The 63,740-nt window shown below is 43.3% G+C and overlaps 1 long non-coding RNA gene across 1 annotated transcript; it reads left to right on the plus strand.

The window, feature by feature from the left end:
* Positions 1–9,450: 9,450 nt before the first annotated feature.
* On the plus strand, positions 9,451–44,081 carry LOC147032517 (uncharacterized). Its single transcript, XR_015052080.1, has 3 exons — positions 9,451–9,501; positions 43,268–43,461; positions 43,751–44,081. It is a non-coding gene; the product is annotated as an uncharacterized LOC147032517 (long non-coding RNA).
* Positions 44,082–63,740: the final 19,659 nt, after the last annotated feature.

Raw genomic sequence — 63,740 nt, forward strand, 5'->3', positions numbered from 1 at the left:
TGGAATAACGAAGTATGGTGTTGGCTTAGTGGCTCGGGTGGCTGGCTTATTATCTTGGGGTCCTGAGTTTGTTCCGTTGGCTACTGAATTAACACCAGGTGGGGATGACTTAGCCCATCATACTTCCAAGGTTGGTGAAATGAGTACCAGTGTACTGGTAGAAGGGCACAGCATTAGCGGCACAGCGGTGCATCCAATAAATTATAGCTAACTGGCAAGCCAAGTTGCCATATGCAAGAAAAGAACAGTTAGATAACACCATATATCCCATCACCTGATGTCAAATGACTATTTTCTCCAAATATATTGCGAAAGAAAATTATAACTTGTGTTTGTAAAAGCAAATAATGAGATAGTACGAATTGGGTACTGGTTAGGGATTTTAAACCTTATTGGGTAAAATTTAAAAAGATTAAGTGAGAGACACAATAAAAGTAAATTATACAAATAATTATTATATGTAAATTAATTTCACTGATCTCTCTGAATTTCATTGCTTTTATATAAAAACGAATGCCTCAGAAATAATTTTTGTATACACACAAAGTGATTGTGTAAATATTCAATGTCAATCATTTTTTCACATGTCTCAATAAAAACGTCTGCTAATTTTCTTCCTGTGGATTGAATTATTTTCAATATGTGCATTCGGTGTAGCTGTGTATAATGTAACCCATTCTCAGAGACCTAAGATATTCTTCAGATTGATCACGAAGTCTGTCGTCTGATATATGAAGTCATTAATGTTATACAAATTGTTGTTGTTATATTAAATACATTTAAAAATGTTTCTTGTTTGTTTGTGCATTTATACATTATTCTTTGACAGCCAAACTGTAGCACCTTGTGGCCTCAAATTTTGAGTGCAGATACTTCAGCATCTGGGACAGGGTTTACGTTTCCTAACATTGGTCTTGTCATCCATTTTGAGGCCACCAAAGGTCACTATAAAATGTGTATTGGTATGTGGTGTCAGTCCGATCTGCCGCCAGTACACAGGCAAAAGGTAACCACCATGAGGCCAATAACTGCCAACATTTCAACGTCAAACATGTTCCGAAAACCACGCCGGGAAAATCTCACCCAGAAGGGCAGTGACAGGAAGCCCCTGCTGGTACAATACATAATTGCAATGTCTTAACCCCTCCACTCGAAAAATGCACAATTGTTATGCTATATTTAGCTAAGGTGCCTCACTATATAGGAAAAGTACTTGCTATTCAACAGTTCAGCTTCATCAAGCAATCATATATTTTGTTAGATGAATGAAAATGAATGAGAATCGAGTGATATACAGTAAATAAGTGCAACTATTTGAAGTTTGTGAACAACCTTTGTTTTAAATTCTATTTTCGAAAAAGGAAATCTCATTACATTGTAATTTCGCACGTGATCTACAAAGTTTGAATTTTTGTTGTCAAATCGTGAGCTCAGCAGAAACTTTTCCTCGAATGGAGATCTCTCCACTTCATGTCCCACCAGATGTAATATTGAAAACCATGGAAACGGTTCAGAAATTCAAAGGCAGCAGTTTTTGACTCTTTAAGGATATCTCAGCTGCAAGTTATTTCAACCGTGAACTAAGTGATAGCATATACACTTACCTTGTGTGTTAACAAGAGTTAATACTATAATATTTTTCCAGCATCAATCTTTGGTGATAACCTTCTCTCTCTGTTCCTTGATTTCTGATTAATGTTCTTGCCATCTGTACTGACAAGCCTTTGTAAAGAAATTATGTTATGGATTATGCTGACAGATGATACATTAATCTGTCCAGAATTGCTTTGCTCGTAGTTGGACCCCTATTCAATGCTTGCTCGCCTTTCTATGCATTCGTTGTTTTTGACCAAGGCGATAAAAACTCCTTGATTTTTCTCTCCTTTTTCGATATTACGTTAACCCGACCCAGACAAGGTCAGATGTGGGTCATTATGACCCTACTCCCCTCCAGGTCTCGTTTCTGCTCCTCTCCTCGACCCTCAATAAACTTCCCCCACCTTGCCTTGGGTACTATATATAGATGATTCCTATAAGCTCCGATTATCAGAGACCATTGTATGACAAGTACATCAATGCTCCTTAGTTCCGTAATTACGTAATAAAAATACTGTTTGAATGTACATTGCCTCGAGTGGACAATTCAGTTTCTAGCGTTCCACATCAATCTGTTACATCACACATACCATAACATTGACCATTTCATTTGAATCGTTTTCTGAATCACTTGGAAATCCTATGCTCCTGAGTGCATGAAAATTGAGATTCAATGGATTTTATCCATCACTTTTCCATCATTTCTCATTACGGAGTAATCGCGTTATCTGCAGGGACACAGTTTCCTTAAGGCCCGGTCACACCTTGACGTTTTAGCCAACGTATGCCGATTTTTGAATTTTTTTCTAAAACGCTGGCACACGTTGAATACGTTATGGGTAAGTTTTGATAACATTGAGAGCACGCTGAAAAACACTGCCATACGTCGTTGTACGTTGGCTTTAAACGTTGTACTTTTCGGTTGTCCTCAAATTTTTTCATGCTTGAAATTTCACGACGTATGCCGGCGTATGACTCACACGTTCCGCTACGCTGGCCACAAGTTGTATGCACGGTCTGCGATCCTTGACAGACGTCAACACATGCTACTTGTAAGTTAATCATAAGTTGAGACACGCTGAGGTCATGTTTAGCGTACCCGAAACTTATTTCTAACCTATGATTAACATGTTGTTGGCACGTTACGCGATCGTTGCCACACATCGACAGACGTTACTTTTAAATTACTCATAGGCTGAAAGACGTCGGTATAATGGATCGTCCTTGCGTCAGCGTCCACGGCCACGGCCAGGACACTTATTTGCAGCATTCTTCAAACTTTTCTTCGGCATGACGAGGATGTTCACACGTCGATGTCTAGCTTGGCTATGATTCCAATTGTCCATCGGCAGCGTCTATTTAAAATAGTCGAGTTTGAGCGTTTTAACACGTTCAGAAGAAACGCTTCAAATTTCAAAACCTCAGCGTCAAAAAACAAAGGCGAGTGACAGCAATTTAAATCGTTCATTGTAAACAATGAAAATAGGTGAGTGGTACCGTTTAATAGTCGTTGAGTGTAAAAAAAATCCAATTGTTGAGCGCAAGCGTCTACTTTCAATAGTGGAGATGCAGCCATTTAAATCGTTGAGTTTATCATTTAAATCGTTAAATCGTTAAACGCAAGGACGATCCATCATAACCCACACCCTCCCCCTCACACTCACCTACTACTGCCAACATGAACAAACTACTACTAATACTAATACTAATACTGATACTGATACTGTTACTGCTGACATGGACATCGACTCAAAAAGGACTCGAAAACACTGTTGGGTTCCCCTTTTATGAACACCATTTTTATATACCAATTCCCAAAACCGCTGGGAACACGTCTTTATATGGCAGTTGTAAGCTAGAAACACGTTCATTTTTTTTTGTCGACTGGAAGACGTCATTGGAATACGTCTACAAACGTCGATGTGTGTTGGGACTACGTAAAGAATTGGTTCAAAGCACGTCAAACATAAGTTAGAAATAAGTTTCGCGTAAAAAAGACATTACCGCGACGTGTTTCGACTTATGAGTAGCTTAAAAGTAGCCTTTGTGGACGTGTGTAAGCGTCCACATATCGTGTGTAAAACTTATCCCCATCGCATGCGGAACGTGTGTCATACACCGAGTACGTCGTAAAATTTTGAACATGTTTAAAATTTCTTGACGTACTCTACTTACTACGAAGTATGATAGCGTGCTTTAGCGTTCTACTCACGTATACCAAACTTACTCATACCGTATTTGACGTTCCCCCAACGTTTTAGACACATTTTTCTTAGGTCGGCATACGCTGACAAGATCGTCAAGGTGTGACTGCGATGTTGTCACTTCCATTTCTACGGCAGTTATGATTCGAATCGTTGTGCGTCAGCCTTTTAATAGGCTACGCCACGACATCGTCGGCGATGCGTGCAACGCGCTATGCCTAAGTTAGACTATCGTTGGGCATCGGTTGTGTAGGCCGACAACAGGTTCAGCATTCGTTGGTATAAGTTATCTATAACACAACGAAACGTTCTGTGTCCGTTACCAATGCGTTATACATAAGACCAAGTCGCTATGAATACGTCCGAATCTTTAAAAAAAAAACATCAAAAGTTCAACGTAAGCCAGCGTTTTACATACATTTTAATACGTTGCCATCGCTGGCTAAAACGTCAAGGTGTGACCGGGCCTTTATGAAGGTTAAAGAAAAATTTGGTTGGGGAATCAAGGTTGTGTATACATTTCATTTTAACTGTATAAATGCATTCTGCACTCACTTTTCAGATATATAATTCAGCAGAGAAGTTTTTCCATGGATTTGCTGTTATATTCTAAAATGGGTAATATTATTTGTGCCATGAAGCTGTTCCTGCAGTTTCACGATTTCATCCTGAAGGGGTGTTATATTTTTATGCTCATTGTGAGTACTATATGCATGGTATTGCTGACCAAAGAGTCTAATGTGTGTTTTAGTATTGACCCACTATTGCTTTTAATTACAGAAATCTCCTTTGGAGGAAACTGAGACACACCATACCTCTGCCAAGGCTTGTTTAAAGGTGGTATAATCAAGGAGGTTGTTGCTAAATTTCCAGTGAGCACTCTTATATTTTGGTCGGGGGGGGGGGTGGAGACAGTTAGAAGGATTGCACTCTGGTCTGAGAAACCAGATGGACAGATGTGGGATGATGAAATATAAGATGTTCCAAAATGTGATCAACATAAAATTACCGAGTCGTGCAAACACAAGGATATTTAAAATGTGGTGACACCAGGTGTATTGCTGAAAGGAAGGATGTTGCAAACACCATATATCTATGTAACTTAATTAAAAAAAAATAGTCTCACAAGGGGTATTGCATGGTGGGGTTCGGCCCTGTTCTTCTCAAGTTAGGGGTGGAGGATACAGTTAAAGTCCCCGCCAATACGAATGTGATTATTGGGATTTTGGGGGGCATTTTGGTTATCAAGGGCAGTTAGGTGTCTTTAAAGTTTGCCAAATAATTCTTGACGAGTTACGGTTGTGCTCGAGGTATAGATATTTATGATAGTATAAAACTCTCCAAGGTATGAGATTCTAAGAAAGCGGAAAAACTTTTTAGTAGTTCTGTAAAGCCAAATTATAAGGGGTGGGGGGGGGGGGGAGTACATTACAGCTTTCTGCTCACAAATAAGTATGTTATTTTTTAAGGCAGATATCACACCAAATGTGTTGCATGTGCTATAAGAGCAGTATTGCTGGCAAAAATATTTGATTTTGGAGTTTGTGCAATTCCACCATTATCTGAAGTTCAAGTATGAACCCGTTGACGTGAGAACACAACTGTGGCCTCCATTGATGTTCAGGGAGGCTACTTTCATCTCCATTCTGTCAGCTATTCTTGAAGCTCCTTACCAGCCCGAGTAACACATTTCCTTAACCTTTGGAATTGGGGATCTGATACGTCAACCTGATAGGGTTCACGAATCACACTTTTTGCAGTTGTAATGAAATTGTGTAGATTCAGGAAGAAGTCTGATTTTTACTTGTTTTTTCCTGAATGTATCATCCAGGAATTTAATCGCATTTTCTTGAGACACTAAGGTTGTGTCGTTTCCCCTTCATCCTCTTGAGAGCTTAATGCACTGAAATGTGGGGTAGAAGAGGTTTCATCCGAGTCAAGTGTTTCATCTATGCCTCCCCTATTACTTGTTGAACACTTACTTTTAGCTCAAGAGATCCCATGGGAAGAGAAAGCTCTGCCCCCTGAACAGACTCCTCCGAATTTGCCTTGTCCATGTTCTTCACCTCTACATCCCTTTCATTATCATATGTAAGGGAAGGGTTAACAGTTACCTCACAGAGACTTTCCCCTTTATCTGTTTCCCCATCAATGTCAAACCGAATCGGGCACTCCCATTGCGCCCTGGCCACTGCACGAACCAGCTGCCATGGCCGGAAGTGGCCTCATTGATGCATCCGGTGAGATATTGCCGAGTTGTGGAACTGTCTTGCTCTGAACACAGCGACATGAACCGCCCCACACTGATCTCTCGAGCCATGCTCCGGTGACTGGCCGAGGGCCGCGCCTTTCCCGCATGCCCATTCGGGCACCCTGGTGTGCTGCGGTTGGCGCTGATCAATGCGCTTGTCCCTTCCGTACGCCATGTGGCCCGAGCGATCCGGGCCATACAGCCTCTACTTGGTGGCAGCTGCATCGAGGCGGAGGTGTGAAAAGATCCCCGCCGTCTGCGGGAGATATTGGTTGCTGCGCTGGTGAGCGAAGATCGACGGTAAGACGCCATTGTGAACCAACGCGCAGTCCCGAACAAAGATGTGTGCCATGCTTGTCCCGTACTGTGATGGTAAGATGCTATTGTAATCAGCGTGCAGATCTGGATGAAGAGGTGTGCTATGCGTGCCCTGTGGAGTGCAATGGTAAGTATCATGGGGCTGCGCATGGGTCCGAAATCGTGCATGCGGTTATTTATCGCAGTGATGATCCTCACAGGTGGCTGCCTGAGCACGGTGCCAGTCCTGATCTGTGTCATGGATTGAAGGAAACGATTGGATATAATTTGGGTTGAAAAGAGTGCGCCGCACGTGTCCTGTGCAGCGTTGGGATTTATTGTAAGGTTCTACTATTCCCTTTGACGCTGTATTCTCGCAGCGGAGGATTTTTCCATCATGTGGTTGATGCTTCTTTTGGTGGCCTCCGCGAAGACAGTCTTATAGTGGAGCGTGTGGTTGCGGTTTTCACAGGCGGCCATCTGGGTGTGTTGCCTGCTTGGATATATTTCAGGAATAAGAGAAAAAGAGTTGGAATGAAGATAGATATATAATCAGACCTAACGATCAGATCCTCACAACGCACTTCATCCCGTTTGACCCATTAGACATGAGGGAAAGGTCTAACTGCATGTAGATTTATGAAATAACTGTCTGGGGACCACTGTATGATGGATGCCATTGCTTAAGAGGCATGCGGTTTTCAGAACCGCAACAATATGTTGAAAGATTAAAAAAAAAAAAACACTGACTATATGTTGGGCTATTATGAGAGTAACAAATATGAGTTACATATCAGAAACATATTTGTGGAGATTATAAATAGTGATGGGGTATGAGGTCTAATCCAGCAAACAGGAAGGATTAAAATCCATTTAACCATTATTTGGGTTCACAAGTGGTGACATCATTTGTGAGTGATGAAGTGAAATGAAGTGGTAAATGCCTTTAACTTTCGATTCCAATGATACATAGAGTAATGTTGTTCCAAAAGATCGAGAATGGCGTTGACATAAAAAAATATTATTTTATTACAAAGTAAATGCTAACGTGTGCACATAGCTTATGAGTCCTGTTTGAAATAATTTGCAGGTAATGCGATCCTGCAGAGGGAGCCATAAGCCACTGCAATCAAGTTTCTTAATCGTATCTATGGTTTTCAATACCTCCAGAGGGAAATGATGTGGAGAGATCTCCCTCGAGAAACAGTTTGTGCTGAGCTTAAAACGTGAGCGAAAAAGTAAAACTATGCAGGTTGCATGTTAAATGTAGCAACACCATGCTTTTATAGAATGGAATATAAAATGTCTCTTCGTATTTTGTTATCCAATTCATACTGGTCTGAATTAAATTTTGTCCTCCATAATTTTATTTGGAAGGAAACTAATATAAAGTAACCCCCCACGTTTAAGATGATGTGGTGCACAATACTCTTTGCAGAGCATTGGTGCTGTTGATACAGTTTCTTGGCAAGGGTTATTCTGGGTAGTTTGCGATTGCCTTCACAGCAGTCAGTCAAGTATGAATTTATTCATGGTGCTGGCGATAGCAGCTTGCCTACTTTTCATGAAAGATACCGTGGGATCTTTAACGTCCACTAACTAATTCTGGTAGATGGGACACCAGTTATAATGTCCACCCGACAGAGGGCGCGATTGCCTTGCATGTGAAACACCAAGAGGACAGTTTAGAGCTGGGCTGAGATTCAAACCCAGGCGAGATAACTCAGAGACGAGTGTGCATCATCCTATGTCAAAAAGTTCAACGGATTCGTGATCAGCGTGAAAAATGGCCATAAAAAACACTCCTTTCAACGGGACAACAGAGAAAAAGTCGATGTGTGCCCAACCCTAATATTACATGCCCTAGTAAGCCATAATTATCAAATTTTACCTGAAAAGTGGGTAAATTTGGTGGCCATTTTGAATTTTTGCATTTTACCAACCTAAGACATCATCCTATGTCAAAAAGTTCAACGGATTCGTGATCAGCGTGAAATTTGGCCATAAAAAAACACTCCTTTCAATGGGAAAACAGAGAAAAAGTCGATGTGTGCCCAACCCTAGTTAGACAGCACTAAAACTTGATTAGGTGTGTATCTACCTAATCCTACCTAAAATTAGGTGTGTACCTACATAATCCTACCTACCTACCCAGGGTCCTGAGTTCAAATCCCGTTGGCCGCTGAATTAATACACCAGGAGGTTGACTCAGCCTGTGTCATCCTTCCGGTCGGCGAAATGAGTACCAGTGTGTACTGGTAGAGGGACACTGCATCAGAGACACAGTCGCGCTTCCAAGAAGTGATAGCTACCCCGGCAGCGAAGCTGCCATAGGCAAGTAGAAAAGAAGAAGAAGAAGATTTCCATTCCTTTGTCCCAGCCTGCGATGACCAATCGAGCTATTGTGTCCACAGTGGATGGGACAGAGGGGAGTTTAGAGAGATGGTAGAATAGATACATGAGTAAGAAAGTCCCTATTCTAACCGTGTCGGTATCTGTACGTATGAATGGTGTACCTCTGTTTTATCTCCTTCCTACTCGATCACAGGGACACGTAGCACCTTGCGCTCCGCGATGATTCGCCCGTGTTCGGCCGGTTGACGACCCCTGTCTTTTCATCTCAGCTACTTAGATTTTTTTATAAGAAGTTTTTTCAGTGAAGGATGATTTTGTGGAACCTGCTGAGAAAGTTTTTTCCATCATGTTAAAGAGAAGATATTTGGCTGATTGTTTGATCAGGTCTTGTGATAATCTCTTTAAACTCCATCGTCACCTTTAATTTAACTTGTTGATTTTCGTGTGAACAACTTCCTATTGCATTGCATTTGATAGAATAAAAATAATGAATTAATAATTTTAGTGATGTCTCTTCTTTAATTAATATTACTGATTAAAAAAAAAATATATATATATATATATATATATATACATTTTTAGATGGTTTTAAATAATGGGGGTATTTAGATGAAAATGCAATAAATAAATATGATTTATAAAATACATTATAAATAAGCATGAAAATAGTTTCTCGATGGTTGCTTGGATACGCAGAGCAGCATGTTGATATCGGTTGTTGATGACAGTTTGAATATTTGAATGACAGTTTGAGTCGATGGTTAGATGGAGGTGCTGTGTAATGGACATGAGTACAAGGTAAAGTGTTTATCACTTAATATATTATCATATAAAGGGAAGTATGATTCAAGTCTTTCATATCGAGTGATACTTTAAATACAAGTAATAATTAAATAAGTTTGTATAAGGAATCGGATCATTTGCATTGAATATCTGTTTGTTTTCTCTGAAATGTCCACCTTGTAAATAAAGAATATTGGAGATTTGGGTAAAACTGCCTTATGTACTGAACATGAGGATAATGAGGGAGCAGCCACACAAAGTCCACAAACCGAATCAATGAAAGTGATATCAACCTACAAAACACACAGAATGAAGCACAAGGTAATAAACTTTAACTTGATGAACAATATGTGGGTTTTCAATGATTTTGAGATTCCCAAAAAGGATTTTTACTCTGGTTTGGAATTCATGTTCGACGCAGAGCCACGATTCTCATTTTTATGGTACTTCCCTGAAAAAGGTTCCCAATATTTAGTACATCCCTATATTTTCAATGTTAACATTTCTTTTAATGCTCGGGACATCTCAAGGCTTCAGAAAAATACAATCTTGTTCAGGGGTGTGTTCAGTTATCAAGTTTCTTGTGGAGTGCTCACCAAGTGGCTTAAGCACTCAAGCAAGCTGTTAGAAACGCTTGGAAACGGTTGCTAAGGAACGGCGAGCTTGCTGCTTGGTAACGGAACACGTCACAGAAGACGGGGATCGGCACTCATTTGCTCTGCACCCGTGAACCCGTACAGTCCACAAGAACCCCGGTAACTCTCTAATACATGACATACCTTAACATCAAGTGACACCATAATCCTTTAAGTAGTACTTCAGTGGGTCAGATAAGTGCTGACAGGTTTGCACACGAGTCTCGAAGCTATCTCACCTGGGTTTGAATCCTGATCCAGTAGACTGTGGAGCAAGTGATGAAATCTGTTACTTTTGTGACCTCCCCTCCAGTATCTGCTGTATGTAATTTGTGCTGGAAATTGTTTAAAATATATATTGGATATACAAGTGTGGGGGAAGTGAGTAATCCAAGAGGGGAGTTGGCCTTGGATTCCATAGGCAGACAGTTTGGAGAGCAGGACAGGATGCCAGACTGTATCAAAAGCTCGAGATATTTCCTGAGAGATGGCTCTGATCTCATGTCTGACATTGAGGGAGTCCACCATTGTGGGGAGAGTGGAAGCAGCATGTCCAAGGTGGAGTGATCAGGTCTGAATCCGAATTGATGATCTGAGGTGACGATTTTGGTGAAAAGGAATGATTTTATGTCAACTGTGATGATGGATGACATGACCTTACTGATGATTGGAAGTACCATTTAAGATCACTGGGCTCTCCTGCGATGAGTCTAAGTCTTTGGGTCTCTCACTGCAGGCAGGTCGGTGGTTTTTCTGTCTTCCACCATCTCCTCTCCGGCCTCGACCCCCCCTCCCCCCCCCGCTCTATCTGTTATCTCTCCCGCCAATATTTCCGTAGCGCTGAAGGTCCGCCAGCAACCCCTCTTCTGGTTAAACTACCACAATCAAGAATCATTGCTCACCTTCACTCTTTCATTTCTTCTTTCATTTCACTCTACTTTCCGATTGCTCGTGCTATGAAAATTCCAATGAAAAATTCCACATATGGAAGCAACCATTCTTGAACTCAAGAGGTTCAAGGTAGGTAAAAATACTTCACTCATTTCCTTTGTTGGTGAAATGGAGATGGAGAGGTCACTTTGGATGTGTCCATCTCTTTGACGGGCGGGGAGGGGGCTCGTCAATCTCTTTCTTTCATGGACTTTGCTATATTTTCATGATCCATTGCCTTCAAGGGTACTTTCCGATTGCTCGCGCTCTGGATTCCACACATGGAAGCAACCATTCTTGACTTTATAATGTTCAAGGTCGGTAAAAATATTTCACTCATTTCCTTTGTCGGTGAAATGGAGATGGAAGTCACTTTGGATGTGTCCATCACTTTGACGGGCGGGGAGGGGCTCGTCAATCTATTCCTTTCATGGGCTTGGTTCTCTTTTCATGATCCATTGCCTTCAAGGTCACTTTCCAATTGCTCGTACTCTGGATTCCACACGTGGAAGCAACCACTCTTAACCTGAAAATGTTCAAGGTTGGTAAAAATGTTCAAGGTTGGTTCAAGGTTGAGGTCTCCTTCGGGGCTCCCTGCTGACGTTCTCAAAGCTAAGTTTCTGGTCGTTATTTGTCCCGTTTTAACTGTTTAATTTTCTCACCTACATGTTACTGTGTGTTGCTAGTTCGGTTTTGTTTCAAAAATCGTGCTATTTTGTGAGTATTTTTGTCGACGTTCTTACCTGTGCTTGAGGCCTACGCGTAGGCTTGAGGCCTACCGGTTCCACTCGGTGTTCGATCGTTTTTTTTTTTTTTTGTTGTTTGTTTTTTCTCCCCATTACCTTCATTTTCTATCCTCCCCATTACCTTCAATTTTGATCCTCCCCACTTTCCAAACATCCCCCATTCTCCCAACTAATTCTTTCTTATCTCACAAAAAAAAAAAACCTACAACAACAACACGCTCACCTTCTCCCGATTCTGCTTCTTCTTCTTCTTCTTAACTTCCTCCTCGTCTTCTTCCTCGATTTTTTTTTTTTTTACACTTCCATGACCTAATCTGTTGAACTCTCTCATATATTAATATTAACAACAAAAAAAAAAAAATATATATATATATATTTATATATATATATTTATATACACCCAACAACAACAACAACACGCTCACCTTCTCCCCTTCTCCCGATTCTGCTTCTTCTTCTTCCTCTAAACTTCCTCCTCGTCTTCTTCATCGTTTTTTTTTTTTTTTACACTTCCATGACCTAATCTGTTGAACTCTCTCATACATTATTTTTAACAACAAAAACGATCTTATAATGCTTCATCTTCCTCTCTCACACATGTGGTACTCTTCTGCTATTTTAACAGACTGCTCTCATTTCGACCTCTCCTTCATTCCTTGCCTAAAAAATCCAACTATTACAGCGCTTCTTCTCTCCATGCTCTGAATTCGCCTTCATTGCATCCATCAAGAATTGTGTTAAATCGCATCTCTGACCTAAAACTTTTAAAAACCACAGTTTGCCATGGATGCTCGCTTTCCATCAACCATTCTTTTTTTCCAAATTCAGTGCCAACTCACCCCCCTCACCCCTCACTCTCACTCTCAAAGCAACCATCCCACTCTTCTCCCTCCAAGCCTCCCTCTCACCTCTCTCAAAAATCCCCCCCTCACCTTTCTCCCACCTTTCATCCCCCTCACTCTTCCTTCTCAAAGTTGCCCCCCTCTCATCCAGCAACCTGCCTCCCTCCACTGCCCTCTCACCTCCATCTCTTCCTCCACCTCCTCAAATCCTCAACTGCCTTCTTCCTTGTCTCTTGTCCCCCCTCTCCCCCAGCACCACAGAGCCTTTTCTCCTCATTCGGCCCCCTCTCCTCGCTGTTCTGCAATACCCCACACTCCTTCAGCAACCCTCCTTACCTGCCCCCCTCGTCCCTTGTCCTACCCTCCCCCTCCCCCTCCACCTCCTGCACCCAAAGCCACATCCCCTTCCTCTTCATTAAAAGTGTGGACCTCAAATATCCGGGGCCTTCGCTCAAACCTTTCAGATCTTTCCATACAGGTTGCCACTGACAAACCAGACATTATCTGCCTAACAGAAACTTTCCTCTCCCAAGACGTGTCTGACTCCCAAGTATCTCTCCCTGGCTACTCCCTCTTACGGTATGACAGACCTGAGCCTCGTCCTGGTGGAGGTGTTGCTCTCTTCATCAAAGACTCTATTCCTCACTCTCCATGCACTGCTCTCACTTCCCCACACCCCCAGGAATACCTCTGGCTTCGGCTTCCCTCCACTCCCACCTCATGTTTATATGTGTACTGTGCCGTCCACCGAACAGTGATGACTCCATCTACACCTCACTATCCGAAAACATGGACCATCTTCTATCTTCTCATCCAAACTCTCTCTTCCTCTTATGTGGTGACTTCAATTGTCATCACGCCAGTTGGCTAGGTGTGGGTACCTCTCTCACCTGCCATGGCACCTCAGCAAAAGCTTTCTGCGACTCATTGGGACTGACTCAATCGGTCAACTTCCCGACCCGGATCTCAACCAATGGTACTCCATCTCTTCTGGATCTGATTTTGACAAATTTCCCTGACAATATCTGCTGCTCTTCCTTCGCTCCAATTGGTTCTTCTGACCATGTCTTGTCAAAGTGGACATCTCTCTGGCTGTTATCAGAGAACCACCTCACCGCCGTTGAGTCTGGCATTTCACTCAAGCCGACTGGCAGGGTCTCCGAGCAGCCATCAAACTTGCAGACTGGTCTCCTATCACTACTTTCTCAAACATCAACTCATCCTGGGAATTCTTTCAAAGAAACTTGCTCTCCCTCATGCACAGATTTATCCCCTCTCGTGTTCAGTTGTCTTACCCTTCCTCCCGCCCTTGGTTTACTGAAGCTTGTGGCGAGGCAGTTGTCCTGAAACAACTTGCCTTTGCCTCATGGAAAGCAAACCCAACTGAGGGCAATCTCAGTTCTTTCCACAAAGCTCGGAACAAGTGTGTATCTACCCTCAGGAGAGCCAGAAAACAACATCTTTCTCATCTCAAGTCTGAACTCTCAAACCTCTCTCCCTCCTCAAAATCCTGGTGGCGTTTAATCAAATCTGTTTCTGGTGTATGTTCCCCCTCCATCCCCTCCCTTACCTCAAATGGCCGCAGTGCTGATTCCACACGTGATAAAGCTGAATGTCTAAACTCGGTGTTTGCAGCTAAATCTTGTGTCCTAAACCCATCACTATCTCTACCCACTTTACCCAGTCGCACCCAACTGTCCCTGGACTCTGTGTCCTTTTCTCCTGACAAGGTGGAGAGCTTGCTTTCAAACCTCGAGTCAGATTCTGCAACCGGTCCAGACGGCATCAGCCCACGTGTCCTCAAAGCCTGCTCTTCTGCTCTTGCTCACCCTCTCTCTGTTCTATTCACCCTCTCATTTGCCCAAGGTCATCTGCCATCTGCTTGGAAATCTGCTAACATCACTGCCCTGCATAAAAAAGGTGCAAAAACAGATCCCTGTAACTACAGACCAATCGGCCTTCTCCCAATCATCAGCAAGGTGATGGAATCCATCATCGCCTCAGACATGAAATCCTTCCTCTTCTCCAATGGCTTGATTTCCAATCATCAATTTGGTTTCAGACCAGGTCACTCTACCCTGGATATGCTGCTTCTGCTCTCCCATCAATGGATGGAGGTCCTCAATGCCAGACAGGAAATCCGAGCCGTATCCCTGGACATATCACGTGCTTTTGACACAGTCTGGCACCCTGCCCTACTCACCAAACTCCCTTCCCATGGTATTCAAGGCCATCTCCACTCATGGCTCGCAGACTTCCTCTCCTGTCGCAGTCAACGTGTGGCCCTAAATGGAGTTCTTTCATCCCCTCTTCCTGTGCAGGCTGGAGTTCCTCAAGGTAGTGTTCTGGGCCCTGTTCTTTTTCTGGTTTTCATTAATGATCTCTCGGACTCTCTGGAAAATCCTCTATTTCTCTTTGCCGACGACTCCACCCTCTGCCGTACCATCTGTCATCCCTCAGACCGGCAAGCAGCAGCTTCTTCACTCACTGCAGATCTGGATAAAATCACAAACTGGTCCAACACGTGGAACATGTCTTTCAATCCAGACAAATCTCACACTCTCACTATGTCTCTTCGAAAGGACCGTTTACAAAACCCCCCCATCCACTTTCTCAACAATCCTCTGGAAGAAGTCTTTTCTTTCAAACTTCTAGGTCTCACTATCTGCCATGACCTTTCCTGGGAAAGTCACATTTCCAACCTCGCCTCAAAAGCCAGTCGCCGACTGGGAATCCTCCGTCGTGCTTGGTCAGTCGGCCCTCTTGAGCTCCTGACCACTTACAAAGCTTTTGTCCGTAGCCTGATGGAGTACTGCTCTCCCCTCTGGGCTGGTGCTCCTGCCTCCCACCTTTCTCGGCTTCACGCTGTCGAAACCAGGGCATTTAAGATCATCGGCATCTCCCGCAATGAAGCTGAGTCTTTGGGCCTCTCACTCAATCACCGCTGGTTGGTCGGTGGTCTTTCTGTCTTCTACCGACTCCTCTCCAGCCTTGCCCCCTGCTCTCTCTGCGATTTGTGCCCACCACATTTCCACAGGGGCGCTCAAGGTCCGCCAACAACCCCTTCTGGTAAAACTACCAAAATCACGAATCACTGCTCATCTTCACTCTTTCATTCCTCTTTTTTCCCGCCTTTGGGAATAAACTTCCTCACTCTATTCTTTCCCATTCTTCCCTCCAGGCTTTCAAAACAGCTGTTCACCACCACCTCTTATCTTCCCCCATCCAAATCCTCGATCTTTTCTACCCCCGATAATCCACCCAAGCCCACTTCCTTCATTTCTCCTACTTTCCTTCCTGAAAGTCCCTGAAATGTCCATCTTCTCTTCGCCATGTTCCCTGTCCCATCCCCATCCCTCTCCCTTCCACAGTTCACCTAATGTGTCTGTTCCCCACTGTTTTGTCCCTTCCACTCCCGCCCCTCTTGTCTCATGCCTCCTTGCTGTGAGTTGTGTGTTAGCTCTCATACGAGCCTCGACCAAGGTATAAAAAAAAAAAAAAAAAAAAAATACTTCACTCATTTTCTTTGTCGGTGAAATGGAGATGGAAGTTACTTTGGATGTATCTATCACTTTGACGGGTGGGGAGGGGGCCAGCCAATCTATTCCTTTCATGGGCTTGCTTATATTTTCATGATCCATTGCCTTTAAAGTCACTTTACGATGGCTCAGGCTCTGGATTACACACGTGGAAGCAACCATTCTTGACATTATGATGTTTAAGGTGGGTAAAAATACTTCACTTGTTTCCTTTGTCTGTGAAATGGAGATGGAAGTAACTTTGGATGTGTCCATCACTTTGACGGGCAGGGAAGGGGCTCGTCAATCTTGGTTTTTTGTGGGCAATGTGACATTTTCATGTTCCATTTCCCGAAAAAAACATTTCCCGATTGCTCGATCTCCGGAGGCCACACACAGAAGCAATGATTCTTGACCTTGGAAGGTTCAAGGCCAATAAAAATTCCTCAATCAATTTGTTTTTCATTGGAATGGAGATGGGAGTCACTCTGGATGTGTCCATCACTTTGACAGGTGAGGATGGGGCTTGTCAATCTCTTGTTTTGTGGACAATATGACATTTTCATGTTCCCTTGCCTGCAAAAACATTTCCTGATTGGTCTGTCTCTGGAGGCCTGACAAAGAAGCTTTCATTCTTGACCTTATGAGGTCACAGGAAGATTAAAAAAATCCTCGATCAATTTGTTTTTTGTGGAATGGAGATGAAAGTCACTCTGGATGTGTTCATCACTTTGGCGGGTGGGGGTGGGGCTCATCAATCTTTTGTTTTTGTGGGCAATATAACATTGTCATGTTCCATTGCCTGGAAAAACATTTCCCAATTGCGCTGCCTCTCTCGAGGCCAGACACAGAAGCTTTCGTTCTTGACTTTATAAGGTTCTCGGAAGATAAAAATTCCTCGATCAATTTGTTTTCAGTGGAATTGAGATGGAAGTCACTCTGGATGTGTCCATCACTTTGACCGGCAGGGATGGGGCTCGTCACTATTTTGTTTTTGTGGGCAATATGGCATTTTCATGTAACATTGCCCATAAAAACATTTACCAATTGCGCTGCCTCTCTCGAGGCCAGAAACAGAAGTTTTGATTCTTGACCTTATAAGGTTCAAGGTCGATAAAAAAAATCCTCGATCAATGTGATTTCATTGGAATGGCGATGGAAGTCACTCTGGATGTGGCAATCACTTTGACCGGCAGGGATGGGGCTCGTCACTCTTTTGTTTTTGTGGGCAATATGACATTTTCATGTAACATTGACCGAAAAAACATTTCCCGATTGCTCAATCTCTGGAGACCACACACAGAAGCTTTGATTCTTGACCTTTGCAAGTGAAAGGCAGAAAAAATTCCTCAATCAATTTGTTTTTCATTGAAATGGAGATAGAAGTCAATCTGGAGGTGTCCATCACTTTGACGGGAGGGTTTGGGGCTCGTCAATCTTTTTTTGTGGGCAACATGATATTTTCATGTTCCATTGCCCGAAAAACATTTCCCGATTGCTCTGTCTCTCGAGGCCAGACACAGAAGCTTTGATTCTTGACCTTACAAGGTTCAATGTGGATAAAAATTCCTCAAACAATTTGTTTTTCATTGGAATGGAGATGGAAGTCACTCTGGATGTGTCCATCACATTGACGGGTGGAGATGGGCTCGTCAATCTTTTGTTTTTGTGGTCAAGATTACATTTAAATGTCCCATTGCCCGTAAAAAACATTTCCCATTTGCTCGGTCTCTGGAGGCCAGACGCAGAAGCTTTCATTCTTCACCTTATAAGGTTCAAGGTGGATAAAAATTCCTCGATCAATTTGCTTTCATTGGAATGGAGATGGAAGTCACTCTGGATGTGTCAATAACTTTGACCGGCAGGGATGGGGCTCGTCACTCTTTTGTTTTTGTGAGCAATATCACATTTTCTTGTTACATTGCCCATGAAAAACATTTCCAAATTGAGCTGCCTCTCTCAAAGCCAGACACAGAAGCTTTAATTCTTGAGTTTATACGATTCTCGGAGGATAAAAATTCGTCGATCAATTTGTTTTCTGTGGAATGGAGATGGAAGTCACTCGGGATGTGTCCATCACTTTGACGGGCCGGGATTGGGCTCGTCACTCTTTTGTTTTTGTGGGCAATGTGACATTTTCATATTCCCTTGCCCGCAAAAACATTTTCCGATTACTCTGTCTATCGAGGCCAAACACAGAAGCTTTGATACTTGACCTCACAAGGTTCAAGGTGGATAAAAATTCCTCGATCAATTTGTTTATTTGTGGAAAGGAGATGGAAGTCACTCTGGATGTGTCCACCACATTTACGGGCTGGGATTGGGCTCGTCACTCTTTTGTTTTTGAGGGCAACATGACATTTTCATGCTCCATTGCCCAAAATAATATTTCCCGTTGCTCGCTCTCTCGAGGCCAGACACAGAAGCATTGATTCTTGACCGGAGAAGGTTCAAGGCAGATAAAAATTGCTCAATCAATTTGTTTTTCATTGGAATGGATGTGGAAGTCACTCTGGATGTGTCCATCACTTTGACAGGTGGGGATGGGGCTCGTCAATCTCTTGTTTTGTGGGCAATATGACATTTCATGTTCCATTGCCCACAAAAACATTTCCCGATTGCTCGGTCTCTGGAGACCAGACACAGAAGCTTTGATTCTTGACCTCATACGGTTCAAGGGAGATAAAAATTCCTCAATCAATTTGTTTTTCATTGGAATGGAGAGGGAAGTCAGTCTCGATGTGTCCATCACTTTGACGAGAGGGGTTGTGGCTCGTCAGTCTTCAATATCTTGTTTTTGTGGAGAATATGACATTTTCTTGTTCCATTGCCCATAAAAACATTTCCCGATTGCTCGGTCTCTGGAGGCCAGACACAGAAGCTTTGATTCTTGACCTTATAAGGTTCAAGGTGGATAAAAATTCCTCGATCAATTTGTTTACATTGGAATGGAGATGGAAGTCACTCTGGATGTGTCCTTCACTTTGACGGGCAGAGATTGGGCTCGTCACTCTTTTGTTTTTGTGGGCATTGTGACATTTTCAGGTTCCATTGCCCGAAAAAACATTTCCCTATTGCTCGATCTCTGGAGGCCACAAACAGAAGCATTGATTCTTGACCTTAGAAGGTTCAAGGCAGATAAAAATTCCTCGCTCAATTTCTTTTTTTGTGGAATGCAGATGGAAGTCACTCTGGATGTGTCCATCGTTTTGACGGGCAGGAATGGGGTTCATCAATCTTTGGTTTTTATGGGCAATGTGACATTTTCATGTTCCATTGCCCGCAAAAACATTTCCTGATTGCTCTGTCTCTGGAGGCCTGACACAGAAGGTTTGATTCTTGACCTTATGAGGTCACAGGAAGATTAAAAAAATCCTTGATCAATTTGATTTTTTGTGGAAAGGAGATGGAAGTCGCTCTGGATGTGTCCACCACATTGACGGGCTGGGATTGGGCTCGTCAATGTTTTGTTTTTGTGGGCAACATGATATTTTCATGTTCCATTGCCTGAAAAAAACATGTCCCGATTGCTCGATCTCTGGAGGCCAGACAGAGAAGCTTTGATTCTTGACCTTAGAAGGTTCAAGGCAGATAAAAATTCCTCAATCAATTTGTTTTTCATTGGAATTGAGATGGAAGTCACTCTGGATGTGTCCATCATTTTGACGGGCATGGATAGGGCTCGTCAATCTTTTGTTTTTGTGGACAATATGACATTTTCATGTTCCATTGCCCGTAAAAACATTTCCCGATTGCTCTGTCTCTCAAAGTCAGACAAAGAAGCTTTGATTCTTGACCTTTGTAGGTTCAAGGGAGATAAAAAATTCCTCTATCAATTTGCTTTTCATTGGAATGGAGATAGAAGTCACTCTGGATGTGTCCATCACTTTGACGGGCGGGGATGGGGCTTGTCAATCTTTTGTTTTTGTGGGCAATATGACATTTTCATGCTGTATTGCCCGTAAAAACACTTCCCGAATGCTCTGTCTCTCAAAACCAGACAAAGGAGCTTTGATTCTTGACCTTTGCCGGTTCAACGGAGATAAAAAAAATTCTTCGATCAATTTGTTTTTCATTGAAATGGAGATGGAAGTCTCTCTGGATGTGTCCATCACTTTGACCGGTGGGGATGGAGCTCGTCAATCTTTTGTTTTTGTGGACAATATGACATTTTCATGTTCCATTGCCCGTAAAAAAACATTTCCCAATTGCTCGGTCTCTGGTGCCCAGACACAGAAGCATTGATTCTTGACCTCACAAGGTTCAAGGTGGATAATAATTCCTTGATAAATTTGCTTTCATTGGAATGGAGATGGAAGTCACTCTGGATGTATCCATCACATTGACGGGCAGGGATGGGGCTCGTCAATCTTTTGTTTTCGTGAGCAATATGACATTTTCATGTTACATTGCCCATAAAAACATTTCCCAATTGAGCTGCCTCTCTCGAGGCCAGAAACAGAAGCTTTAATTCTTGACTTTAAACGTTTAAGGAAGATAAAAATTCCTCGATCAATTTGTTTATTTGTGGAAAGGAGATGGAAGTCGATCTGGTTGTGTCCATCGCTTTGATGGGCAGGGATTGGGCTCGTCACTCTTTTGTTTTTGTGTGCAATGTGACATTTTCATCTTCCATTGGCCACAAAAACATTTCCCGATTATTGTCTATCGAGGCCAGACACAGAAGATTTGATACTTGACCTCACAAGGTTTAAGTGAGATAAAAATTCCTCGATCAATTTGTTTATTTGTGGAAAGGAGATGGAAGTCGATCTGGATGTGTCCACCACATTGACGGGTGGGGATTGGGCTTGTCAATATTTTGTTTTTGTGGGCAACATGACGTTTTCATGTTCCATTGCCCGAAATAAATATTTCTCGATTGCTCGATCTCTGGAGGCCACACAAAGAAGCATTGATTCTTGACTTTAGAAGGTTCAAGGCAGATAAAAATTCCTCGATCAATTTGTTTTTTGGTGGAATGGAGATGGAAGTCACTCTCGATGTGTCCATCACTTTGACGGGTGGGGATGACGCTCGTCAATCTATTGTTTTTGTGGGCAAGATTATACTTTCATGTTCCATTGCCCACAAAAACATTTCCCGATTGCTCGGTCTCTGGAGGCCAGGCACAGAAGCTTTGATTCCTGACCTTATGAGGTTGAAGGGAGATAAAAATTCCTCCATCAATTTGTTCATTTGTGGAATGGAGATGGAAGTCGCTCTGGATGTGTCCACCACATTGATGGGCGGGGATGGGGCTCGTCAATCTTTTGTTTTTGTGGGCATTGTGACATTTTCATGTTCCATTGCTCGAAAAAACATTTCCCGAATCATTTTCTTTTTAACCACCATGTTCTATATAAAACCAGGCAGGAGCATTGAAAAATCCATGCCATCTACCTTGTGAATTCAAAACAAAACAGTCATTCCTTTACAGTCCCCTTAACAGAGGGGGAGGGGTGGAGGGGCAGGGAGAGAGGGATCGGATAGGGGTGATAGAGGGATGGGATAGGGGTGGGAGAGAGAGAGGGATATGGGTGGGAGGGAGAGGGATAGGGGTGGGGGAGAGAGAGAGAGAGAAAGAGAGAAAGAGAGAAAGAGAGAAAGAGAGAGAGAAAGAAAGAGAAAGAAAGAAAGAGAGAAAGAGAGAAAGAAAAAGAAAGAAAGAAAGAGAGAGAGAGAGAGAGAGAGAGAGAGAGAGAGAGAGAGAGAGAGAGAAAGAGAAAGAGAAAGAGAGAGAGAGAGCTGAGAGAGAGAGAGAGAGAGAGAGAGAGAGAGAGAGAGAGAGATAGATAATGGAGGAGGGACAGGGGTATGCCAGGTGTTGGCTGAATCATCAGGATGGGCGGCTTGGGATCTGAGGGTCCTGAGTTGGAATCCTCCTTGGCCGTTGATTTAATACAAGGTGGGTTGACTTCCGAAGCCTGTCATCCTTCCGAGGTTGGCAAAATGAGTACCATCTTGCTGGGATGATTGAGCCATTGGAGTGTCCTTTGTCAGAGTGGCGACGCATCCAGGATTGTGCCCAACAGCCCAGCAGACTGCTTTGGCAGCACTGACGCTCTGTACAGAGTATGATCCTGATGGTTGGATGGAGAGGGTTGGGAGAGTGAGTTGTGAGAGGGGGAGGGATAGGCAGAGAGAGAGGAGAGGGGAGGGGAGGAGAGAGGGGAATTCTGGCAGATGTGACATCCAGTTTAGCGACACACACATTGAAGAATCACCCTGCCTGTGAAACACCGGGATGATAGTTTATAGCTGGGTCAGGATTCAAACCCAGGCTAGACAGCTAAGAGTGAGCTGTTAGAGTTAGGCTATCCTGCCCTGATGTTAATGAAACGTTTCTATTTTTAAATTTGTATTTATCCAACGAAATGGTTGATAAGGAACGGCTGGCTTGGCAAGTGATTGCCAATCCGTAATATTAAACACACACCTTCTGGAAATGCCTGAAATATCATGTATGTCAGAATTAGACAAACTAGTAGAGTACCTGCCCAACGGGCGATGTTGTTCCAAGCATGCAACATGTTCTTCTGATGCGTATCTTTATTTGGGTGGTGTATCGGCAACTGACAGCTCTGTGTCGGAAAAAACAAACAGAACTTGGGTCACACGAATGAAGCAAAAACATACCTACTGGTTATAATTAAAAACATCTCACTGCACTGGAAAACGTGGGGACAGGACTACTACACTGTAAAGGTGGAGACTTGCAATACCTTCCCCCACGTTGAGGCGGCACTATACAATACACAGTTCCATAAAGAATTTGCATCCTCCTCGCCCCCTCCATCCCTCCTCCCCTTCTCCTACTCCCTCACTCCCCCATCTCCCCTCCCCCTCCTCCCATACCCCCATCCCTCTCCCCCTCCCCCCTTCCAAGACCACCAGCAAAGATAATAACACCCCTATACATTAATTGCTGTCATGCTGATCCAATGCAGCAAGTCTGGATGTAATCTGCCCAGAACTGTAGTTGTGTGCCAAACGCACGCACACACGCACGCACGCATGCAGGTCTGTGAATAATAGGAAGGATGAACACTTTTATTTTTAGCAGTTGGAAGTGCTGCTAAGTTCAATTCTGGTGCTTAATTTTGTAAGTCGGCTTCGTTTGAGAGATTCTCGAGGTTATGGCATGTGCGGAAATGAAATAAAAGGCATGGATGCTGGCATCTCCAGGCGTTTATAAGCATTGCAATGTATGCAGCAATTCATAGATATGATGATCAGGCAACCGATAATACGAGTGAGGAAACTGAAAAAAAAAAAAACTATCATTAAATCGTTGCAGCCTGGTCCAAGTCAAGGCATGGTTGAGCAGGCCGAACAAAATGGCGAATTAAGACCTGAACTAGGAAACTAAGATGTGCATTTAGATGCCAGTGAGGTGGCTGTGAATGTGCTTGATGAAGGATATAATTACATCAGTGTTACATCCGTAGACCCAGGAATCACTATGATTACGTGATGTAAATGAGTTCATTCTCAATCAGGCCAGCTCTACTCGGGCATGCACATCGCAACTCCGCCCCCACCCCATAATCACGTCATCAACCCGGATATCCATGGATCACGCTATGCCAAAGCATACGTCAGACACAGCAACTACCCCCTTTTAAAACCTAAGCAATCCCTTAGTTTAATAATTTGGGTTCTCAGTAATCATTCATCAAGAACCAAAGAATAAAACATCACACTAACAAAAATACATTTCTCTTATATCTAATGTGTCATGCAATCATTCAAAATCTTTCACATTCATGATTCAAGATCATTCAAAAGCATGACTGGGAAGAAGTTTATCATTTCACGCGCTAGCAATAAGAACAACTCAGGTGAATGATGTTGTACATTTTCTGAGTCCATAGAGACACTTTATCATTTAACCATTCGCTGGCAAATGCACAGGTTTAGCACTGTTCAATTAATCTTCGAGTTTTCTTCCTTTTTCACACCGGAAATCTCATCGCCCCATCAACTGGATAAGGTGTTTGTTCAGATAGGGGAGAAAACGTGCTCAACAACATGCAGTCAAGCAGGCAGTGATTTATCCACTGGTGGAGAAAGCACCAGGTCATCAGCACAAGCTGATCAAAAGGAACAGCTCGTCCCATCAGTGATATAACTTGAATAGGTGTTGCTTGTCCCCCACTTTCAATAGAACGAGTTGGACACTGGGATCCAAGAAGTGCTGGCGGTGAATGGTTTGGTGGGCCTGTCGTACCATCAGTTTGTAAATATGAAGGAGTGGTCACAAACCATGGACGTAGGTGCTCTTCATGTCTCTTCCACACAATACCACTCACTTGCACGTCATAGTTCCTCAGACTAACGACCCAAATGAACGACCCAGCAACCGAGTGTGGACCTTTTCCAAAGCTCCGGGCAAACACGAGTTGACCTTGATGGAATTTTGGAGCAAGTTCAAGGTTATCTTGGAACACTTTCACTTGTTGTTCAGTTTGGGTAACTCTGAGCACGCTGAGTCTTATTTGGGGTTGTCTGTTCATTAAGGCCTTGTCACACCTTGACGATTTAGCCAACGTATGCCTGACATATGCAAAATTGGGCTAAAACGCTGGCACACCTCAAATACGTTATGTGTAAGTTTGTATACGTTAAGAGTATGCTGGCATACGCCGTAGTACGCTGGCATACGTCGTAGTACGCTGGCATACATCGTAGTTCGCCGAGCTGTTAGACAAATTTTACATGCTTGAAATTTCCTGACGTATGCCAGGGTATGACTCACATGTTCCACATAATGCTGGCCATAAGTTGTAGGCACATTACGCGATCGTTGACACACGTCGACACACGTTACTTGTAAGTTACTCATAAGTGGAAACACGTCGAGGTAATGTTGAGCGGACCCGAAACTTATTTCTAACCTATGAGTAACATGTTGTAGGCACGTTACGCGATCGTTGACACACGTTACTTGTGATGTACTCATAAGTCGAAACACGTCAATGTAATGGTTAGCTTCAGTGTTCCAGACTCCCTGGTTTTTTTATTTTATTTTATTTTTCTTCGGTATGACGGTCATGTTGACACTTCGATTTCTAGTGCGGTTATAATATAATATAATTAATGGGCTGCCGCTCAACGATTTAAATCATAACCGTCATACCGAAGAAAAAAAAAAACAGGTAGTCTGGAACACTGACGCTAACCATTACCTTGACGTGTTTCGACTTATGAGTTACGTACAAGTAACGTATGTCGACGTGTGTCAACGATCGCGTAGCGTGCCTACAAGTTATGCCAGCGTATGCGGAATGTGTGTCATACGTCGAGTACGTCAAGAAATTTTCAACATGCTGAAAATTTCTCGACGTACTCGGCGTACAATGACGTATGCCAGCGTACTACAGCATACTACGACATATGCCAGCGTGCTCTTAACATATACAAAACTTACCCATAACGTATTTGACGTGTGCCAGCTTGGTTCGGCAAATTTTTCATACGTCGGCATATGCTGGCTAAAATGTCAAGGTGTGACAGCGGCTTCACACTTCGATGTCTAGTGCGGTTATGATTTGAATCGTCGAGCCGCAGCCTATTAATAGCCTACGCCACGTGATCGTCGGTGATACGCTGCCGCGCTATGCATAAGTTAGACTATCGTTGGGCATAGGTTGTGAACGCCGACAACACGCTCAGCATTCGTTGGTATAAGTTATCTATATGTGATTAAAACGTTCTGTGTATGTTACTGATACGTCATGCATACGTCCAATACGTTATTATACGCCCAAAACTTTTTTTAAAACACCAATAGTTCAGCGTACGCCAGCATTTTACATATATTTTGAGACCTTGCCATACGCTGGCTAAAACGTCAAGGTGTGACAGCCCCTTTAACAGTTATGAAGGTGATTTCCAAACTGAAGTAGGTATGGCTACGTCAATAAGACTCTATCCAGCTTGGTTTGTAAAGCCTCTCCCGTATTTCCGATTTTGGACATTTTTTTTTTCTTAAAATGACCGACATCAGCGTTCGGCCAAACCATTTGTATCAGAGTGCCCTGGGGCAGTCATGGTATGTTTGATGTCATTTGCCGTGAGAAACTCCTGGAACTCAGCACTGATAAATTGGCTGCAATTGTTGGTCACGAGGTGCTCCGGCAGGCCAAAACCACTGAAAACATGATGAAGGCTCTTAATAATGTTGGTGGCAGTAACGTTCATTGAAGGGTATATTTCCAGGTACTTTGAATAAGCATCCACAAGTAAAAAATCATTTTTCCCATGAAAGGCCTGGCAAGGTCTAAATGAAGCTGTTTCCAGGGACCAGCAGGCCAACACCATGATGCTGGCTGGCTCCCAGGTGGAGCTTTCACATTCTCCTGACACATGACACACCATCTCACAGTATTTTCAATGTCTTTGTCGATGTTTGGCCACCACAGGTATCTCCTGGCCATTTCTTTCATTTTTACCATGCCTGAATGTTCAGCATGTAAATCGGTGAGTAAAACCTGCCATAGGTATGTGGGAATAACCACACGAGAATCCCACAGTATGATATCGTTTTCCACAGAGAGTTCCAGTCTTTTGTTGTGATAGGACGAATCCCATCTTCAGGATTCTCATTCCCACTCATGTTTTGTGACATTAAGTACCTTGCTGAGAATTGGATCCTTCTTTGTTTCAGCTGCGATGACATCAACTTTCACAATCTCATCATTTTTCACCAAGAGTACTTCAAAAGTCACTTGTTCATGGCATGTAGGATGACCCTGTAAGGGTTTTCAAGAAAAATAATCTGCATAAACATTTTCCTTGCCCTTGGTGAATCATATGGTATAGTCATAAGCTGCCAACGGCAAAGACCACCTCTTAATCCTTGCTGATGCCAACCGTGACACTGGTTTGTGCTCGTTAAACAGAGTGACCAGAGGTTTATGATCTGTCATCAATATGAAGCGTCTCCCAAGAAGGTATTGTCGAAACTTTGTCACACCAAACACTATTCCGAAAGACTGTCAATCTGGGAGAAATGTTTTTCAGCATCAATCAGAGTTGGCGATGCATAGGCCACCGGCTCTAACACACCCTCTTGACTGGGTGGAAGTAAAACTGCCCCCACACCCACGGAGGATGCATCCGTTTGAAGAACCAAACCAGAATTTGGGTTTTTATGCCGTTGTATGCGGCTAGAGCACAAAACAGCCTTAATTGTTTTTGAACAAATCACCTTCGGCTTTGTCCCATTTCCATTTCACCTCTTTTTTTTTTAGAAGTTTGCACAAAGGTGACATGATTTCGGGAAAATCCGGAACAAAACAACGAAGGAAATTTGCACGGCCAATAAATGACTGCAATTCTCCCATGTTTTTGGGAGCCGTTGCCTGTTGGATTGCTTCAAGCTTATGTTTCGTAGGGAAAATTCCTGCTGCTGAAATAATAAACCCAACATATTCAATGTCATCCATTATGAGGTGGAACTTGTCACGTTTTAAGGTAATTCCATTTTCCTCCAGCCTTTTCAAAGCCCCGTGAAGGATTTTTTCAGATGACTGTCATCACTATCCCCCATCACTAGACTATCATCTATGTAAATGCAGCACCCAGGAAGATATTTTAGTAAATTTTCCATGGTACGTTAGCATACTGGGATGGCTGAATTAATACCAAACGAGAGCCTTCGGTACTGGTACAGCCCCCGGTGTGTATTTACCAAAGTGTACTTCCAGCTCTCAGAAGCCAACTCCAACTGGTGGTAAGCTTGAGATAAATCAAGCTTTGTATACTTCTTTCCTTCTGATAGGTTGTTCAACAGTTCTGCCAGAGTTGGTACTGGGTATTGCTCCAACTGGGAATTTTTGTTTATGGTAGAAGAATAGTCACCACAAATCCATAAATGGCCATCAGGTTTGATGACCGGCGACGTGGGGGATGTCCATTCCGAGTGCTGGACTTTCTCAATTAACACCATCCTTTTCAAGCTTGTCCAAAGCCTGGTCAAACCTTTCGTGGATGGCAACGGGAACGGTCCGAGCCTTCATGAATACAGGATTGTCATCATGAACCTTCAAGAGTAACCTGTACCCCTTTCAGTTTTCTGAGGGTGTTACTATCAAACAAATTGGGGTATTGCCTGACTATGTCATCGGTATCAATAGAAACAATAACGTTGAAGATTTTTTTCCCAGGGTAAGGAAAATTTAGACATAATATCCCAACCCAGTAGTGAGGGCCCTGTTCCATCAATTCCATGTCCTGTGACAAAACCATGTTGCTCTCTAATTTTGACACATTTCTTTCTCACCTTAGCATTTGATGGCATCACCTGAATAGCTTTTCAGTAATATTGTAACTGATTTCAAAGTATTGATGTCGCCAGGTAATCGGCAAAAATCACGACTCTTAAGTCAAGTTACTGAACTCCCCGTATAAATTTCCATTGGGATCTCCGTTCCTCTATGGATATTTTATCTGGTAGTGAGGGGTCGTGTCATTTGAAACCGATGTTGAGTTAATATGCATCAAATACACCATATTCAGTTCGTGCTCTGACTCATCACTGGAGGTGGTAACATGATGGGTTTGTTTCAAAAAACGCTTCACGTTTTGTTTCTTAACACACTTTAACCAAGTGGCCTTTATGCTGGCAGTAACCACAGGTGGTACAAGCATGTTTGCATACATCAGCCAGACGTTCGCTCGACCCACATCTGTAGCAATGTTTTCCTTTTGAAAACGGCACAATCGCTTTGTCCAACCGTTCCTTGTAACCGAGAGCACGTGCATTGTTTTTCTTTTCCGTGTTGGCAGTAAAATCCACAGAGCCCGATACTCCCGGCTGTGAACAGTGAAATTGTGTTACTTCCTTTTCAGCTGTTTCGTCTGCCACAGCAACGGCCAAAGCTTCTTCGAATGTTCTGTTCTCAGAAAGCAACTTTTTCCTGGTGGACTGACTGTATACACCCCCAACAAACTGGTCCTATAATGCCCATGGGAGGTAGTTCCCGTAATTGAAAGTGATGGCTGAATGTTTTAGCTTGTTTGCATAGTCCGTGACATTCTGGTCTTCACTCTGGGTAGTCTGGTGGAAGTGATATGTTTCTGCCACTTCTAATATTCGTGGTTTGAAATTATTTCATAGAATTTCACACAATTGCTTGTATGTTATAGCAGAGGGTATTTCGAGGAGACATACGCCGTTCAAAGTAGAGTAAGTGCTCTTACCGATCAGTGAAATCATCGCAGCCACTTTCTTCCTGTCAACTGCTTGATGGATGGCAGCCATGCCCCCCACCATTGTTTGTGAGAAAATAGGCCTCCAATCATTATTGGTATGCCTCAAAATCGTCGCCATCTCATGTCTCCAAAGCACCAATCACCGTCATGTTGGAAGAATGGTTTATCCTCATCACCATTTGTTATGTCCGTAGACATATGAATCACCACGAGTATATGAAGTAAACGAGTTTATTCTCCATCAGGCCAGTTCTACTTGAGCATGCGCATCACAACTCCGCCGCACCCCCATAATCACGTCTTCAATTTGGATACCAACAGATCACGCGACGCTAAAACATACATCAGACACAGCAATAAGGCCGTTAATTATTTTCAAAAGGAGTGTTTTAATTAACCCAAACACCTAATTTTCACCCATGCACTTCCTTGGAGTTTTCTTCGTCTGCATGCAAAGTTTCAGGCTGCTAGGTTTCATGGTTTTGGAGTTATGAAGGACACACAGACACACTTATAATATATTAAGTTACTTTCCGACTTCTTTATGAGGTTTCAGGAAACGATCAAGTTTTCTGGAAATAACAATAATGGGATAAATATGAGAGCATAATATATTATTATGAGTTATTATTCCTACTCCCCATAGGTGAAGCCTTTTTTGCATTTTGGGAGGAAAATAAGTCAGAGTTTCATGATCCCTAAAGCTCAATTAGTAAGGATTCGGTGAATGGTCAATAATTTCCCTTTGGACTCTGGTATTGACAATAAAAGGTTGAATCGATGCAAAATAGTATGCCGATTAAGAGAATGAAAAAAGGTAAGTGAATATGTAAAGTGCATTTCAATCAGGGATCTCCACTACATCTGGCTTTTACTTTGCACAGGAAGAGTAAGTCTTTTGATAATGTCCATTCAAGCTGTATATTTAATGATAGATAAGTTAATGCGAAGGATTTATTGGAAGATTAACAGCTTGTCAGAATGTAATGCTCATTAGAATATAAAGCACTAGGTTAGAGCATGGTGGATGAATGTTAAAGTACAGCATAAGATTAAGATATTTGAACACTGCCAACTTACAATCCTGTGCATAATCAGGTCTGATATTTACTTTCATTAATGCCATTACTGAATATCCAGGCAGACACTTTCTGACCTCTTAAAGAATACAAGACCACAAGTCTATTTATGTTGAGGATGCATTCCTGGAAAACACAACGTTAGATGAAACAACATAAATCAAACCCTATTTTACCATTGACTCGATGATAAAAATTTAGGATATGTTCCTGGATTTGCATCTTTTCTTCAGAATTTGCAGAAAAATATATTAAATAATTCCAAAAATATATATTTTAACAGGTTGCAATGATGTGTAAACCAGTGTAACCAACTACAGCTTGCTGAAAAGGTTTCCATAGTTGAACCTTCACCATGCTCTTTTTTCCAAGTCCTGAAATTGTGATTTTGCTTTTTCCTGTATTTTAATCAGAATCAATGGTGCTGGCGCATCTTTGAAACAAACAATCAACAATTGCTCCATATTGTCTATCACCTTATCCTTTTTTTTTTTTGTTATTCGAGCCGGACCTAATGGGGTCACATTGTAAGCGCATTCTCTTATTTTAGCTGCCCAAAGCAGTTCACGTGCCCATTGTTTACTTAAAAAAAAATTATTTTCAAAACAATGTTGTAATAAATCAATGCATTTTCAATCAAGTTATGTTCCCCAATTCGTTGGCGACATTCTGGTGAAACAAGCAAATAGGAGCAACGCGAATAGAGGAATATGTGAGAGATAAAACGGCAACTACTGCTTCCCTTGGATCATGAGGTAACATGAGTGTGCAGAACAAAAAGTGCTTCGCTTTTGTATTTTTAACCTAGGATTGTACCAGAACAATCACAAAATATTTTGCTGCATATTTCACAACACAATGGGAGTGTCCCTTTAAGTTGCATAATTGCTGCAGAATGAAGCTGTCTGTCTATCCTTTAATCACCTCTTTCCATACTACTTATTTATTTAATAAATATTTACATATACGTTTAAAATGTGCTCAACCAACAGAATTTTATTATACTATTTTCAAAAGGTCTACACCATAGTTTGTCTACATTTCTCATTTGATCCTCTTGTTCCCCTCTTCCATAAAGCACTTGTTTTCTCCTTGCTTCACTATATTCTCCTGAATAATCTTCCTCTCTAATTTCATTTAAATCCATGAAAATAGATTTTCATCTCCGCTGCATTTCATTGTGTGATCAAACTGACATGACACTTGTCAGAATAGCTTTGAGGCATGCGAACATTATGTAAAAATGCAGCATCCTTGAAAGCAAAAAAAAGTCAATGTGGTGCAACACAATGAACTCCACCACTGAAGGAGTGAATGAAGGTTCTTGCCATGAAGATGATGAAAACATATAGTGGAGGTCTTCAAGTTACTGCCATGGTAATTACCAGACGTTATGATGTTATATATTCACCCCCTGTTTGCTTGTTTGTCTGTTAGCAGGATATCTATCCCAAAAAGTTATGGACAGATTCTGCTGAAATTTGGTGGACAGGTCGGTTGTTTGATAAGGACGAAATGGGATTATAGTGAAGATCCAGATGCAGAAGCGGATCTGAGAATTTTTAAAGTGATTCCCTAACCCTATTTCGACTCGAAGGACACGGTGGGATATTTCACATCCACCAACTAATGCTGGCAGACATTTAACGTTCATCTGAGGAACAGTATGCATAATGATGCCTCATCCTGCTTGTATCACACTAGGATGACACACTAGGTGTCACACTAGGATGTGTCACACTAGCTGACTTTGGATTGAAACCCAGGCTAGACAGCTCAGAGGTGAGTTTGCATACCTCAAGGTTATTCTGACAGCTCAGAGTCTGAGGTGAGGAAGGCTGAGGAGAAAGAGGTGGTAGAGTGGGAGCACACAGCAGCCACACACTTGACAAGGCGTCACAAGCATTTTGAGGAAGGAGATGAGTTGCACCATTCAGCCTTGAGTTTAGTAAGATGTTTTCTGACTTATCGAATGATATGAACACTCTTGTTTTGAGCCAATGAAGAGAGTTCAGAGGTTTTTCTTTTAATATATACTTGGAAAGAAACTGCTACCTGGCGTCATAAAATTAATAACACATTGCAATTTGTGTTGAGTGGCAATCGCTAACAGCAAAATAAACTTCAGCAAGCATATGTAAGAAGCTTATAAATTGATTAAAAATATATATTCCTTGATGTTTAACGTCCCTTTTGGAATTTTTACAAAGGAACACGAGCAGATCAAGTAGGCTTTCATTGTGAGGTTTGAAAGAGAACGAGGTATTCCAAAGATCTGAATCTTAACGGTTACTACTCCATTTACACACCAACTCTCTTGTGTAGGTATCAAATGATGATGCAACTGTTTTATGTCAAACATTGTAAAATATTTATAAGAGATAGGTATCTTATGTACTGGAAATGTTTTACACATCATGCTTCCAGAAAGGATGGATTCAACTGCTATCAGCTCTTTACCATTCATGGTGCAGTTGGACATCTCAAGCATGAATCTGGACAATGGAAGAAGATTTGTGTTGTTTCTTTTTATGACCATTATGTTAATTTCTATATTTTTTAATTTAGGGGTAATAATTGCTTGTTTCTACCGCAGATTTAATTCCCCAATGCTGTTGTACATTGCTTTAGCTTCAATCGCTGATACATCATGGGCGATATCGGGGATGTCCAGCATATTAAATAGCACAATTGCATCCCGGACAGAAATATCGTTTAGTGAATGTTTGTTTCAGATGTTTTGTATCCACATATCGAACTTTCAACAGTCCCTCACCACATTGCTAATGTACATTGACCGGCATTGGGCGATTTTCTACCCGTACAGTTATGTGGCTTTGATCGCCAACAAAGGTGGTGCATTGAAACTCGCAACTCTCGTTTGGACAATTGGGTTGATGTTGAGCATCAGCTTTGTTGCTGTTGCAACGCAGTTAGTGTTTTGCAACACAACCGTGCTAATTCCTGATGCTATTTGTGCAATTTCTACCATTGCAAAGTCATCTTGTGGAAATTATTATTTTCGCACTACGTATCCAGTTTCTGTCTTGTACTTGGTGTACAGTATAACGGGCTTTACTGCAATGTACTCAACATGGTGTATCGTCCGAAAATGTCGAAAATCATCTGCAGAGGCCAATGCCAAAGCTTTACAGATGTGTTTTACACAACTGTTTGTATGTTTGTCACATTTTTTCTCTTTTGTTCTCATAACTGTGTTGAAAAGATTTATAAGACACCCGGCAGTTAGTTTCATAGTTGACTTTATTGGAGTGACAATGCCGGCCTTTATTAATCCGATAATATTCGGTTTCCGGATCCAGGAGATTCGTTTTACGTTGCTTTCCATTTTAAAAAAACCATGATTAAAATATTATGAGAATTCAATAATTTCCTCTTTGTTTCAAAAAGTTAATGAGGAAAAATGCAGAAGAAACTGTATAAATGTTTATGACATCAGGTATCAATTCCAAAAGAGGAATTCAAACAACTGTAGCCTCTGATTATTTTTTTTTCAAGTAAATTGCAGATTCAAATTGGATAGTAAATGTGAATGTTGATTGAAATTTTTTGCATTAAACATTCTTGATCATGGGAATTAATTGACACTCTGGACAACACTACTTATTAAAGCTGGGTGTATCAAACTAGATATCCTATTTGCTGTCATATCTTCTTCTTCTTTCGGCTGCTCCCGTTAGGGATCGCCACAGCGGATCATCCGTATGATCCGCATAGTGATTTGGCACATGTTTTATGCCGGATGCCCTTCCTGACGCAACCCTGGTCGCCTCTTACGACACAGGGATATGGTACACCTATTGTCACCGGGGTATACACCGGCCCAGTATACTGGTACTCATTTCGCTGACCTCGGAAGGATGGCAGGCTGAGTCAACCCCCTGGTGTATTAATTCAGTGGCCCAACGGGACTTGAACTCAGGACCTTTTGGATCCCAAGCCGCTGCCCTAACCACTGCGCCAACACCAGGCATTGTCCTATTTGCTGTCATATGTGTTTATTAAATGCCACTTGATACATTTCCAAACAGAAGACCCATATGGTATCCTGTTCAAATCCTCTTAATTCGTTCCTATGAATAAAATTGTGTCGAACTGAGAGATACCATATGTGTAAATGAGAAAATTGTAGTTATGTGCTGAAGAATCCTGTTGTTGCTCTATTAGAGATATTGTGAATTATAGTTCATGGGAAATGTGTATAGTGGATAAAATGGTGGAATCAGGATCAAATACGAAATGATCAAATACGATCAAATACGAAATACGAAAAGTATACAATCGAGATTGCCATTATTATTATATTATATGCAACCTGTGGCTGCTGGGTGCGTCATTGCTGGAAGTGTGGCTATGCCGCTGATATAGTGCCCCCTGTTTCCAGTAAGCTGGTACCCATTTTGTCGACATCAGAAGGATGACAGGTTTAGTAAATCCACCTGGAGTAATTTAACGGCACGACAGGGGCTCAAACTCAAGATTTTAAGATCTCAAGCCAGCCATCTAAACAGTTAAACCAACCTCAACAGTTAAGCAAACCGAAAGAGTTAAGCCAACCTAAACAGTTAAGCCAACCAAAACAGTTACCTGACACAGATTCCAGCAACAGTGATTCAACCACACAGGGAGGTTGAACAACATTAGCATCCCTTCTACCCGACACAGATTCAAGAACAGGTGGTTCATCAAACAAAGGTTCTGCCCGAATAAACTTGTCCATGAGATTTCCATGAAAATGTCTTAAAATCATAAAGCTCAAGTTTTGAGAGAGATTCATTGTTGTCTACCCAATGATATACCAATTGCTCCGTAGTACAGAGGGTGAGGGACCAAGGTGGTGAGAAGTGTAATTAAAATCATTACTTTTTTTTCGTTGAGCGGTCGTCTTCGCCTTGGCAGGGTGGCACTGTTATCGACAATGTTGCATTTGTTCCCTTTAATATACCCTATTATTCACCTGCATTGGACTTGTCCAAAACGGGGGCATATGGATTTAGTCTCGGGAATGTAGACTGATATTATTCGTACTTGGCACAAAGACAACACATGATGGTATACATTTGCATGTCATGTTTTTTTCGACATCAGATCCAAGATGGCCGGCTGGCGGCCATTTTATTTGTAAAAACAAATAAACCCCGTGTCGAACACATCCTCAACCATTTCTCGGACATGCATATTTACTGATCTTGTTAAAACTTGGCACCCAGATAATGAATGATGGCTCACATAAATGAGCTCACCATTTTTTTTCAAGATCAGATCCAATATGGCTGACTGGTGGCCATTTCATGACTCAAATGTGTACCCAACCATTTCTCCGACATGGTCAGATTTTGTTCAAACTTGGCATAAGCATAGAACACAATGGCATACACCACCCCCTAACTTTATTTTGTGATTTGATTAAAGATGGCCAACTGGTAGACTGGTGGCCATTTTAGTTGTAAGAAACCCGATGTTGAACATATCCTCAACCATTTCTCGGACATGCATTCACTGATGTTGTCAAACTTGGCACACAGATCACAAATGATGGCTACATATCTCCATCATTTTCTTTCTATATCTGACTCCATATGGCCGACTGGAGGCCATTTAAGTTGTCATAAAACACTCCGGTGGCAAACACATCCTTAACAATTTCTCAAATATGCATTTACTGATCTTGCTCAAACTTGGCACACAAACATAGAATGCTGGGATACATAAGCACATCAGTTTTTTTTCGAGATCCGATTATAGATGACCAACTGGTGGCCATTTTAATTATAAAAACCTGAAGTTGAGCACATCTACAACCATTTCTCGGACAAACATTTACCAATGTGGTGCAACCTTAGCACACAGATAACGTATGATGGCTTACATATGCACTTTATTTTTTCTCAAGATCAGATCCAAGATGGCAGACTGGTGGCTACTTTGATATTTAAAATCCTGTCCATCTCTTTGCTGATGACTCCCCACTCTAACATACCATCTGTTATCCCTCAGATCAGCAAGTAGCAGCCTCTTCACTCTGCAGATCTGTAGAAAAGCACAAGCTGCTCCAACACGGGGAATATGTCTTTCAATCTATCTATAATTCCAGCAATCTCTGTGTGTCTGTCTGTTTGTCTGTCTATCTGTTTGTCTGCGACCGCAGTTTCTCGACGACCGCTGGTCCGATCTCATTGAAACTTGCCAGGAATATTGTCAGGGACCCGCGGATGTGCCTTTTTGAGGTTTGATATCGATCGGACGAGCGGTTCCCAAGTTACGGCCATTTTACTGCTTTTTCAGTGTTGAAAAGGTGTATATATGGCAGCTGAAGGTGTCGTTCCACCTTCTCGCCTTATCATGCCAATTTTTTCCCAAATTATTAATAACCGGACGACCACCGGTCCGATCGGATTGAAACTTGCCAGGAATGTTGCCGGGGACCCGCGGATGTTCCTTTTCGAAGTTTGATATCGATCGGACGAGCGGTTCCCAAGTTACGGCCATTTATCTGTGAAGCAATGACAGGACACGGTGCTATGACATCACGAGTTACGTCACAATGTTTATTTAATTAAAATTTTCTTTTTGAAGGATTGACGTCACAATTCTTCTTCTTCGTTTAGTATGACGTCACAATCGACCCTGGGGACCTGGGTAGGTGCCTTTCTCTGGGTATGTGCCATACCTGGGTATGTGCCAAACTCCCAAGGTTTGGTTATTATTCAAATTATTAATTAATCCCAAGGTTTGAATTTTCCCGAGGGAAACAGCTGTTTCCCAAGGGTTTGAAAGCTGTTTTTTTCCCAAAGTTGGAATTAATCGCTGTGCTTGGTGGACATTTGTGAATACATTTACAGAGAGAGGGACGAGAGAGGATAGGGGGTAGAGAGGGGCGAGAGAGGGGTGAGGGGGGCAAGAGAGGGGAGGGAGAGAGGAGGGGGACAGAGGAGGGGAGAGAGGGAGAGGGGGGCGAGAGAGAGGAGGGGGGACAGAGGAGGGAGAGAGGGGGTGGCAAGAGAGGGGAGGGAGAGAGGAGGGGAGGGAGAGAGAGAAGGGCGAGAGGAGGGGGAGAGAGAGGAGGGGGAGAGAGAAGGGCGAGAGAGGAAGGTGAAATGGGGGGGGAGCAAGAGAGGGGAGAGAGGAGGGGGAGAGAGGGGCGAGAGAGGGGGTGAGGGGGAAAGAGAGGGGAGGGAGAGAGGAGGGGGACAGAGGAGGGAGAGAGAGGAGGGGTGAGAGGGGGAGAGAGGGGGTGGCAAGAGAGGGGAGGGAGAGAGGAGGGGGGAGAGAGAAGGGCGAGAGAGGGAGGTGAAATGGGGGTGGCAAGAGAGGGGAGAGAGAAGGGCGAGAGAGGGGGTGAGAGGGGAGGCAAGAGAAGGGAGAGAGGAGGGGGGAGAGAGAAGGGTGAGAGAGGGGGTGAGAGGGGGGCAAGAGAGGGGAGGGAGAGAGGAGGGGGGACAGAGGAGGGGGAAGAGAGGAGGGGGAGAGAGGGGGGAACAGAGGGGGCAAGAGAGGGGAGGGAGAGAGGGGGCGAGAGAGGTGGGGCGAGAGTGGTGGGGCGAGAGAGGAGGGGACAGAGGAGGGGACAGAGGAGGGGGGAGAGAGGGGGCGAGAGAGAGGGGGCGTCACAATTCTTCTTCTTCGTTTGATATGACGTCACAATTGATGCTGGGGACCTGATACTGCAGGCACGAAGCTGCACATACTGGCACGCACCTACGGGCCCGCACTCATCCTAACAAATCTCACACTCTCACTATGTCTCTCTGAAAGGACCATCTGGAACCCCCCCCCCCTCACCCCATCTACTTTCTCAACAATCCTCTTGAAGAAGTCTTTTCATTCAAGCTTCTAGGTCTCACCATCTACCATGATCTTTCATGGGAAAGCCACATTTCCAAGCTGGCCTCCAAAGCCAGTCCCCGACTGGGCATCTTCTGTCTTGCAAGGTCCTTCGTTGGCACACCTGAGCTCCTGACCATAGACAAAGCTTTTGTCTGCAACCTGATGGAGTACTGCTCTCCTCTCTGGGCTGGTGCTCCTGCCTCTCACCTTTCTCAGCTTCATGCTGTGGAAACCAAAGCATTTACGATCATTGTTATCTCCTGTGATGAGGCTGAGTCTTTAGGTCTCTCACTCTCTCACTGTAGGCATGTCAGTAGTGTTTCTGTCTTCTCCCTTCTCCTCTCAGGCCTCTCAGCCCCCCCCCCCTGCTCTGTCTGCGATATGTCCCCCACCAACCCAATACGAGGTGTGTTCAAAAAGTATCCAATCTTAATTTTTCGTGCGTAAACAAATGAAGCTAGGGAGGCATGGTTTGTTGCACGTATGTAGGCGATCCTAATCCGTATGCGTGAATTTTTTTCCCACCTGCAGAAGCTGTCAGTCGCTGACAGACCGCCGATGAGTGAGGAAGTGTAAGTGAGTGCCGTCGGATTTTCGTTTTTGACAAAATGCCGGAAAAAGTTGAACAATGCTACTGCATCAAATTTTGTGTAAAGCTTGGCGATTCCCAAGTGGAAACGATCCGCAAGCTTCAACAGGCCTTCGGGAACAAAGCAATGGGCACCACACAGATAAAAGAGTGGTACAACCGCTTCAAAGATGATCGCACATCAGTGGAAAGTGAAGCACGTTCTGGTAGGCCCTCAACATCCCGAAATGAGATCGTCATTGACCAAGTGAGGACCCTGCTGATGCAGGATCGTCGAATCACGATCAGAGAACTTGCAGACGAGGCGGTCATCAGCATTGGATCCGCTCATTCCATCGTGACTGAGGATTTGGGCTTAAGGAGAATCTCAGCGAAGTTCGTGCCAAAGCTGCTAACGATCGAGTAGAAGCAACTCCATTTGGAGATCGCACAGCACATGCAGAGAACTGAACAGCGATCCCAACTTCTTCAACACAGTGATCACTGGCGATCAGACCACAGTGATCCGTCATTCGTGAAATGACGTGAAAATATTTTTTCGTGAATCAATAAAAGCAGCTCGGTCTCGGCATGCTTCCCTCTGTCTATCCGTCCATGTGACTATGTCTATTATTTACGTACTATTGGAATGTACTTTTCGACACATTCGGCTGCTGGGACCCCTTAGACCTTTGAAGACCCTCTAAGACCCTGATGACCCTTAAGACCCAAAAGACCACAAAAGACCCCAAAGACCCTGTAGACCCAAAAATACCCTGAAGACCCTGAAGACCCCAAAAATCCAAAAAGACAAAAAAGGACACTGAAGACCCCAAAATACCCCAAAAGACCCGAAGACCAAAAAGTCACAAAAGATCCAAAAGCCCCAAAAGATCCAAATGTCCCAAAAGATCCAAATATCCCAAAAGATCCAAAAAGACCCAACAGACTCCAAAGACCCTGTCGACCCCTTAGACTTTAACACCATTTAGACCCCTTACACCATTCAGACAGATTAAACAGCTTACACTCTTGACCACTTGGACCTTCATATATCACAAATGAAATTTCAAATAAATATAATATCACCAATAGTACAAATACATTTGGAGGAAAGAAATGTTTGTATTATGATTGGTGTAAATCATGCCAACACAGCAAATCTGTGACGTCGATCTCTGCAATGACGTGTGGAGAGACGAGCCCAGCAAGCCGAATCACACTAGTCTATAGATAAAATCGATATCTTCATTCCCGTTCTTAAATACCATGTACACGCTTCTCCTAAAAGAAAGACATTTACATGCTTCACAGTCCTGTTTAATTCCGAATGAAATCAACATTTGAGAGACAATTGTTCCACACGTTGCAAGCTCATTGTTAATCAATTCACCCTTTAGAAAGGGTGGGATGTTAGAAATAACGATTTTATGAGCAGGGGTGTATAGGGGTACACTATTGAAAATAACCTGGAATGTAGCACCAAACCTTGATCAACCACACAAGTTGCACTGGAAAACATGGGGACAGGAATACTACACGAAATGGTGGAGACTTGTAATACCCTCCCCCACCAGAAGGTGGCACTACACGATACACATTTACATTGAAAATTTGCATCTCTCCCCCTCACGCCCCCCCCCACCCCAAACCACCAGCAAAGATAAAAACACCCCGAGACATTAATTGGGGTCATGCTGATCCTCTGTAGTAAGTCTGGATGTAATTGGCCAGGAACTGTAGGAAGGGTAGCGTGACAAACAATAAACCTAAAAAACCCACAAACTAACACACAAACACCAGTCCATGAATTATAGCAAGGATACATGGCACAACACTCTCAATGGTGATACCTTCTGGAGGAGTGTGGACTACTCCATGCTGCGAGTGAGATTATTAAATGCAGCATAGCAATCTGCACGTGCCACAATCATTTCCTTGGGGGTACACATGGAGAATATGCACACATACACACACTTACAAAAATGTCAACATCCCAGTTCCTAATGCTCACGTATGACCTGATGATCCCATTGAGCGTTAACATAGAAAAACAAAGCCTTGCGACCGGACATTGTTCTTGGGAACAAAAAGGAAAAGACAGCATTGCTGATTAATATATCAGTATCCAGTGATTTTGGCAAAAATAATGCAGAAATCAAGAAAATGACCTTATATACCAGAACCTCAAAATGAGATCAAGAGATCTTGGAAGCTGAAGAGCGTCGAAATTGCACCACCAGTGATAATTGGAGCAACAGGAATAATAAAGATGAACCTCACTGAGATTTTGAAAACCATCCCTGGGAATATTACCAGAAACAAACTACAATTTGAGGCCGTCCAGGGTTCAGTGACTCTCCTGAAAAGAGCCCTCGGAGCAAAAGTTTGAGAACAACAAATTTGAACAGCTTGGTCCATGAAATGTGATCCCTTCCAGAAGCAAAGGTGGATACTTTGAGTCCGGGGAGGACTTTGTTCCATCTCCTCAAACCCACCAATGAAGGTAAAAAACACACACACACACACACACACACACACACACACACACACACACACACACACACACACACACACACACACACACACACACACACACACACACACACACACACACGTCCTCAGCAGGAGAGGCCAAACAAAAAGAAGGAAATAAACAAAAGGAAAATCACTATAAACTAAAAAGACTAAACCTAATGCCAATAATCTACATATTAAAGTATCCAGATATCTCTGTCTGCCCGTCCATCCCTCTGTTTGCCACGCTTTTTTCTCTGGGACATCATTACGGCATTATGTTTAGCGCTAGGCTAGGCCTCTACGGAAGTGCAAATCATCCCGGCACTCAACCCATCCCGTCGCTTCACTGACAACAGTTGAACAATATAACCGTTATATCTGACTCTATCTGATGTTTCAATAGGTGCCTGGCTTAATGCCAGACGCTTGTCATCTGGATTAAAAATGTAAAAACATAGAGGGATAAAATCTAAAAAAAATAAAACAACCAAACAACATAGGAATGACACCACATTATGATGCCCCAATATGACACCACAATCAAAAGGAAATTAGGCACATGTGGAGGTCATTCAGCTCACCATGCCTGTGCCACATCAACACCACACTAATTTGTCAACACAAGATCAAAAGAAGAAAAAGCAAAATGTTTTTTTAATTTTTAAAATAAAGTGGTTTTTTTTGTTGTTTTTTTCCCCAGGGGAGGCGTCATTAGCAAAAAACACACAACATCAACTACACAACACCCCTTGATGAGACCCCCACCAACACTCAATACACATGCACACAATCACCCATCAATGCTCAAGCTACCTAAAAGTCCAACCAACATCCCTATACCCCTCCATCTCCATAACTTCCAGGTACCTATCTAATTCCAAATTAAACTTATCTACTGTTTCTGCTGCCACTACCTTTCCAGGTAGACCATTTCATGCATTAACTACTCTCTGAATGAAAGAGCCCTGCCTCGCTACAGTCTTAACTCTCCTCTTCTTCACACTCAGACTCTGGCCCATGGTTCTGTCACTGTCTACTCTGTTGAATAATTCCTCTGCACTTATTTTATCTATACCTTTCATTATCTTAAACATCTCGATCATATCTCCACATAACCACCTCCTTTTTATCGTATAAAGCCCTGTCTCCTTCAGCTCTTCCTCATAACTGGGTCTAGTTAAGCCTGGAATCAATCTTGTAGGCCTGTGCTGTGGGCCTGTGGAGGAAGGGAAGACAGTGTGAGGTGAGATGAAGGGCAGGCAGACGTGCGGTGGAGTGTTAAATACGATTCATTCTGTTTCATCAAAATGATTCTGCATCGAATTAAAAAAGCCTGGTGTTGGCCCATTGGTTGGGGCAGCGGCTTGGGATCCAAAAGGTCCTGAGTTCAAGCCCCGTTGGGCCACTGAATTAATACACCAGGGGGTTGACTCAGCCTGTCATCCTTCCGAGGTCGGTGAAATGAGTACCAGTATACTGGGCCAGTGTATACCCCGGTTAAAATAGGTGTACCATATCCCTGTGTCGTAAGAGGCAACCAGGGTTGCGTCAGGAAGGGCATCCGGCGTAAAACGTGCCAAATCACTATGCGGATCATACGGATGATCCGCTGTGGCAACCCCTAACGGGAGCAGCCGAAAGAAGAAGAAGGAGAAGAAGAAGAAGAGATTCTGCATCGAAAAACAGTGCAGATGGAAACAAAATAATGTTTGAAAACCATTTTCTACCGGTTTGTACCACGAGCACCTTGCTGCCCTTATCCTCCTTTTCAATATTTAAAAAGGACCTTTTCAAAGGCTTCCATAAACCCATGTCCACAATCGTTTCCTCTGCAGGCTGTGACACCTCTTCTGTGTCGTTTACACAACCCACAGGTACATCGGCTGACTCATCATTGACACGATGAACCGCACTTCTTGTTACCTCATTGACTATACTGTGCTGATGAACTTTATCAGCACCCTTCTTAACTGTACCTGGGCATTCCGGCACAGACTCCTGCTCTTCACGTGACTCGTTTTCAATGTTCTCTGGAACGTTCACAGGAGGGCCTGCTCTGGTTACCGTGGTATATGTTTTCCTCACATGAGGACAATAGTGCCTCGTGTTGCCGTACGCTCCGCACTCATAGCATATTGACCTCTCTGTTGCCGCAAAAACCCTATGCTCACGTTTTGCTGTTTTGAACACGAGAGAGACATTTAAGTGTGTCATGCCATCTTTTAAAACAACACAGCAAATCCGTCTGAACGTTTTAATATGTTTAGGCTTTCCATCCATGGTGCGCATGGAAGATTTAATAATTCTCGACACCACAGTGCCGTGCTGACCGAGTTTTTGACGAATTTCTTCCTCAGACAGCGTTGGTAAAAAGTTGGACAACAACATCTTTGATGCTGGAGTGTCCCACGATGAAACGGGAACATACTGGTCATCACCCAGAACGAGTCCATTCTGCACAACAACGTATGCGAGGTGGACTTTCGAGACGAAAACAACGATCTTGTGGAACATTCGAGATGCCGCCCGAATGTTCTCACAACCGATGAGTTCGCCAATCGCGAGGAGAGCTTCCTCCAGTGAAACAGCTTCCGGCGGCACAAAGCACATGCCGTGCTTATCTGTTAACACCTCGTCGGTGTTGTGAGTAGGAGCACCTCACCGATTTTTACGAGCCATTTTACTAATAAAGAGAAAAAAAAATCAAAGAAAAGTGTAATGGTTATAAGCCCAAGTAAAGAGCAGAAAGAAGAGGAAAAAGAAACCTTAATAATAACTCGACGGGAAACCCACCGTTCCACCATCACGAACCAGTAACCACCTTAAGTGGTTAGCCCCAAAACACTCCGCGCTGTCTGTCTCTCTGTCTGTCGCTCTCTCTCTCTCTCTCTCTCTCTCTCTCTCTCTCTCTCTCTCTCTCTCTCTCTCTCTCTCTCTCTCTCTCTCTCTCTCTCTCTCTCTCTCTCTCTCTCTCTCGCTGTCTCTCTCTCTCCCTCGCTGTCTCTCTCTCTCTCTCGCTGTCTCTCTCTCTCGCTGTCTCTCTCTCTGTCTCTCTCTCTGTCTGTCTCTCTCTCTGTCTCTCTCTCTGTCTCTCTCTGTCTCTCTCTCTATCTCTCTCTCTCGCTGTCTCTCTCCCTGTCTCTCTCGCTGTCTCTCTCGCTGTCTCTCTCTCTCTCTCTCTCTCTCTCTCTCTCTCTCTCGCTGTCTCTCTCTCTCTCTCTCTCTCTCTCTCTCTCTCTCTCTCTCTCTCTCTCTCTCTCTCTCTCTCTCTCTCTCTCTCTCTCTCTCTCGCTGTCTCTCTCTCTCTCGCTGTCTCTTTCTCTCTCTCTCTCTCTCTCTCTCTCTCTCTCTCTCTCTCTCTCTCTCTCTCTCTCTCTCTCTCTGTCTCTCACTCTCTCTGTCTCTCCATAGATAAGACAAACCAAGGAGAAAGGGGTAAAGAGAAACGAAAAACAAAACGTGAGATGATAAGAAGAGAGAAAGGAGAAGTAACACAGGCTCCACACCTATCGCCAGAGACTGAGCAACAGCACCCTGCGATTGCACGTGCGTGCCAAGCGAGTAACAGCTGTGTATAGTAGGAGGTGGGAGGAGGGGAGACATGTGATGCTTTATGAACATATACACACACACACACCGGCATCGGAATTTGTTTTGCCAACATGCTTGGCTGACGTCAGCAATTTTTCGGGAATCGGCAGGCTGGAGTCAGTGTGATTACCAACGACAGTACTTACGGTATACAACCCAAAAAACAAAAACATTATTCTTCATAAACAGCTATGTGTGATGGTGGGGGAAAAATTCGCTCGGTGATTTTGCAAAACACATTAATATGGCAAACGGATTTGAAATTGGGTGTTATTTCACAACAACTCACTCAGGGTGACGAAGCACGAAGCACTCGCTCAGGGTGATGGAACACAAACCACTCTCTGAAATGATTTGGCAGGCAAAAGCAAACGATGCGCTCGAAAGGACGTAGTGCAGTATCGCTATCGACTGTCAGGCATTCGGCAAGTGGCTTAAGCACCCATGCAAGTACTCCAATTACATGGTTGATAAGGAAAGGTTGGCTGAGCTGTCGCTGCATATCATAGAGGATCCCTTTAACTTTAAAGCTAGTCTTCACCATGCATGCAGCAGTTAATGAAATAAAATTAAATCGTTGAAATAATGACTTCATCCATAAAAGAATTGCAGCTTAATGCAGAACAACCCAGGAGATATCTCAAAGTTCAATCGCCCATGAAATAAACATTGCAGATAATCCGCTATCTTGCCTGCTCGTCTGTGCACGTGTTACGTGGTACACCGGTTTGGGGTCCACACAAGCATCATACCTTTTTTTTAATGTCTGTTTTTATGAGATTTGCTTTGATTCCCTGTCGAGCACCTCACAAAACCTCCGAAAATATAGACGTAGATCTGGCAGATGCTATGGATAGGCAGTCCCTCTGGGGAACATGGTGCGACGTCCAGCAGGGAATGCATTAAATCATCGAGCTCAATGAAGCTAGTTCATTTAGGCACGTTCCTAAATTTTTTTGTGCACTTAATATAATTCTTCAAACGGTAAAAAAGATAAGTTTAATGCTTTGGAAATATCACATTTTCTTGTGTATCTCTGGAGAAGGAGGGAAAATAGACTTGCTTGCTTAAAGTAAATAGGTATATCGGCTTAGTTATAAGACTCGATATTTCTTTAAATTATCAGATGTCACAACATATTTCGACACTTATTTAGTCTGTTCCTCAAAATACTTATTTAGTATTTAGTCCGATACTTTAAATAATATTTTGATGATATACTTTAATTTAATTAGTCTGTGTGAGTAGATCGTGGAAAATCGTATCAATTAATGTAATATGGAATAGGCAAAGCCGAGAAGTGAACGTAGAATTCTTCTTACATTCGATGCTGCAATTTCCGGTTACTTCGGCCTGGATTCGGGATCAGTGATCAAATAATGTAAATCACGATTAAAAATTATTTTTTGATGATGCGGGAGATATCTTTATTATAAAATTAGGGAGACTTAAAACTGCTAGAGTATTTACTCTCGAGTTTTGTTGTTAATTTTTTAGAAATAAAGGTGTGATTGGGTATACTATAGATCAAATTAATTATTTGTGCATTTCTATAACCGTGATAACACTTCTGAATATTACCTCAACATTACCTTCACAACAACAACTACACCGCCTAGAACAGAATCTCATCTGAAAAAATAAATATTACCTCAACATTACCTTCACAACAACAACTACAACGCCTAGAACAGGATCTCACCTGAAAAACAACATTCCTCAACGTTATCTTCACAACAACAACGACACCGTCTATAACAGGATCTCATCTGAAAAAATAAATATTACCTCAACATTATACCTCAACAACTACACCGCCTAGAACAGGATCTCACCTGAAAAACAACATTCCTCAACGTTACCTTCACAAGAACAACTACACCGCCTAGAACAGGATCTCATCTGAAAAAAAAAATCCTCAACATTACCTTCACAACGACAACTACACTGCCGAGAACAGGATCTCATCTAAAAAAAATAAATATTACCTCAACATAACCTTCACACCAGCAACTACACCGCCTCGAACAGGATCTCATCTAAAAAAATAAATATTACCTCAACATTACCTTCACAACTACACCGCCAAGAACAGGAGCTCATCTAAAAAAAAAAAAATATATATATATATATATATTACATATATATATATATATATATATATATATATATATATATATTACCTCAATATTACCTTCACAACGACACCGCCAAGAACAGGATCTCATCTAAAAAAAAAAAAAATAATAAATATATATATATATATATATATATATATATATATATATATATATATATATATATTACCTCAACATTACCTTTACAACGACACCGCCAAGAACAGGATCTCATCTAAAAAAAAAAAAATACCAGAAGTGAACGTAGAATTCTTACATTCGCTTCTGACTTTACCTATAACATGTTCACAACTATATAAACAATTTCCGGTTACTTCGGCCTGGATTCGGGATCAGCGATCAAATGATGTAATCATGATCAAAAATGATTTTTTGATGATGTGGGAGATATCTTTATTATAAAATTAGGGAGACTTAAAACTGCTAGAGTATTTACTCTCTAGTTTTGTTGTTAATTTTTTAGTCACAAAGGTGTGATTGGGTATACCATAGATCAAATTAATTTTTTGTGCATTTCTATAACCGTGATAACACTACTGCATATTTCCTCAACATTACCTTCACAACAACGTCATCATAAACTCATCAAATACACCTGCGATGAACTGCGGACCGTTATCAGAGACCAGGATCTCCGGTAATCCTTTATTAGCAAAGATCGTCCGCAGTTTCTCTACTGTAATGTTTGCTGGTGTATGCTGCAATACCACAACCTCCGGCCATTTAGAGAATGCATCGATCACAATCAAAAACATTTTGCCATTAACCGGCCCCGCAAAATCGAAAATGGACCATCTGCCAGGCTCTGACTGGGGTCGGCCATAGTCCCGAGGCTCGACGCGGGTTATCAGCATCTGCTTGACACGTGGCGCAACGCTTAACCAACTGCTCAATGTCTTTGTCCAACCCTGGCCACCACAACAGGCTTCGAGCCAGACTCTTGGTCTTCACGACGCCAAGGTGACTGACATGAACTTCTTCCAAACACCACTGCCTGAACTTCGGCGGAATCACCGCCCTCATTCCCCACATAACGCACCGTTGGACCAACGACAGCTCCGATGCGCGCGACGTGAAAGGCTGGAATGCCGGTGTCGACGGTAGATCGCTCCAATTCCCCGTAGAAATCGCCTGGACGACAGGGGCGAGCACTGGATCATGAGCCGATTCCACCGCGACCTGTTTGGCCGTGCTCGGCCCGCTTTGGACCTGGACCAGCGTGAACACATCAACCCGGTCGGCCGACTAAGACGCAGCTGGACCCTCCGCACACGGCAAGCGCGAGAGCCCATCGCAGTTAGCATGCTTCTCGGTGCTTCGGAACTGAATATCGTAATCGTAAGCAGCAAGAAACAGACACCACCGCTGTATTCGCGCGGCCGCGACCACCGGTACCCCACGTTCAGGTCTCAGGATGAATTGAAGCGGTTTGTGATCCGTCTGCAAAGTGAAATGCTGCCCCAGCAGGTATTGATGAAATCTCCGCACACCCCAGACGAGGCTGAGAGCATCGCGCTCAATATGGGCATATTCCCGCTCTTCTGCGGACAGGGTCCGGGATGCAAAACAAACAGGCCGCTCGGAACCATCGTCCATCCTGTGGGAGAGCACAGCCCCGATGCCATATGCAGAGCTGTCGCATGCCAATAAGAGCGGACACGCAGGCTCGTAGTGTACGAGGACCGTATCCTCTGTGAGCAGTCGATTGACGCGGTCGAACGACGCCTGGTGTGCAGGCCCTCAGGCCCAGCGCTCGTCCTTCCTGAGCAACCATGTTAACGGCGCAAGTTGTGAGCTGAGCCCGCGCACGAATCTTTGGTAATACTGGGCCATACCAATGAACGAGCGCAACTGCGTCTTGTCGCAAGGCGGTGGCATGCGCTGAATCGCCTCCACCTTCCGAGGGCCTTTCAACAGCCCCTCCAGCGTGATGATGTGCCCGAGGTATTCCAAGCGCTGCTTGAAGAACGCGCACTTGTCCCTGTTCAAGCGCAGGCCGCACGCTTCTAGCTTTGTCAGCACTTGGGCAATGTTTGCAAGATGCTCATCCGCCGTTCTCCCCGCAATGAGCACATCGTCCAGGTAGATCTGAGCGGGCAGGCCAATGCAAACCTGATCCATGGCTTTCTGCCACAAGGCTGTGGCCGAAGCAATCCCAAAACAGAGTCGGATATATCGATAGAGCCCTTGACACGTGTTGATTGTCAAAAGCTCGCTACTCTCGGGATCCATCGCCAGGTGAAAATATGCATCACGCAGGTCGAGCTTCGTGAAGAATCGACTCCCCGCTAATCGTGCATATATTTCATCGATTGATGGCACTGGATATTGCTCCACGCTGAGCCCCGGGTTAACCGTGGCCTTGAAGTCCCCGCACAATCGGACGTCTCCATTCTGTTTCAGCACCGTGACGACCGGGGTGGCCCAATCTGAGTACGACACCCATTCGATCACTCCACAGGTCTCCAGCCTATCCAGTTCACCCCTGACCTTGTCCCGCAGGGCATACGGCACCGGTCGTGGTTTACAAAAACGAGGAACCACCCCCTCCTTCAGGAAGAGCTTTGCCTCCACGCCCTTGAGTTTCCCAAGGTCGTCGCAAAACAAACCTTGATGTCTTTGCAGAATCTTCTCCAATTGATCCTCCCATCAGCCCGGCACGGGTTGCACAAGGTGAACGGCGGCCCAGTCTAGCCTGATGCGGGACAGCCAGTCTCGGCAGAGGAGAGATGGTCCCCTCCCCCGCATGACGTACAACGGAAGCGCGGCGACCTGGCCTTGGTACCGCACAGACACGTCTGCCATCCCGACTGGCGTTATCTTCTCGCGGGTGTATGTGAACAGCGTGAGGTTTGACCTGATAAGCTTCAGGCTGTTGAGTCTACGCGCGGTCTGTTCGCCTATGATCGACACAGCCGCTCCCGTATCAACCTGAAACGTGATCGGCGTTTTGTTCACTTCGATTTCCACAGTCATCGGACGCGCCGCAGCTGGGCCAATTGAAAACAGGCTCAACAATGGCTGCCAGTTCTGTCCCGGGTCGCCAAGGTCGCCTTGCACATCGCCATCCATGACCTTAACGGTGGCCGGCGCCCCACGGCACACACGCTTCAGATGACCCATCTTGTGACAATTTAAACACACGGTGCCTTTATATGGGCACGCACGGCGCAGGTGTCGACCTCCGCATCCCAAACACGTCCGCGGGGTCACCTCATCGCTCGTGCGGCCGCGCGGCGACGTCCGACCCGCACCGAAGGTCGTGTGTGCGTTCCGGGGCGCTCGCGACCCCGCGTGGCCGGTGATGGCCCGAACATCTCCATGCGTCTGCTCGACAGCCGTAGCTGTGCCGACCGCCGAGTCGAATGTAATGGCTTCACGCTTCAGCCGTAGAACCACCGAAACCATCTTCGCATCTTGTAAACCAGCAATAAAACGATCTCTGAGCCGAGCTGGACGCTCCTCCGCCGTGAACTTTCAGGCCACGGAAGAATGCTTCACTCGCTCCACGAAATCAGCGACGCGCTCCTCCGCACCTTTCGAGAGGCGATCGAACTGGTATCGAGCGAGCTGTAATGACATCTCCGGCGCCATGTGTGCTTTCATCTTCTGCACAATGTCCTGAAATGACAGCCCGTCATCACGGGGCTGGTCTGGCGCCACCAAATCACTCAGTAGTCGATAATGTTCCGTCGATAGCGAGGCGAGCAAGATCGACTTCTGTTTGCTCTCGTCGACCACATCATTCGCGTGGAAATAGCATCCCAATTGTTCTGAAAACAATTCGAAGTCGTCTCCGACGAAAACGGGCACACGTCCGTGCGCCGTGACTCGCGATCACCCATCCTCGTCAGCCAACTGTGGTGTACGAGGTGCAGTGGAACATGAGAAGCAAGAGTGTTAGCAGCAACTCCGCTTTATTGCGCATCCTGATGTACATTCCTGCCACCCCAAGCGGGCGAGTCATGATATACGAAAACCCAATCACGTGATACAGCACAGATCTCATCTGAAAAAATGAATATTACCTCAACATTACCTTCACAACGACAACTACACCGCCGAGAACAGGATCCCATCTAAAAAAATTAATATTACCTCAGCATAACCTTCACAACAACAACTACAACGCCGAGAACAGGATCTCATCTAAAAAAATGAATATTACCTCAACATTACCTTCACAACAGCAACTACACCGCGGAGAACAGGATCTCATCTAAAAAAATTAATATTACCTCAACATTACCTTCACAACGACAACTACACCGCCGAGAACAGGATCCCATCTAAAAAAATTAATATTACCTCAACATAACCTTCACAACAACTACTACACCGCCGAGAACAGGATCTCATCTAAAAAAAAAAAATTCCTCAACATTACCTTCACAACGACAACCACACCACCTAGAACAGGATCTCATCTAAAAAGAATATATTACCTCAACATTACTTTCACAACAACAACTACACCGCCAAGAACAGGATCTCATCTAAAAAAATAAATACCAGAAGCGAACGTAGAATTCTTCTTACATTCGTTTCTGACTTTACCTATAACTTGTTCACAACTGTCTACGCAATTTCCGGTTACTTCGGCCTGGATTCGGGATCAGCGATGAAATAATGTAAATCACGATTAAAAATTATTTTTTGATGATGCGGGAGATATCTTTATTAAAATCAGTGGAGGAAATATACACCATGTCTGATATTTGGGTCTTTCATGTCTCCAACGATGCCTTTATCTCCCAGCATGCATCATTCCCCATGCCAAAAACCGGAAGCAAAAAAAAAAATGCGGAAGCAAAAAAAAAAAACATAGCCAACGACACAGATTCCAAATTGCCAGGGTATTGTTGTTGTTTCCTATTCTCTCATGTGCACGTATTAAGTATGAAGCTCACTACGTTCGCTATGAAATAGCTCCAAGCTATTAATTTGAAAACAAAAGCACTAACAAAAATGACATATACAGCGATTCATAGCAATGATGAACAGGCATTTTTTTTCGATATTATAAAAGAGGAAAGTAAAAAAAAAACTTTACCGTAAAGAAATCGTTGCGGCCTGTTCCTCGTCAAAGCATGGTTGAGCAGGCCAAAAAATATGGCGGCTTTAGACCGCAGTCTAAAGAGTGAGGTGGCCAAAGAGTGAGGTGGCCGAGGATCACCTGATGAGGGATATAATTAAACAAGGCCATTAATTATCTTCAAAAGGGGTATTTTAATTTACCCAAACACCCAATTTTCACTGTTGCACTTGCTTGGAATTTTCTTCGTCTGCATGCAAGTTTCAGGCTGTTAGGTTTTATGGTTTTGGAGTTATGGAGGAGACACACTGACACACACACACACACACACACACACACACACACACACACACACACACACACACACACACACACACACACACACACACACACACACACACAAACACACACACACACTGACATTTATTAGTATAGACATATACGATCTTCTGGTAGATGTGACGTCCTGTATAACATCCATCTGAGAGAGGGCACACACATTGATGAATCACCCTGCCTGAGAAACACTATGATGAGAGTTTATTGCTAGGTTGGGATTCAAACTCAGGCTAAACATCGAGGAGTGAGCGTGTGTACCTCTCAGCTATCCTGTTGTGATGTGGCGATTCATTGCTTTGTAACATCTGAAAACATTTTTTTACTCATTGTGTTCATCTGATTACCCTCTCCAGATGAGAGTGGATTGCATTTGGGTCTGTTTGTTACTTACGAAATCTTCTGACTTCTGCCATCTGTTTGTGTGTTTGTTTGTTTGTAGGCACGATAACTCGAGAAAGGAAGATGCTACCAATGTCAAATTACACCACGTGATTCAGGAGGGCGATGGCTAGCGATGATTAGATTTTGGTCAAAATCGGTCAAAGGTCAAGGTCACAGTCAGGTCAAACATTCGACTTTTGATGGTTTGGTACAGAATCATCATAGAAACTTCTGATTTGCGTCGCTACCTTCTGTAGAGACAGCTTTTATTAGACAAGGTCAGAGGTCAAGTTGACGATTTCGTAAGTATCACTCTATGACTGCTCGTTACTCACGAAATCTAAAGATTTCGTAAGGATATTGATGACTTCCGTCATCTGTTTGTGTGTTTGTGTGTGTGTGTGTGTGTGTGTTTGTGTGTGTGTGTGTGTTTGTGTGTGTGTGTTTGTGTGTAGGCACGATAACTCGAGAACGGAAGAAGTTACCAATGTCAAATTACACCACGTGATTCAGGAGGGTGATGGCTAGTGCTGATTAGATTTTGGTCAAAATCGGTCAGAGGTCAAGGTCACAGTGAGGTCAAACATCCAAAAAAAAGTTATAACTCGAGAACGTAAGAAGCTACCTATGTCAAATTACACCACGTGATTCAGGAGGGTGGTGGCTAGTGCTGATTATATTTTGGTCAAAATCGGTTAAAGATCAAGGTCACAGTGAGGTCAAACATTCAATATTTGAAGGTTTGGTGCAGAATCATCGTAGAAACTTCTAGTTTGCGTCGCTACCTTCTCTAGAGACAGCTTTTATTAGACAAGGTCAGAGGTCAAGTTGACGATTTCGTAAGTACCAGTTGATGACTGCTTGTTTGTTTGTCTGTTTGTCTGCACAGAACGTGAGTGTTTTTCTCTGCAACCTCTTGTCTGATTGACACGAAATTTTCATCATAGGAGCGACTACTGATGTGGAATGTTTTAATGATAACTATGATGTCATGTCATAGGTTATGTTTTGTGGCAGCTATGTTGAAAAAAAAAAGGAAGAACTTTGGACCTCTGTATATCCGAAACCACACAAGGAAAAAAAATTGAAACTTGGCACATCGCAAGTACTTCTCATGAGGAATGAGAGATTTTTTTGATGACATCATAGATGCCTTCATTATGACATCATATTTGCATATGTAGAACGCTACATCTGATCAGTATGAAATGTTTGTGGGTCATCTTGGGATAAACTGGTCCACAGAAAATTTTTTGATGGCATCATCGATCATGTGATTTGGCAACCATATTGTATTAAATAAACCTTCAAAAATCTTCTTCTCTGAAATGGCTGAACAGATCGTGGCAAAACTTTGCAGGTATGACTGCCTATCCATAAGGAACTAAACGTTCACACTGATGATGTCATATGTTACATGGTTTGGCAGCCATATTTGATTTACCCTAAAACCTTTATAAATCTCCTCCTGAACGGCTGGACAGATCGAGGAGAAACTTCACAAACTTGTTCCCCAACCCTTGGAGATGCCAGGGTGTTCACAAATAATTGTTAGGTCACATAATCTGGCAGCCATGTTGGATTGAGGGCAAAAAAAATTCTCACTTGAACGGCTTCATCAATCGACATGAAACTTCACAATTATTATCTAAAGTGATAGGGAATATGTTTTAAATTACAACCTGATCAGATGCAAGGTCCGGCAGCCAGTATTATTTAATCTCTGATCTGGGATCTTTTTGATTTACTTTTTTGAACAAGGGTCACTTGGCTGTGCCTGGATGGGTTTGAGGGAAGAGGAGTAGCAGTTGAAATGTGAATCCTATCCAGGTTCCTCCTGATGATTTCATCTTTGCCGTTTGCTTGTTGGGATCCTTCTGATGACGCCAATGCAGTACTATACCTATTTGGTCTTCAATTTGATTTGCATTGAATTTATTTCAACACCATCCTGAATTCATTTGAACTACAATAAATGTCATGGGTCAAGGTCAAGTGTCCGATCAAAGCGGGATGTCTTGGTACCCGGTCATCACTGCCAGCAGTTATAAAGTGGTATTTCTTGTTATGTCTCTTATGAATTACGTAACACACCAGTACACAAACACCACACAAAATACACGACACAACATTCCACAAAAGAAGTACTGGCGAGGGTCTGCAATCTCTGCTCTTTTTCTTATTCATTTTGGCTTCCAAACTCCAGAAATATCCCTTTAGAGAACCAAGCCACGATATCACCATGGAAGCTTGAAGAGATCGATGCTTGAGTGGCTCAGTGGCTTAAACACTCAAACCAGCGCTCTGATAGAATGTTTGAAGAAACTTTTAACAACGATCCGTTGAAATTTTTTGTCTCTATCGATGTCGAAGTGACGTGCCATATAATGAAGAAGATCATACAAATAGGGGAAACGACGTGTAAAATATAATTGCAAATTTTCAGCGAGCGAGCCGGCATCTGAGGCTCTGCATGACAACGCAAGGCCAAACACAGGTGAGTAGGGCCTGACGCTGTGGAAATCAAGTTAATTGGAATCTCTCGTAGCGACGCTGAAGCAAAGGGCGGAGGAGCTCCTTGTGATCCAACGGCCATCCATATCTAGTGCCCAACTGCGTCTGCGGGTGTCCTCCTGCAATTGGGTTACTTTTTATGAGGAGATTGATGGCAGGATTTGCACTCCGGCCACCGAAAAACACTTCATCCTGCAAAACATACCAAAAGCAAAAATAATTCTGGAAACCCACTCCGTGGGAGTACCTCCTGTGCAGCTGCCCTTTTTAGGGCAGATCACTGGATGACAGGATTGGGCAAAGCCTTCGGGACCCCCCAATCTTTGGTGACAGGAGGGACACCACGAGGTAACTTTCCTGGGTCAGATTGCGTTATTGTGTGTCGGGGTTCATGCTGAAGTGTCATCCACCAGATGACGGTCTCCTTGGGTTAGCTTGAGGCGTTCCCTTCGGGTGGATGCCTGGTATGTCCCATCTCTAAGAGAGGATGATCACCTGTCTCTTTTATCATCTGGGCTCAAGCATTTGGACATTGGTATTGCAGCACTCTCTGAGGTTCGGAGATCCGACTGCAGCAAGATCATGGCAGGTGGGTGCACATACTATTGGTCTGGTCACTCTGATGGTTACCATGCCCAAGGAGTTGCTGTAACTGTGTCCAATAACCTAGCTGACTCCCATGATAATTGAGGTAACAGCAGACAACGAGCTTGTTATGAAACTAAGGATTCGTCTCTCCTTGGGTGTCGTTTCTCTGGTCTCTGTTTATGCTCTGACTGAGGCGAGTGACCTCACTGTGACGGACGCATCTACGCCATGCTCGAGTCTGTGGTTGATCAGTGCCTCAGGCGAGATGCTCTTCTAGTCTTGGGGGATTTCAATGCATCGACTGGAACTGATAGGGATGGTTATGAGACGTGTTTGTCCCCATGTGTCTGGAACTATGAACCAGAATAGTACTAAGTTCCTTGACTTTGCAAGAAGTCATGGACTTAGGGTGGCTAGTTCATTGTTTCAGCACCGACAGGCTCATTGATGGACTTGGTATTCCAACGCTGGCGGTGTGGCAAATGAGATTGACCATTTGCTCATTGATGGTCACTGGAGGATAATCCAGAACTACAGGGTCGACTGGAGTGCTCAGTTCCTCAATACTGACCACAGGCTTGTTGTAGCAACTCTGAAGTTTCAGCTTAAATCCAGGAAAGTGGTACTATCCCAGTCTAGGCTGGATGTTGGCAAGCTCAAGGATGAGAGGGCAGCTGAGGAGTTTGCGAACAGGCTGAGTGGAGATTTTGGGGTCTGGGTGCTTTGGGGGATCCTGAAGAGTTGTATGCCTGGTGTTGGTTTAATGGCTGTGGTGGTGGGCTTGGGATCCTAAGGTCCTGAATTCAAATCTTGCTTGGGTGTTGAATTAATACAAGGTGGGGTTGAATCAGCCTGTCATCCTTCTGAGGTTGGCAAAATGAGTACCAGCTTGCTGGTATCCGGTGTCGGAGTGGTGACCCATCCCGGATTGTGCCCAATAGCCTCGGAGACTGCTGAGGCAGCACCAATGCTCTGCACAGAGTATGGTCCCAATGGCTGGATGGAAGAGCTGTGGAGTGCCTTCAAGACCACAATCCTTGATGTTGCTGGTGGATGTTTTGAAACTCACCAGAGGGTGAAGAAGAATTTGTCTCTCAAGGGACAATGAATACCATTGACCAGATTCGCAGGGCCAGTCTGAATGGCAGAGCTGAGCTGTTCAGGGAGCTGAAGCATAAAATTATAAGTGCACTAAGTTGGACAAGGAGGCCTATGTGCAAGGGGGTGGGGTAGAGCATCACCTGTGGTCAAGTGATTCTCGTCCTGCTTGCAGGGGAATTTGTGCATTGCAATCTGCTCTCGTGATCGACTACGATCCAGATCAAATGAAATCTGCTGTGCTGATCTTCAACAATCCACATCGACTGAAATCTACTAGAAACACAGAATTTTTTTTTGTGGAACACAGGCATCATACCAACTGACTGGAAGAGGGGCTTTGTTGTCCCCCTCTGGAAAGGGAAGGGTGATCGCTAAGACTGCAACAACTCTCGAGGGGTGATGCTGCTCTCAGTGCCGGGCAAGTTCTTTGCTCGGATATTATTGATTGGGTTCGCCACCATCTGCTTGAGCACCAGCGTCCAGATCAGTCAGACTTTACACCAAAGATGTCAACGATTGACCGTATCCTTGCTCTTCGCGTCCTCACCGAATGCAGAAGAGAGTTTTGGAAGTGGCTGATTGCAGCCTATCTTGATCTCTGTAAAGCATTTGATTCAGCAAATAAAGATGCCCTCTGGAACATTCTTGGTCTTCGGGTGCCATAAGAACTGATCAATCTGATGTTTGAACGGTACTCTGGTACTGAGAGTGCTGTGAGATGTGGTGGTACCATCTCCAACATATTTGCAGTTGTAACTGGAGTTCGTCAGGGGTGTGTACTGATCCCCACACTTTTCAGCACTTGTATGGACTGGATTCTGGGGAAGATATTGGAGAGATCAAGCTGTGATGCATCATTTGGGAATGTCAAGATCTCTGACCTTGATTTCGCAGATGATGCAGTCATCTTTGTGGAGACTGAGGATATCCTTTTTGGGGCCTAAAGGTGCTGAATGAGGAGTCTGAGCCACTGGGGATTACGGGTTTCCTGGGTCTAAATTAAGATCCAGGCTTTCAACGACATCTTGGATGCTGCTATCCTCTCTGTACCTGTTTGTGGTGAGGATGTTGAGGTCATGGAGAGATTCACTTTCGTTGGCAGTGATATTCACGTCTCTGCTGGCTGTGTGCCAGAGGTCAACAGGGGTCTGGGTCGGGCCTGGGGAGTCATGGATTAACTGGATCATTGGGTGTGGTGCTGCCAGTACCTGTGCGGGAGGACAAAAGTCCGAGTCTTCAGGTCCTTGTTGCTTCCAGTCTTGCTCTATGGATGTGAGACTTGGACTCTGACCAGGGATCTGAGACGGAGACTTAATTCCTTTGGTACCAGGTCTCTTCGGAGAATCCTTGGCTATCGCTGGTCAGACTTTGTGTTCAACGAGCGGTTGCTGAGAGAGACTTGGATGAGATTTGTTACCTGCATAGTCCATGAGCGTCAGCTACGGCTGTATGGACATGTGGCTCGTGTTCCTGACGCTGATCCTGCACACCAGATTCTCTCAGCGAGGGAGCCACGTGAGTGGAGGAGGCCAATGGGCCGACCACATGCTGCCTGGTTGTTTGTTTGTTTGTAGGCACGATAACTCGAGAACGGAAGAAGCTACCAATGTCAAATTACACCACGTGATTCGGGAGAGTGATGGCTCGTGCTGATTAGATTTTGGTCAAAATCGGTCAAAGGTCAAGGTCACAGCAAGGTCAAATATTCGATTTTTGATGGTTTGGTACAGATAACTCGAGAAAGGAAGAAGCTAAAAATGTCAAATTACACCATGTGATTCAGGCGGCTGATGGCGAGGGTTGATTAGATTTTGGTCAAAATCGGTCAAAGGTCAAGGTCACGGTGAGGTCAAATACTCGATTTTTGATGGTTTGGGACAGATAACTCGAGAACGGAAGAAGCTACCAATGTCAAATTACACCACGTGATTCAGGAGGCTGATGGCGAGGGTTGATTAGATTTTGCTCAAAATCGGTCAAAGGCCAAGGTCACAGTGAGGTCAAACATCCAAAAAATGATAACTAGAGAACGGAAGAAGCTTCCAATGTCAAATTACACCACGTGATTCAGGAGGGTGGTGGCTAGCGGTGATTAGATTTTGGTCAAAATCGGTCAAAGGTCAAGGTCACAGTGAGGTCAAACATCCAAAACATTTGATTTTTGATGGTTTGGTACAGAATCATCGTAGAAACTTCTGGTTTGCGTCGCGACCTTCTCTCGAGACAGCTTTTATTAGACAAGGTCAGAGGTCAAGTTGACGATTTCGTAAGTACCAGTCTATGATTGCTTGTTTGTTTGTTTGATTGTTTGTTTGTTTGTAGGCATGATAACTCGAGAACGGAAGAAGCTAGCAATGTCAAATTACACCACGTGATTCAGGAGGCTTGTGGCTCGCGCTGATTAGATTTTGGTCAAAATCGGTCAAAGGTCAAGGTCACATTGAGGTCAAATATTCGATTTTTGATGGTTTGGTACAGATAACTCGAGAACGGAAGAAGCTACCAATGTCAAATTACAGCACATGTTTCAGGATGGTGATGGCGAGGGCTGATTAGATTTTGGTAAAAATCGGTCAAAGGTCAAGGTCACAGTGAGGTCAAACATCCAAAAAATGATAACTCGAGAACGGAAGAAGCTACCAATGTCAAATTACACCACGTGATTCAAGAGGGTGGTGGCTCACGCTGATTAAATTTTGGTCAAAATTGGTCAAAGGTTAAGGTCACAGTGAGGTCAAACATCCAAAACATTCGATTTTTCATGGTTTGGTACAGAATCATCGTAGAAACTTCTGGTTTGCGTCGCTCCCTTCTTGAGAGACAGCTTTTATTAGACAACGTCAGAGGTCAAGTTGACGATTTCGTAAGTACCAGTCTATGACTGCTTGTTTGTTTGTTTGTTTGTTTGTAGGCACGATAACTCAAGAACGGAAGAAGCTACCATTGTCAAATTAAACCACGAGATTGAGGAGGGTCATGGCTAGTGCTGATTCGATTTTGGTCAAAATCGGTCAAAGGTCAAGGTCACAGTGAGGTCAAATATTCGATTTTTGATGGTTTGGTACAGATAACTCGAGAACGGAAGAAGTTAACAATGTCAAATTACACGATCTGATTCAGGAGGGCGATGGCTAGTGCTGATTAGATTTTGGTCAAAATCGGTCGAAGGTCAAGGTCACAGTGAGGTCAAACATCCAAAACATTTGATTTTTGATGGTTTGGTACAGAATCATCGTAGAAACTTCTGGTTTGCTTCGCTACCTTCGCTCGAGACAGCTTTTATTAGACAAGGTCAGAGGTCAAGTTCACGATTTCGTAAGTACCAGTCTATGACTGCTTGTTTGTTACTTACGAAATCTAAAGATTTCGTATGTATATTGATGCCTTACGTTTCTGTTTGTTTGTTTGTTTGTCTGTAGGCACGATAATTCGAGAACGGAAGAAGCTACCAATGTCAAATTACACCACGTGATTCAGGAGGCTGGTGGCTAGTGCTGATTAGATTTTGGTCAAAATCGTTCAAAGGTCAAGGTCACAGTGAGGTCAAATATTCGATTTTTGATGGTTTGGTACAGATAACTCGAGAACGGAAGAAGCTACCAATGTCAAATTACACCACGTGATTCAGGAGGGTGATGGCTAGTGCTGATTAGATTTTGGTCAAAATCGGTCAAAGGTCAAGGTCACAGTGAGGTCAAACATCCAAAACATTCGATTTTTGATGGTTTGGTACAGAATCATCGTAGAAACTTCTGGTTTGCGTCGCTACCTTCTCAAGAGACAACTTTTATTATACAAGGTCAGAGGTCAAGTTGACGATTTCGTCAGAACCAGTCTATGACTGCTTGTTTGTTTGTTTGTTTGTAGGCACGATAACGGAAGAAGCTACCAATGTCAAATTATAGCATGTGATTCAGGAGGGTGATCTCAAGTGCTGATTAGATTTTGGTCGAAATCGGTCAAAGGTCAAGGTCACAGTGAGGTCAAATGTCCGATTTTTTATGGTTTGGTACAGATAACTCGAGAACGGAAGAAGTTTCCAATCTCAAATTAAACCACGTGATTTAGGAGGGTGGTGGCTTGCGCTGATTAGATTTTCGTCAAAATCGGTCAAAGGTCAAGGTCACGGTGAGGTCAAACATTCAAAACATTCGATTTTTGATGGTTTGGTACAGAATCATCGTAGAAACTTCTAGTTTGCGTCGCTACCTTCTCCAGAGACAGCTTTTATTAGACAAGGTCAGAGATCAAGTTGACGATTTCGTAAGTACCAGCCTATGAGTGCTTGTTTTTCTGTCTGTTTGTTGCCTTCAGGTCACAATTTTGAACCCATATTCACAAACTTCACTACATGGTGAAGTTTGTCAGAAGAAAGAAGCCTGTAGTTTTTGAGGTCAAAAGGTCAAAAGAGGCCAAAGGTCAACAACTCAGGTGAGATTTCTAAATTCTTCAATTTTCATCTGATTGACTTGAAATTTGAAGATGATATATATTTCAGGTCACTGAATTCAACTCGCCAATTATTTTTGAGTTCCACATGGGCCAAAAGGTGAACATGGGCCGACTTTCTAAAATTGTCCATTTTCTCCGATTCACTTGAAATTTGAAGATGAGTTGCTTATTTGGTCATTGAATTCAACCAACAATTATTTTTGAGGTCAAATTTGTTTTCTGGATTTTGCAATTGTCGTGCTCTGCACGACGTCTTTTTCTTGTTTATTTGTCAATCGCCTCCATGTCACAATTCGAAACCGATTGTCATGAAACTTTACCTCGTTGTAGAGGTACTCTCAACTGAGAAGCCTATTGATTTTGAGGTCAAAGGTCATCTTGAGGTCAGATTTCTAAAATCATAATTTGTCATCAGATTGACTTGAAAATGAAACAGAAATTGCATAGTGCATTACTGAATTGGGAAACCAACCATTATTGAGATTAAAAGGTCAAAGGTCAACTCAAGGGAAAACATCTAAAATCATCAATTTTCAACTAAACAATCATCAATTTACAACCTATTAACTTGGTAATTAAACAGCAATTACATAGTCCGTCACTGAATTGGGAAAACAACTAATTTTGAGGACAAAATGTCAAAGGTCAACTCAAGGTCAAACTTTGAAAACCATCAATTTCAAATTGAAAAATAATCAATTTTCATCCGATTGACCTGAGCTTTGATTAAGATTGTCGACTTTAATCTTAATGAAATGCACAATTTGATGCATCCATGACAACCTTTGGAGAGGTGGGGGGTGGGGATTTTGCAAGTATCATACTCAGCACGATGTCTTTTCCTTGTTTTTTTTCTTCGGGTAGTCGATCTATCTACCCTTATTGTCAGGTTTTCCGTCGTTATGTCTGTCTGTCTGTCTATTTGTCTCTCCAGGCCAGTACTCCGTTAATCGTAGGCCAATTTTGATGAAACTCTGGTGGTAGGTTCACACCATGACCTCGTTGTGCGTGTTTGAGAACCGTTGCTATGGACCCCTCGGTTGCCTAGCAACGGGCGTTTGAAATTTTCAAAAAAATCTAAAAAAAATTTATATCGAAATTCAAAAATCAAACTATGATCGTTTGTTGGCAACACATTCAGCCTCTTTGACAAAAAAAATTCAGCCCGCTCCAATGAAAACTGTCGGAGAAGATAGACTTTGAATGAACCCTGGTCGAAAAAAACAAAAAAACGAAGTTCGTTATATCTCAGAGACTATGAGTCAGATAAACATGAAACTGGTATGGTAGGTTCATGGTATGTCCGAGTTATGTGTGAGAAATAACCGTTGCTATGGACCCCTCGGTTGCCTAGCAACGGGCGTTTGAAATTTTCAAAAAAATCTAAAAAAATTTTATATCGAAATTCAAAAATCAAACTATGATCGTTTGTTGGCAACACATTCAGCCTCTTTGACAAAAAAAATTCAGCCCGCTCCAATGAAAACTGTCGGAGAAGATAGACTTTGAATGAACCCTGGTCGAAAAAAACAAAAAAACGAAGTTCGTTATATCTCAGAGACTATGAGTCAGATATACATGAAACTGGTATGGTAGGTTCATGGTATGTCCGAGTTATGTGTGAGAAATAACCGTTGCTATGGACGCTTTTGTTGGCTGACGCTTTTGTTGTTTCAGTAACGGCTGAAAAACGACTAAATTCGACTTGATCGACTACCCATGTCCACCTACCGGCTTGTTGGTTTGTTTGTTTGTCCGCCAGACCTTTCATGTTTTTCTTTGCAACTGCTTGTCAGATTGAGACAAAATTTTCTCCATATGTGCGAATACTCATGTAGAATGTTTTAGTCATAATTATGACGTCATAGGTCACGTGTCGTGGCAGCTATGTTGGAAAAAACAGAAAAATTTGGACCTCTGTATCTCTGAAACAGCACCAAGAAATAATTGACACTTGGCTCGGAGCAAGTACTCCTCATGGGGAGTTAGTGTGATTTTTTAAATGACGTCATTGTTGCCTTCGTTATGCCGTCATATTTGCATATGTAGAACACTACATCTGATCATTATGAAAAATTTTGAGGGTCATCTAAGGATAAAATGGTCCACAGCATAAAATTTGATGATGTCATCGGTCACATAATTCGGCAGCCATATTGTTAAAAAACATACCTTCAAAAATCTATTCTGAAGTGGCTGAAGAGATCG

Source organism: Eptatretus burgeri, chromosome 2 (genome assembly GCF_056783735.1).
Source record: "Eptatretus burgeri isolate ZD-2024b chromosome 2, Ebu_testis_v1, whole genome shotgun sequence".
Classification (NCBI taxonomy): domain Eukaryota; kingdom Metazoa; phylum Chordata; class Myxini; order Myxiniformes; family Myxinidae; genus Eptatretus; species Eptatretus burgeri.